The sequence below is a fragment of the Bubalus kerabau genome, chromosome 4, assembly GCF_029407905.1.
Source record: "Bubalus kerabau isolate K-KA32 ecotype Philippines breed swamp buffalo chromosome 4, PCC_UOA_SB_1v2, whole genome shotgun sequence".
NCBI classification, from domain to species: Eukaryota; Metazoa; Chordata; class Mammalia; order Artiodactyla; family Bovidae; genus Bubalus; species Bubalus kerabau.
The window spans coordinates 12,837,500-12,906,251 of NC_073627.1; the positions used below are offsets into that span (position 1 = coordinate 12,837,500).

The window sequence follows — 68,752 nt, forward strand, 5'->3', positions numbered from 1 at the left end:
AAAATTTTCCAATCTATAGTGTTTCTCTCCATTTATGTAGGTCTTCATTGATTTCTTTCATCAGTCTTTTGTGTTTTTCAGCATACAGATCCTATATATATATATATATATATACACTTAGATTTATAGCTAATTATTTCAGGTTTTGGATGCTATCATAAAGTATCTATGTTTGGCCACACTGGGTCTTCGTTGCTGCGTGTGGGCTCTCTCTAGTTGTGGCGGGCAGGGGGTACTCCTCCTTGCATCCTCATGGCGGTGGCTCCGCTTGTTGCGAGCACAGGCTCTAGACGCATGGGCTTTAGCTGCTGTGGCATCGGGCCCTAGAGCACGGGCTCAGTAGTTGTGGCACAGGGGCTTAGTTGCTCCACGGCATGTGGAATCCTCCCATACCAGGGACGTCCCAATAACAGATTTTAAAATGTAAATGTCCAATCATATATCATTCGTATATGAAAATACAATTCAGTTTTACCCAACAGCCTGTGTTCTTGCCAAACTATTAGTCATAGGATTTTTTTTGTGGAATCTATGTGATTTTCGACATAAATAATCATGCTTTCTGTGGTTAACAGTTTTATTTCTTCCTTTCCTTTGTATTTGTCTTTTCCCTCATTGTTTCACTGAAGTGGCTGGTGCTTCCAGGACAATGCTAAACAAAAGTGGTGAGCGTGGACATTCCCGTCTTGTTCCCAATCTTGGAGGGAAATCATTCAGCCTTTTGACATTAAGTATGGTGTTGCAAAGAGTTGGACACGACTGAACCAACTGTGTACACACACAAGCACCCAGTCCATCCCCTTTACTGGGTGAGAGAAATTGTTATATTTCTAGTTTGGTGAGTTTTTTTTTAAATCATGAATGTTGAAATTTATCTCTTGCTTTTTTCTGTGTAAAATGATAATGTGATTTGTTCTTCTTTAGTGTGTTAATATAGTGAATTGCACTGATTTTCAGATGTTGGACCAGCCTTCCATCCCCAGGAAAAACTCCACTTATTGTGATGTATTATTACTTTTTGTATACTGCTGGATCTGTTTTGCTAATAGTCTGTTGAGGACTTTTTCTTTTTTTTAATCTATGTTCATGAAGGAGATTGGTCTGTAGTTCTCCAAATCAAGTGCACATGGAACATTCACCAAGATAGACTATATCCTGGGCCACTAAACAAACTTAAGCAAAAGCCTGAAATCTTTATAATGAAAGTCTTATATGCTCTCTTACAATATAAAAATTAAAGTACTAATAAAAAACACATTTTAAAATAATCCATCAGGACTTCCCTGGTGGTCCAGGGGTTAAGACTCCGCATTTCCACTGCAGGGGGCATGGGTTTGATCCCTAGTCCAGGAGGTTTCACATTCTGCCTGGTGCTGTGCCCCCCAATAAAAGTCAGACAAAACGGAAGTCTTATGGGAATTTAGAAAATGTTTTGAACTGAATAAGTACTAAAATGTTATCAAAGTTCATAGGATGTAGCTGAAAGTGTCTAGAGGAAAATGTATAGCATTAAAAATGTTTCCATTAGGACTTCCCTGGTGGTACAGTGGATAAGAAACTGCCTGCCAATGCAGGGGACATGGGTGTGATCCCTAATCTGGGAAGATTCCACATGCCACGGAGCAACTAAGCCCATGAATCACAACTACTAGCCTGCGCTCTAGTGCCCGCAAACCGCCGCTCCTGTGCCCACAAGCTGCAGCCACTGACGCTGGTGTGCCGAGAGCCTGTGCTCCACCACAAAAGAGGCCACCCCAATGAGAGGCCCGTGAGCTGCGATGGAGAGCAGCTCCCACGCTCCGCCACTAGAGAAGGCCTGCACGCAGCAAGGAAGACCTGCTGCAACCAAAAATAAAATAAAAAAATTTAAATGCTTATATTAAAAAAGAAAAAAGTCTTAAATCAATAATCTAAGCTTTCACCTTTAAAAAGCTAGAAAAAGAAAAAAAATCCACAGCAGGAAGAATGAAATAGTAAAGAGCAGAAATCAATAAAATAGTAAACATAAAATCAGTAAGAAATATAAAACCAAAAGTTAGTTCTTTGAAATGGTCAATAATATCAATAAACTTCTAATCAGACTAACCAAGAAAGGGGGAAAAAAAAAACATTAATATCAGAAATGAAAGGTGGGACACTATAGAAATTGGAAGAACAAAGAAAGTAGGCTGAAAAAACTATAGCCATATTCGCAACGGACCAATTCCTTGAAAGACACAAATTACTGAAACTCACGAGGAACTAGATAACCCAAATAGTCCTTAAATCTACTTAAGAAATTGAATTTTGTAGTTAGAAACTTTGCAATTAAGAAAATTACAGGACAAGATAGTTCCATTGGGGAGTCCTTCCAAACATTTAAGGAAGAATTGATACCTATCCCTGCTTTCAGAAGGCTCTACCTGTGCCCCTTAGGGGCTCGGCCCCTGTGCCATTTCTCTCCTCTCTCACTCACAGACGCAGATAGAAAATGAAAAGGCGATCAGTGCAGCTTCCGGTGAACAGCAGGGTTTATGTGGGAAGTGTGACCCCAGGCCATCCCCAGTTCTCCCCAGAGCGACCACAGCCCTAGCCCTGAGGTGGCTGTGCAGTCTGCAGGCAGAGGTCACGGCAGGGGGTGCTGACACGGGCCACACAGGGACCTGATGCTGCCCTAACCCTACCCAGCCCCCAATCCTGATGGACAAGAAGGCAGGAGGCTGCTTAGGACTCCCCCCTCCCCCAGAGGGAAGGATCTGAGCTCAAAAACAAAGACCCAAGCAGTGGTTCCAAATCGACCTTGTTTCTGAGGGCCAGGAAGGCAGGGGTTTCCCCAGAGGACCCCAAGGTCAGTGCATGCAAGGCTCCGTGCCTGCCTGCCTGCTGCTACAGGAATTCAAGTCCAAATGGCCAGTCTCTGGCCAAGGAGACAGCAGGGTTGGGGCAGGGGAATGACTGAGGCGGCCCTAGGATCCTCCTCACAGGATTGTCGCCTGGAAACAGCAGAAGCTTGGCTGGAAGCTGGGCCTGGGCTCAGCCTGCAGATGGGTCCTCTCCGTCTTCCCCTGGTGCCCTTCTCTGTGTGCCCATAGGACCCCAGGGACTTGGGCCAGTTCCAAGGGGTGTGTGGTCTCCAAGCTCAGTCACCAGGTCTCCTCTCCCATGAGCTCCCCTCCAGTGCCCTCTGGGCAGGCCACGTCATGTTGTCTGCCCCACTGCCCTCCCTTCGTCCCTCTGGCAGATGGGAGAAGCATCCCGCCAAAGCAGATGGCCATGAGGCGGGAGATCCAGCACCCCAGGGCCCACCGGCTGCCAGGCTTAGCTCGTGCTCGGCTCCTCTTTCTGAGCCTGCCTTGCCCTCCCTGCAAGTCCTGCAGGGTGCTCGGGGGTGCTGCTCCTGGGCCACCAAACCCAGGGGGCAGGCTGTAAGCAGGGGGTCCTGCCTCCCAGCAGAAAAACAGGGAACCCACCTTAGAGGCAAAGTTGGGGAGCAGCTCCCATGGGCACCTCATTACCGCAGTGGTGGTCTGGCTCTGACTGGTGCGTGGACTTCTAAAATATCACCTGGGTTTTACTGGTGGCCATTCTCATCCCTGGGTGGGCCGTCCACTCTTAAGCTTGCCTGGCTGGGTGGCTGCCCACACCCAAGGCCTCAGTGGGTGAGGGGAAGAGGCCAGGGGAGGGCAAGGCCGACCACAGAAAGGGGCATTGGGGGCTGTGGGCATAGGGGACAGCACAAAGTCACAGGGTCCTGGGAGTCACGGGCCAGGGAGCACATAGACTGCATGTGGCCCAGGCAGACAAGATCATGAGTTTAAGAATGCGAAAGCTGATGGCTCAGAGCCAGAAGGCTCTTTTGCTGCCAGCCTCTGTGACAACGTCCAGGGAGCCTGGTGGGCTGGGAGGGGCTCCTCTGCAGCAGTCCCAGCCCCCACCAGGCGGGGACAGGCCACCAGTTCCATGCCAGCAAATAAGGAGCTGCAGCTATGACTGGGGCCCAGGCCGATCTCTGGCCCTCCCTTTGGGGTGTCCATGCAGAGTGGGCCCTGCTCAGATGCAACCCCCTGGTCTGTGGAACCTGCAAGCCCGGTCTCAGCCTCCCTGGCAGCCCCAGGGACTGGAAGGGGGCAGCTGTCCAGTGACGTTGGGGGCACAGGGCTGGGCTGCAGCCCTGATGGGGGTGTGCTGCCCTTGGGCAAAAACAGAGCTGAACTCAGAGGCTGAAGGAAGGCCGGGCCCCCGGTGAAAGGCAGGGTGTCAGTCAACAGGTCTGATGGGTCCACATGGGCAGCTGCAGGGCCAGGCTCAGCTGGGGGCCTCCGGGCAGGGGGCCACTGTCGGCAGGAGGCTTCAAAGTGTCTCAGGATCTGAACGAGGGAAGAGGGGAACTGGTGAGGGCTCTTACGCTCCTCTAGGAATCACAGAGGACACGGTGCTCCTGGGTCCCCTCCTCAATGTCGTTGGCCAGAGCACGGGGCAGGACCATTGGCTGCTCACAACAATTTTGTCATCCCCCGGCAGTAGCGCTGCTGCTCTCCACCAGCTGTCACACAAACAGATGCTTCCCCCCACATCAAGCTGCTGCGTGGCCTGCCAGAGTAGAAGAGCGCCCCCTCCCGGTCAAGTGCCACACAAGCACCTGACACACGCAGAGGAACAGATGTGGCTGAAGCACCAACTCCCACCCAAGTGTCATCCCTGATAACTGGCCTCCTGGGTCCTTCTCAGGTTTTAGAAACACCGTGATGAGCCCACGACGTGTTTTGTGTGTGGCAGGTTCACAAGTGCTTTGACGAAGGGCGCTTTAGAGACAGGTGACTAAGGATCTCAACTTTCAGCTGCTATACAGAAAACTGGAAGCTGAGGGAGGCCAACAGCAGGCCCCCAGAGAAGACTGCAGGTGGCCTCCCCACATTCATCAGTGGGAGGAGGACTCAGACAAACTATTCTGCTTTCCCAGAGTGGGGCATATGAGAGCAGAGCTTAGACCCATGACAGAGTACAGGAAGAGAACCATCCAAGCAGTCAAGGAGGGCTTCCCGCAGGAGGACGGCTTCCTGGAGGAGACAGCCACAACGGAGAAGGCACTGCCCAAAAGGAAGATCTGCTGGGCAGGTCAGGGAAACCCGGGGAAGGTTGGGGAAACCTGGGGGTCCTATGTATGGGAAGAGGCCAGGCCACCAACTGCAGTTCTAAGGGCATGACTTGTGCCAGCCGCAGGAGCGGGAGGGGGTGTGTCTAAGGAAGGCGGCGGGGGAGGGCGTGGGACTGCTGGGGTGTCCTGCACCCCTTCCTTTGGGCCTTGGAGGCTGCTCACCTTGGTGGCCTTGTTGGTCACGGGTCCGGGGCTGCCTGCACTGAGCTCCTGCAGCCGAGGCCGGGTGAGGAGCAGGACTCGCTCCTGGGAGAGCAGGTCGGTGCACCCGAGGGAGGCGATGGCACCCAGGGCTCTCTGCAGGGTGGGTGGGCTTGATGTCAGCTGGTTCCCCCTCCAAGGGAGGTCTGTGTGGCCAGCTCCCTCCCTCCCTCCTCTCGGCCCTCAGCAGACAATCGACCGGACAATCGACTGGGTGTCCTGTGCTCACTCTCCCCACTCCCCGTGCCCGGCACACCCCCAGCCCCGCCCACTCCCCTCCTCACCATCTGAACATGCTCACTGGTGGCAGCCAGGTGGCGGATGAGCAGCTCCAGCACAGCCTCACAGTTGAGGAGGCCACACCTGCAGGAAGGGGGCACCGCGCAACAGGGCTGGGGCCATGGGGCCAGGGGTGTGTGTGCAGAGCCAGGGCGAGGGATGGGGGTGGGGTGCGGGGGTGAGGGGGCCTGGAACGGGTCAGGGCTCACTCTTTGACGAAGTGCTGCACCTCCTCTCGGCTCAGGAAGGTGTGCTGCCCCTGGGTCACAGTCCGGACCAGGCTCAGCTCCTGCTGGCAGTCACTCAGGGTCACAGCCTCCACCCTGCCGGGTACACACGGGTTGGGACAAAGGGTGGGCTTCCTCACGCCAGGAGGGGTGAGCCCCCTCCAGGTCACCTCTCGCCCATCAGGGTAGGGAGGGACGGGTGCCCTGGGGTGCTGGATCACCTTTCTGCCAGGTCACTAGGTGCCCGGCTGGCCCCCGAGGGGCTGTCGCTGCCTGACCGACTACCCGAGTCCGAGGCCTTGCCCAGATCATCGTTCTCCTGGGAAGAATCCTGAGAGCTGGGACTGCTGTCCAGCTCATCCCAGCCGCCTCCAGCCTGCCCAGGCTGGTGTCTCGCTGCTGGAAGAAACACCGACTGAAGGTCAGACCCTTGGGGGCCTCAGATTGTCCCCACGTCCATCTCCCCAGGAGCCCTGGATGGGGAGACCAGGGAAGAGCCTATGGGCTGGGTCCTGGGATGTGAACACGTAGCTGCCTGGGTTCCAGCTCCGGGAAACACCACCCGAGAGGAAATGGGGCAGAACAGGGCACACCCTCACTCAGGGCTAGGGTGGGGGATCCGCACGGGACACGCCTGCCCAGAAAGCAGAGGAAGCAGCGTCAGGCACCAGACGCCAGGGCAGTGGAGACAGCGCCCAGCACAGCAGCTCTCAAGTCCTGGCGAGCGCTGACATCCTTCCTCCGAGCCAGGCAAATGGGACAGCGCTTCTGGGAGAGGCAGAGGTGGAGGCGAGGGTGCGGGCAGCCGTCGCTCCCTCCTGTATCACAGCACACCACTAGAACACACACGGCATGGAGCCTGTCCCCTGCGGAGGGCTTCCCTGTTGTCCCTGGGCCCTGACGGGCTACAAAGCTGCTCGAAGGCACCGGGTGAACACACAAGAGCTGGGGATGGCTCCTGTCCCAGCTCTAAGCTTCCATATCTGAGCAGCTGGGATCCTGGGCAGACCCCACATCTCGTGGGGCTGTAATACCCGAGCTCCCACCCGGAGGAGACTGACAGAGAACACTGGACGTGGGAAGTCGAGGCACGGTTGCCCTATGCGCACCACCGCAGAGGCTGCAGGGAGTCGAGTCTTGTGGGCGGCTGGCTCTGCAAGCTTGTCACGTGCTGGCTCTGGGAGGTGTCGCGGGACCGGCAGGATGGGGCTCCTGCCCCCTGCCCCCACCACGAGTGCGCTGCTTTCTTCCTCCTCCCTCGTCTGCTCCCGCCCAGCCACAGTAGGTGACTGGAAGCCCAGGGCCCCAGGGAGGGGGAAGCCAGCACCCCAAGGGAGGAGTCCAACTCGATACCTCGGGCTCCTGGGCTGGCCGCAGGGAGAGAGCTCCCGGAGGCGTGGGTGCCGAGGCTGGTTGAAGGTGTCACGGCCGGCTGGTAGGCGTCACCCCGCAGAAGGGACCTCTGGCAGCTGGGGCTCTCAGGCCCAGGGCGCACGGCGCTGGCCACCACCTCTGCGGCTTTCTGGATGGTGGACAGGAAGACTTCGCCCGCAGAGCCTGCAGCAGAGAGAGGGGAGACGGCACAGCCCCCTCAGTCCCACCCTGTGTTCCCAGGATGAGGTGCCCACGGCTGCTCCTCACCCAGGACCCAAGAGGCTGGGACACAAGATGCAGTCACAGAGCAGAGGCCCTATGGAGGAACAGGGCCCTCCCAGAAGCTTCTGCGGTGAATTCACTTCAATGCATCTGGGCCCCATGGAGCTTGGATGAGCGGCAGCTCACAGCAAAGCTGTACCACTCGCCCTCCTGGGTCCCCACCTCAGAGTAGGGGGCCACCTAAGGTGGTTGTCCAGAGAACCACAATATCCCTGGCCACTTAAGGAGTGCTTACATCCAGTGCTGGGGGCTTTCCCACAGAGTGCCCCATGGAGAGTGAACTGGCGGTCACCCCCAGGTTAGGAACAGGTGGGCTCTAAGGCTGACCCACTTTAGGAATCACAAGTGCTGGGGAACTAGGAGCCATGGCTGGAGTGCTCAGCATATCAGCTGGACCCGGCCCAGAGCCCATAAGAGGCTCGCGTGGCCCTGGGGGGCTTCATGCTCTCCCGGCAAGCAGGGCTGGCACCGCGCCAGCTCCAAGTCACCTCTGTCACAGACAGGACCACCGCCCTCCGCGCTCGGCTCCCTAAAGGAGCCGAGGGCTGATGGCCCAAGTGTGGGGCTGGCCGTCAGCCTGGCTTCTCACCAGCCAGGTAAGGAGAGCCGACTGCACCTCCCCAGCCGCCCCGGGGCGGGACAGAAGTCAGTGGGGGCACACAGGCCCCACCCGCCCCTCACCCTCAGCCGGGCCCCTGCCCCGCAGCTCACCTGTGTGAGCCCGCTCCTTGCTGTAGCCGAAGCCCTGCAGGGCGCTCTGGGGCCTGGACTGGGAGCCCATGCCTGCGGGGAGGCCCACGTCAGCAGCAGCGGGGACCTGACCCTCAACCCCGGACATTTGCGGGAGGAGAGGCTTCAGGCCCGCCCAGAGTAACCTGGTGACAGGGCTGGGCGTACTCGCGTACCTGCCGGACGCAGGGTCCTGGGAGGCTGGGAGGGAGGCGGAGGTGACAAGGCGTCGGAGTACAAGGCAGCCCCCAAGTCCTAGACGAGGCAGAGGGCACTCAGCGCAGCACGCCCACGGTCCCCCCACCCTTCCTTCTCCCCTGAGGGCCACTCAGGGGCTCTGTCCTGCAGACAGAGGGGGCAGGGCACTGGGCAGGGAGAGCAGGGAGTGACCTGGGTCCTGGGCTCACCTGGGCAGCCGCCCGCACCTTCTGGTACAAGCTGTTCCCGTGGAGAGGATCCGGGGGCCCCGCGAAAACTGCGCGACAGATGGGAGCAGAGTTGAGCTGGGTGATGCCGACCACCCAGCCTCAAAGCCCACACCCGACGCAGGCGGTGAGCCTTGGCCTTTTCTGACCCTCCTTGAAGCCCCCAGTTCAGGCCCCTCAACCAAGTGCCTCGGGGCTTCCTAAAGCACAGATGCACCACCGCCCCAGGCCTGCGGTGGCTGTGCCTTCACGGCCCCTCGGCACCCCTTGGCCCACACCCCCCACACCCAGAGCCGTGAGGCTGCAGCTCAACCTCCAGAACACCAGGGCCACTCCCCGGCCCAAGGCTGCCCCTCACCGCAGCCTCTGCAACAGCAGCCTCGCTGCCTCCCCTCAACACCATCTCCACCCAGAGGCGACCGGAGGAGGCTCTCGATGCAAGGATTGAACCCAGGTCTCCCACAGTGCAGGCAGATTCTTAACCAGCTAAGCCACCAGGGAAGCCCAAGAATACTGGAATGGGTAGCCTATCCCTTCTCCAGTGGATCTTCCCAACCCAGGAATTGAACCAGGGTCTCCATTGCAGGTGGATTCTTTACCAACTGAGCTATCAGGGAAGCCCGAGGAGGCTCTAGTCCAGCTGAAGAGCTTCCAAGGGCCTGATCATAACGCAGGTTCCTTATCACAGCCTGAAAGGACTCCTGCTCATAAAGCTCCAGCTGTGGCCCATCAGATAAGCTTGTGTGCACTAAGTCCCTTCAGTTGTGTCTGACTGCGACCCCATGGACTACAGCCCAGCAGGCTCCTCTGTCCGTGGAATTTTTCAGGCAAGAATACTGGAGTGGGTTGCCATGCCCTCCTCCAGGAGATCTTCCCAACCCAGGGATCAAACCCGTGTCTCCAGCGTCTCCTGCATTGGCAGGCGGGTTCTTTACCACCAGCACCACCTGTCTGACTCTCTGCAATGCTATGGACCATGGCCTGCCAGGCTTCTCTGTTCATGGGATTCTCCAGACAAGAATACTGGGTGGGTTGCCATTTCCTTCTCCAACCTGGGAAGCTTATGTCTCATTAAACCTCGCTGGCTCCTCCTGCCTTAGGGTGCTGAGACCAGCCAGGGCAGGGTACCTCCCCGCCGTCCCGCCACAGCTCCCACCCTCCCTGTGGGAGTCACAGGGACCCCTGCCGGGCCCCCAAAGTTGGGCCAACCTCTGTGTGCCCTCCACCCCCGCCTCCTGGATCAGTTCCTCTCACAGCCCCGTCTATCTGGGCACTCGTCCTCTGGGGACAGTGCTCAGAGCTTGAGAGATGTTGGTGCTAATACAGAACCACAGTCAGCTGTCCCCCTCTGCTTTCTCTGCCCTCTCCGGAGACCAGGATAGAGGTGAGGCCCAGCACTGGCCACAACCATGTGAGCCGTGCAGCAGGACAGGCCCATTCTGACCCTTCAGCTGGTGAAAATGAACCAGCCATGCTGCTTCAGTGCACAAACTCCAGGGAGCTGGGCTGTGATGAGTGCGCCCCCAGCCCCCTGGGCGCCTCTAGGCATCTGCCAAGTAAGGGTCTGTGCCCCCTCCAAGGCCACTCCCTGTCTCCAAGGCGCCTGCATGGACCCCAGGGCCCACAGGCAGCCCAGCCCTAGCCTGGCCTCAGCGTGCCTGCAGTAAAGGGAAGACAGTGGATTTGGGGTGCGGTGGCAGGGGTGGGGGATGAGTCCAAGCACCTGGTGGGTGCAGCACACTAAAGAGTCTCCAATAAGCAAGCGGTGGCCGGAGGACTCAGTCTCCTCCGTGGCACTGCCCTCTCGGGGACAGCTTGGCGGGGTGGGTTCTGGCCTGAAGGCCAAGGCCTTCCTATTCATTTCTCCCCACCCAAGGAGAAGACCTCAGGCCACGTCCCCCCACCAGTTCTTGTTAACAAGAGACTCATGAACACCTCTGGCCTGGGGGCAGGTGAGGACGGCAGGTGAGGGACCCCAGACCCACCTGTCACCTGGATCCCCACAGGCCAGGGCCCCACCTCTCACTACAGCCTCACTAGTCCCGTCCCCCACCCTCCCAGCCCTTCTGAGAATGGAGGGCTTCCTAGGGTCTGGAGGGGCAGCCCTGGGGAGAAGAGGGAACCCAAGGTAGGGACGGACAGGAAAGGTCCAGGCCGCAAAGGCCCAGCAGAGCTCACGGACAGACACCAGCCATTCCACACAATTCGCTGGCCTGGCCTGGCTGGGAGGAGGGGAGAAGCTGACACAGAGGGGAAGGAAGGGAGGAGCTGGCAGTGAAGGACAGTGTGGACGGAGCACAGAGTGGGGAGTATGGGTATGGGGCAGGGAGGCAGGGGCTCGGGTTGAGGGATCTGGCCGAGACCTGCCCTGGCCACCTTCCTCCCCACGCCTCCAGTGGGCAGTGCTGGCCAGTACCCGCAGCTTCCTGGATGAAGGCAGGGTTGCGCTTCAGGATGAGCAGAAAGGAAGAGGAGCCGTGACCACACAGGTGCAGCAGGATCTTCAGCACCTGGGGCAGCAGGGATGGGGGGGTGGGCAGAGCTGGGTCCACAGAAGGGTGCCCCACCCGACACAGCCCCCCATGCCCCCAGCTCATCCCTCCCCTCCAGCCTCACCACCAGGGGTAGGACGGGGCCCTGACCTAACCCCCGGGCAGGCATCTGGAGCCACTTGGACTCACCTTGAGCTTCACGCGGCCAGAGCCGCTGTGCAGACGGTTCAGCAAGTACTCCAGGAGACACTGGCTGCTGCCCAGGGATTCGTGGGAGATCTCTGGGAGGCGCTCGGTTAGGGAAGGGGCGAGCTAACCCTGGGCCACACAATGCCCTGGCCAGGGAGAGAAGCCGGGCCTTCTTGCCATCAAACTCCTCAGTGTGGCCCCCTCCACCACAGACACCCACCCCAGACCCTGGTTTCAGGAACACCCGGCTTCTAGGGTCTAAGCCTCAAGTCATCAGTAAGGTGACTTTCAGAGCCCACACACCTAGCTGCTATGGGAAAGGAGCCAGGGCCCCCTCAGGGTAGGAGAAGCCCAGGACCCTGGGAGATGAGGTAGGAGAGGCTACAGGGCCCCCAGATGTATCCACAAGGAAGGATACTGGCAATCTCCTCAAACAGGTAGCCCGGACACGGGACATCATCATCCGACGTTCCCTTCAGGAGAATCGGGAGCTGAAAGGGAGCGAGAGCCCAGCCCACAGTGAGTGGCAACAGGAGCCCTCATTCTTGGGGATCCCAGTTTCCACACAACTTATAGTTGGCGTGCCACAGGGTCAGGGGACCCAAAGAGAGCAATGCTCCCACTGGCCACAGAGAGCCTGCAGAAGCCTCCCTTCTGGAGGCTAGGATGAACGCCTGGGAAGAGGAAATGGGTGGTGGTCTCCATGGTGACAGGCCCTAAAGGTCACGATTCAGCATGGCCCCCCAGGCCCCTACGCCTACAGCCACACAACTTAAAAGCCCCTTTAGCATAGCAACTTATAGACTGGCAAAAAAAAAAAAAGACTCCTCGGGTGAGCCCCTGTGACACAATCATTCACCCTGACAGACCTACAGCGCCACTTCCAAGAAGGGATCCCACAGAAAAAACTCAAAACAAGAACCGACTCAGCTGTGTGTCTCACGCTTATCTGTCAGCACAAAAGTGTTTACACTGAGTTGACTCAGCACAAAGATGTACAATTTCTAGGGATAAAAACCAGAAACACCCATTCCACCTCAGGGCACATCTGGGGGGTATGAGCCTCAGTGTAGACAGGACAGGAGACCTCAGGTGCAGTCTCTGAGGTGCTGGCCACAGACACCGTTGGCCTGAATGTTCCAAGAGGCTGCTTATGCTATTTGTCCACCAAGACCCAGAGGGAAGCTGGAAAGGTCTGCAGGACCTTGGCATGTTCGGCACATACCAAAACCTCTGCTCAAAGAGAACTGACAGGTCTCTCGGCAGCATGAGGGTGAACCCAGCACCCCCCTCACTCCCAGTGCCTGCCTGCGGAAGCTCATAGTGCCAGAATTCACTGTTCATTCTGGTCTATTTCAGGTGACAGACCCCAACCTCCCTTTCTTGACCCTGGACTTTGGGCTGGTTCAGGCTCACTTCAGGAGCATTTTCTACAATTAGGAACCCAGACCTCCTACAACCTGGGAGAGTCTTTCTCAAGGACCTGAAGGCCACTCCTTGAAATGTAACCACCAGGAGGGACAGGGTCTGTCCCCCAGTTCCCACTGTACGATGGGCTCTTAGCTTCTGTAACCACCAGTTGTCAGCACAGCAGCCGTATCCCCCCAAAACCGCCCAAACGCCTGCCATTTTTCACTTGAACTCCACCCTTCTGTCCTGTCCTGAAAACGCCCAGTCCTCTCCGCACAGTTTGAACTGGAATTCAGGGCTTCCCCCACTGGACCACTTAATAAAAGGTTTTCTGCCGCTCCTCGAATCAGCGTCTGGTTATCTCGGCCAGAGTTCGGGGGATCAGTTTCTTTTTCTGAAAAGCTACTTTAAGCTGGGTAAGAAAACAGAAAAACTTGGATTTTGTTCAAGGGGGTCTCACTCTTCCCAGTGGACCCGACACAGGGGTGGCCTGACCTGCCGCCCCCCAAGGCTGTGGGGTTCCCCAGCCTCGGGAGGGGCCGAAGGGTAGGATTTGAGGTGAAGAGTGTTCTGGGATGTTGAAGCGGCCGGAAGACAGGGAAAGAGGCGAGAGGAGAGGTGGGAGGGGACAGAGGGGGACGAAGGGGACGCCAAGCCTGGCAGAAGCAGGAGGGCGCGGGGATCCCGCGGGGGAGGTGCGCAGCCAGGGAGGCGGTCGGCCTGGGCCGGGGGCGAGGCCAGGAGGCGGCGCGTGGTGGGACCGCGGCCGCCAGCACTCACTCACCCGGTGCAGAAAGCTCAGGCGGTCCCGCAGCGGCGGCGTGGCCGCCATGGTGCCGGCCACCTTCCGGCCCCGCCCCGCTTCCGCCAGGCCCGGGCCCCCGCCAATCATTGCGTGAGTCTGACCCCGCGGGCCAATTACTCGAGTGAGGAGGGCCTTGAGGCCGACTTCGGGGAACAATTTGCGCGTGAACGAATACAAAGTCCAAGGACAGCGACCGACAACGAGCCAACTGCAGGGCTCTGGGAGACTGAGAGCGGTTCCGGAGAGGCAGAGGTGAGGGCTAAGCCTGACCAAGTGACAAAGCGCAAGAAAGGTTGTGGGCGGAAGTGCCTGCCTATCAGGCTGTTGGGCGCCGGAAGAGGCCGGACCTAAGATGGCGGCGCCCACAGGTGCCGGGAAGAGCCTCTCATGTCGGGGAACGGAGCTGTGTGGGGTCGCGTGCGAAGCCGCCTCCGCGCCTTCCCCGAGTGTCTAGCTGCCTGTGGGGCCGAGGTGCGCAGTCGTCAGGCGGGGCAGGAAGGGCCGCGCGGGGCAGGGTGCGGGCTGGCGGGGGGCGGGTAGTGGTGACCCGGGAGCGGCGGCGGCGGGGTCAGCCCCGGGTAATCAGCGGGCGCGAGGACTGTGGCGACCCTCGTCCGTCTCCATCCGCCCCCAGGCCGCGGCCTACGGCAGGTGCGTGCAGGCGTCCACGGCCCCGGGCGGCTGCTTGAAGAAGGATCTGTGCGCTCAGGAGTTCGAGGCTTTGCGGAGCTGCTTCGCTGCTGCGGTAAGTGAACGCCGGCCTCGCCCGGGGGTGGAACCCTAGGGGGCGGGGACCCACGTTACCCGCTCGGGAAACGGGCTTCCTTTTCTTCTGGGTTCGATGTTGGGCTCCAACAGGTGCTTCAACGGGGCACAGCCCCACACCAGCCGGCGCGACCCCCGCCGCCACGGAGGCTGCCTGTAATGAGGCTAGCACAAGGTTTTGAGGGGTGCCCAAGATGTCAAGGTCCTGGGTTCCCTCGACTCGGTGGGTCTGGGGTGGGCCACGATGCCCAGTCAGTTCTATTCACCAGAGCTGCTGGTGCTGAGTACTGGACCTGAGAGGGGGCAGTTGGGTCAGCTCACCAGAATTTAGGGAATCCGAGGCAGTTTCCCTATGTTCCAGCATGGAGAAGGCATGGGCCATACTTCATTTCCCGGAGGGCTCAAAGAACCCCTTGCACCTTCCTAGCAATCATTGTGGCTGGGATATGCGGCTTCCGCCCTTGTCACCAATCTCTGATCTGACATGTTTCATCCAAGATGCACGTGTCACTTGGACTTGCTTCCTGGCTCTTGGCAGCTTCCCTGCTTTACTCAGAGCACTCCCTCAGGGAGGTACAAACCTTCATCCTGTGGTCAGTGGTTGGAAGGATTCACATGTAAAATAAAGATCACACACTCCTGGCCAAACCAGGCTTTTCCCTACCGCCTGTGGTTCTTAGTCAGGATCACAGGTATCTGATCCTCTCTGATTCCTTACGCTCCTTTGCCTCTGTCATGTTGTCCTGCCCCCAGGAGCGCGTGGCTGCCTCTCCTGCTGTTTTCCATTGAGGGCAACCTAACCACAGGCCCCAGGCACTGGAAGTTCAGGACAGGGAACCTGGGGGTTTCTCATTTAAAGACAAGCCATTTTGTCTACTCTGCCTGCACCCTGAGGCTCTGTGGGGGTGCATGAGGAGGCAGGAGGGGAGCCCGTCTCTGGGCAAGTGTTTCAGCATCTCTGATCTAGAGATTCCTTTATTGAAGGGGGAGGACTAAATGGTACTCATTGGTGGCACAGTGCCAGGCAGGGGTGGGAGAGGCCACAGAGCACGTTGAGCCCAGCCCCAGGCTCCCCAGTGCCCCAACCAGCCTGGCCCCATGCTGCATACTCGTGGCCAAGCTCTTTGTCATTTATTTGCCAGGAGGTGGCTTCTGGTGTGGTAGTTTTCTTAACTTTGAAACCATGTCTAACTTGAAAGCAACCCATTCAGACACAGCCCTCTATCTTCCAGGCCAAGAAGACCCTGACAGGAGGCCGTTAGGAAGGACTACAAGCTCCAATCCACGTCCCTGGGCGCCTGGCACTCATGGCCTCAAGGAGCAAGCGTCCAAAACCTCGAAAGCTCTTGGGGCTAAAAGGACTGGAAACACATTAGGCGCGCATGAGCAGAGAATGGGTTTTCCAGCCTTGCACACCTAAGGATTTGGGGAGAATAAGATGCAGTGAACCCACAGTAAAGATCAGATCAGATACTGTAAGATTTGTTTTGTCATCTGCAGAATGAGTGCATGGGCTATGAACAAGCAGCCTTGCGAGTCTCATTCTTTAAAGAATTCTCACCAAAGGCATGTCATCTGAGTCTGGCGAAGCATCTAGAAGTAACTACCAGGTTACAGCACAGACCAGAGAGAAAACAGTGACACCGTGAAGGACAGGTCCGAGCTGTAGGAACCTGATACTGATGGGTTTTTTTTTTCTGACTTAGAAAAAAAGGTGGGGGTTGCTCTTCCAGACAAAGGGGTGAAGAACCCAGGGAGGGTCCAGTTTTAGGAACCCAGTGCCTGTGAGACTTGCTCCACGGGGTTGCCCCACCCTCCCTTCCACAGCCTCTGGAGTCTGAGCCCAGGTCCATCCTGGCCAGGCTTCTGCCCACTCTGGTCCCACCCCTCATCCTGAGCTTCAGTAAGGCCGCAGCAGCACACGTGCTGGAGCTCCAGGGAAACCCAGCGGGACGCAGGAAGATTTCAGCATCCTGAGTGCTGCCTGCTGGGCATGTCATCCCAGAGCGTCCTTCCCCAGGGTGTGGAGGTCACATTGTCCTTTGGCTCCACCCAGGCCCTACTGTCCCAGAGCACCCATGCCCTGAGGCCTGGAGCTGTTCCCTCTTATAAAGGCTCCTCCACTTCCCCCACAAAGTGCTGAAACCCCTTATCTCTGAGCTATCATCCCAGTGAAATGCAGTTCCCAGGGCAGCCTTGGAGGGGAGCCATATGCCGTTCAAGGTTTTTTAGGACTGTTAAAAGACTGGCTAGCTGGGCAGTCATGTTTCACCGTCACCACTGGATTTCAGGACTAGACATCACTGAAATGACCCCCATCCCAGCCAGGGGCGATGGCCCCTCAGATTGGCTGAGGGCAGGAGGGAGGAGTGGGCCAGGGAAACAGGCTTGCTGAGAATGCCACCCCTTCCCTGTCTGCCGAGGCAGCATGCACACCCAGCAGGTGCCTCCTGCCTGAGGATGGCCTCTTTCTGACCCTTTGTGCTCTCTGCACTTTGGCAGCCTGCTGGCTAGAGCTTCTGGCATCTCTGCTGTGCACAGGCGCTCTGGTTGCTTCTAGAACTGTCCCACCCAGTGCTCCTAACATCCTTTCAGATTCCAGTTCACGGGGGCAGATGAGGCCACCAGCCACATCTCAGGTCCAGGGCTGCGGACGTGATCCACTGGCTGGGCCAGGCTGCTCACCACACTGAAGTCAGCTCACGAACCTCCCTGGCTCCCCTCCCCAAACTCAACCTGTCTTCAAAACTGTGTTTATGGGAGGGAATTCAACGGAGTTGTGTCAGGATGCAGGAAAAATGGTTCCTGCTGCTGCTTCAGCTGTGTCACCAGGAGGCAGGCACCCCGTGTGGCTCTGTACGCACCTGTTTCGGCCTCAGCCTCGGGGCTCAGCTACACCACGAGAGGCCATACCCAGCCTCGGCCTTGGTTTCTTCCCACCCCAGGCTGGGCTTGGGGGCCCCATTCCAGAACGGGAGTACAGACAGGGTCCTGTCCCAGTCACCTAGGCCAGCCAGGCCTCGTGTCTGCCAAGTGTATCTGCCAACATAGAGGGTCACTCCTGGTGGCCCGGTGTGCTGCACTGGCCACATCTACCGGCCAGGGGACCCAGCTGGAGGGGTAGCCTGTGGTCAGAAAGCAAAGCACTGGCTCCCAGCCCTCCTGGCTCCCTGCAGTACTGGTCATGGTGACCCCACCCAGAGGTCTGCCCAGATCTTTCCCAAAGGAGAGGATGGGAGGGGAGGGGAGCGGAGAACCCGGAGGAGAGGACAGCACTGACTGGGACCGAGGACCCCAAGCGCCCGGAGGTGCGGGAACGGCGGGCGACGGCAGAGGCTGCACTGCTGCTCTCAAGGCCGCAGCACCTGCTCTGAGGAGGAAGTTATCTTTGCAGAAACTGAGAGGATAGAACGCTGGGTCAAGGTGAGAGATTCAGGTAAACAGGGCTGGATGTGCAATCCCACCCCAAAACCACAAACGGTGTTCCAACCCGGGGGAAACTTCCAGCCGGTACAGTTTGCTTGGAATTGTTTTTAGTTAAGAATGGAGGGCGGGAAGCACTGAGACCCGGACGCCTTTCACTGAGTTCCCCTCCGTGTGAGCAGTGCCCGGGGTTCGTGGGGAATCAGCTTGGCTTCCAGAGGATTCCACTCCTTTTATTATTCATTTTGAGGCTTCAAGATAACATAGAAATCACAGTCAACGATAAAACCATTTCAAAAGGCACAGGGGAGAGGTGAGCCAAGACCAAGGCTGAAGCTGTCACGTGGCCTGGGCAGCCCTGGCTAGCGATCAGTGAGTGGCTCCCCACCATGGACCCCTTGGGGCAGGGTCTGGAGCGGCCCCTGCCCCCAGAGGGGAACGAGGCACATACAGCCCAAAGCACAAAGCAGATGAAGGCCCCAGGCTCTTGAGGGCACAGCCCAGCATGTCAGGTCACCTGCTGACCAGCCCGGCTCGGGGGTGACCACTGGCCTTTCTGCACCTTAAAACAAAGTACAACAAAAAACACCACAAAAGCCCTCCCAAAAGATGACTCCCATGGGTGCAAACCCAGGGGAGATGCTGCCCTGGAAGAAGTGAGAAGCGGTGAGAAGTGAGGCCGTGCACCCCTCCCCACTGGGCCTCGAACCCAGGTTTCATGGTCACGGTTTTGGTCTGTGGCATGGGAGCCTTTGGGTGATTCACCTCGGCACCAACCAGACAGCAGTGGTCTGTTTTACTTTTTAAATCTCACAACCACTCAATTGGGAGACCGAAGTATGCAGAGCAGAGCACCAGGGCGGAGGCGGCTGGACCCACAGGCCTGTCCAGCCTCTCAGTCTTGACGCAGCATTTGCTGTGAGACGGGGTGAAGGCAGAAGCATTTACTCAGGCTTTGTACTGACAGTCACAGAGAACATCAATAAGGAATTAAAGTTTGGGGTAACACCTGTCTCTCATGGCAGCCGGGGAGCCAGGGCTGCAGTCAGCACTCAGAGCCCCAACATCGCCACCTGAACCCCAGTGGCTCCCACAGCCACAGAGGTGGCAAGTCGCGTTTCCTGGTCTCAGGGAGTGGCTGTTTCTCCTCAAGGCTGCAGGAAAGGAGCTGAATCATGAGTCAGCCTGGAAGTGGCCACAGCTGCAGAGCCATCACTCCACCCTGGGCCTGACTTCTGGGGCTTGGCACCCACCGTGGTCCAGGTTCACCAGCTGACCGGAGCACCCTGGCCTTAGTGGGGCTCAGGGCTCCTCCAGGGCCCCAGGCAGCTGTTTGATCTGGCGGCCAGGGACCACCCGCAGGGCGCCCCCAGCGGCCTGGTGCAGCTGGGTCTCCAGGGCACTGCGGAGGTCATTGACCTGCACGTCGGGCAGTGAGTTGAAGCTGATGATGACCCCGTCCTTCGGGGCCAGCCCTGCCTCTGCCAGAGGAGCTACATCCCGCCGTCTCCTCCGAAGGTCGGAGCCGGCCTGGACTTTCAAGTCCCGGTTGGGTTTGGCGTTGTCCGGCTTCTGATCTCCAGGTATGGCGGGTTTGGGCCCGAGCTCAGGGTCTGGCCTCTGCTCAGGCTCCTGGCCAGCGGTGTTCTCCCAGGGAGCAGGCATGTGCTCCCTGCCAGGGGCCTCCTTCCTCATCTCCAAATGACCACCCTGCTGCCCGCCCTGTCCTCCAGCAGGGTCGGCCCGGTGTTCTGGCTGATGTAACACAACCTGGGCCTGGGGGGCGGCTACCCCCAACCTGCCTCCAGGTGCCCGGTCTCGGCTCACTTGCTGGGACTTTACCTGAGGGGCCCCAATCGCTGCCCCCACCCCCAGCACATCTGCCTCCTGAGTGTCTGCACCAGCAGCTGCTGCCTCCTTCCCAGGTTTCTTCTTCTCATGGGCGCCTCCACCAAAAACATCCCGACTCTGCCCGGGGACATCCCCAGCCCCATGCTGCTCTGGGCTCCCGGGCACCCTGGCAGGCTCCAGCACAGGGAGCCGCTCTTGCACGCCCGCACCCTTAGCCTCAGGCACAGCGCCCTGCCGGCCTTCCCTTGGCTCAGCCAGAGCTGCCCAGGGCTGCGAGTCAGCACCGCCGGGAGGTGCAGCTGGGGCTCTGCCCGCTGCCCCCTCAGGTTCCTCCACGGAGCGCTGGCTGTGCCCCTGGGGAGGAGCGGCGGGACGCCCAGGAGCGCCGGGCAGGACTTCCACAGGCTGCGGCGGGGGACGCTCCGCCATCCCCGCATCATGGACCTCCTGCTCCTTACCTCTGGGTGCGGCCACCCCCAGCTCAGGCTGCACGTCCACTGCAAATGAAGTCAGGTACCCGTTTAGCCACAGAGATGAGCAGGAGCTACCGACGCAGTGATTAAATGAAGCCAGCTTACCAGCAATCAAGGAATACAAACACCTGCTTAAATTCGCCCAGCAGGACTCTAGACCACAGAGCCACAGATCCAACGGGGATGGGGGGCGGGGGGAGGCGGTAGGGCAGGCGACTCTGGCTTTCACGAATTAAGGGACAACCCCTGTGCTTCCCTGGTGGCTCAGTGGTAAAGAATCTGCCAATGCAGGAGACATGGGTTTGATCCCTGATCTAGGAAGAGCCCACGTGACGTGGAACAACTAAGCCCATCCACCACAAGTACTGAGCCTGTGCTCTTGAGCTCAGGACCACAACGACTGAGCCCAAGTTCCGCAACTACTGCCTAGAGCCTGTGCTCTGCAACGAGAGAAGCCAGCATGCCACAGTGGGAGAGTGGCCCTGGCTCTCTGCAGCTAGAGAAAAGCCCATGCGGCAAAGGCCCAGCACAGCCAAAAATACATACATACATAAACAAGCACAATTCTTTTTTAAAAGTGACAACCCCTCATCCCTGAGCAGGTGCAGCAACCACCCCTGGCCTGCCCGGCCCCTCTCCCCCTCCCTCCCCCGGACTTGCCGTCCTCGCCTTCCTGGCCGTCCTGCCTCTGCTGGTGGATCTCCTTATGCTGCTCTTCGATCACCGCGAGCAGCTTCTCCTGCTGGTCCAGGAGGCGCTTCTGCTGCACCTGCTGTTCCTTGATCACTTGTAATAGTACGGCGTGGTCCAGCATCTCCGCCCGGCCGGCTTCTGGTGCAGAAAACACACGCGGTCAGAGCCTGGGGGCTACAAAGGCGCTTGGCTGGGCTGAGGGCAGTATGATGCATGCAGGGAGGCCAAGGTGGCCTGTGGGCCCCTCCCTTGGACGCCTCCTGGGCACTCCCCTCTACCCGGCTGAGCCAGCACCCACGCACTGTGACCACAAATGACAGTGATCTGGGCTGGTGACTCGAACTATCAACTATTCTAAAAAAGAACACTGGCTTTTTAAGAAAGTTTCCTCCAAGGTGAGAATTTTAAAGACAAACAGAACCATCTTCCCCTTCAGCAGCAACAAGAGCTGGGACCTCAGTGAGAAGGCTGCGCCAGTGCTCCCGCCGGCCCCGCCTCCCCCAGGAAGCTGGCTGCAGCTGACAGGGGAGGAGCGCCAGGTGAGCTGGGAGCAGGCCAGCTGCAGCAGGTGTGTGTAGGAAGGGCCCCCACAGACTGTGGACTGAGAAGAGGCCCCAAGGCTGAACACCTTGGGTGTGGAAAGCTCATAACGCACTGCAAGCACGTCAGCACTGGGTCAGCTCTGTAGAGCCAGCAGTCCAGGTTTAAGGAACTTTTATAACACGAGTCTTTAAACAGGAAGCTTTGAAAGATGATGTAACTGTACAGGTTGTCAGATGGAAAAGCTCGAATCCGAAGAAGAGAACATTTGGGAGTGGCGAGAGCTAACACCCCCGAGTGGGGCCCCCATGCTGAGCGCATGCAGGTGTGCTGGCCTGGCCTCCCCAACAGTGACCTGTGACCCCCCAGAACAGGGCAGGGTTGGCCTTCTCCCAGGGACTGCCATGGCTCCCCCCCAGAGGCCAGTGCCCATGAAGAACATGCTGAGGCTAAGCACGTGGAGGATGGGTCCCTTGGCCAGCCCGGGTGATCCAGCCCCCTGCTCTCCACCAGACACACATCCAGACATCCTAAGGTGACCAAGATGCCTGCCTGAGAAAGCCTACATTCTGTGGATCATCTCGGGGCTCCCCCCACCCTCTTTAGACAAGGGATGTGCACAGAGCCATCCCAGAGTTCCAGACCAGCTCCCTTGACCATGACCATGCTGCCAACACCACTTGTCCCCAAGGGAGGGTTCCTAAAGAGCAGGCCCCCTGACTCACTGGCTCCTCGGAGGACTAGCCCTAGCCCAAGGCTGGGGTGGGGGGGAAGTGCACCATGTCCAGCCAGAAGCAACATGGGACAGATGGGAAGCAGAGTGGAGGTGATAAACTGAGCCCTCAGCCCGAGCTCCATGTACAACTGCTCGGCCCACCAGGACCACAGGGATCAGACTCATGGATGGCATGAGAGCTGCACAGATATTAACACACGTGCAGAGCACATTAATACCAGGCCATGCACATGGCGGAAGTCACATGCAGGACCCGCCCCATCTCTGGGAGTGCCCAGGTGCTTCCAGGCTGCACCTGGCTGTCCTGTGGTGGCGCCCTACGGTGGAGCCCCAGTGGGGTTAAGGGACACCAGGGCATGTGGACTAGAAGCGAGTGGGTTGGGGCATCAAGGGGGACCCCACCTGAGGGGCTGCGGCTGAGCCCAGTTGCAGGACAGACCATGTGTGGATCCCGGGCTCTGACCCCATGCAAGGCGCTACCGGACTCAGTGCTCACACTGTCTGCTGTCTCATCTTTAAACCCCCACAAAAACCTTCACTGTGATGCTCCTCCCGACTCCTACCTGCCACCATCTTTCTGATTTCAGCTGTGCATCCCATTGAGAGGCGTTTGGAGAAAGGCAGAATAGGAAACCATCAAAGTTCTTTCAGAAAAGAAAAAGTCAAAGAATCAAACAAGATTAGGTAACAGATTGTGAGGACCAGGACCAGTAAACAGACTGAAACCAAAGACAGCAACATGCAGAACTCCACGGCATCCGAGCTCCAGGAAACCCAGGACCCTCAGCTCTGCCTTCCTGGCCTCTGCGTGCAGAGGCTCGGCTGGCTTCCCGGGCCTGGTGCTCTGGGACGGCTATCCCGAGGCTGCAGGGCCTTCTGGGAAGCAGCTTGTGGGGCAGCAAGGCATGAGCATCCCATGAACCCACCTGAGTGCTGTACCATGATCCCCACATACAGACCCAGACTCTCAGAGCACACAGTGAAACACCCGGGGGCCGCTCTGTGGACACCGCTAGCAAATAGGGTGACCCCACGGGGGCTCAGCATGGGGACCAAAGAAACCAGAAGAGTGATCACTTGCTGGGAGAGCTGCCACCACCTCCTTTAGTGCAGGGCAGTGCCTGACCAGTTGGGGCTGTGAGGAGGGGGGCATCAAAAGCAGAGAGCCGGAAGCACCCCAAAATGGGCATGAAGGTCTGGAGGAGGATGCAGAGCAAGTTTTGTTCGCTGGAGAGAAAAGATTAAATGAGCTTTCGCTTTGGGACAGTTGCTAGGTCTTCACTGCAGGTGGGTACAAAGGTCCCCACCCGGCCCCAGCTAAGACGGGGCGGGAGCTGCTGCCACGGTGGCAGGGAAGTGCTAAGACAGCAGTGAGCCACCAGCCCCCCCACCCTCGCCAATGCCCCCACACCTGGCCAACTTATTGGAAATATTAACGTGTCTATTTTGAAATGAGATACAAATGGGAATAGAAAGTCACGTGACAGTGACAGGTTTGTTTTTAAAGGGGGAGAAAAGAAGCTAAAAACATTCCTAGGGAAGTGAAAAGGGAGGAGAGAAGGCTGTTAGTTGGCAGGGGAGCTATTTAAGATCCTTCCTCAGCAGGAAACTGGCAAGACAACGGGCCCGTGTCTCCTTCTGGGCCACATTCCGCTTCCAGAAGGAAGCGGCAGTATCTCCAAGCCTTGGGAGGATGCAGGGAGAAAGCAAAGGCCTTACCCTCCAGCTTGCTGCCAGCGTGCTCCCCGCCCTGTCCCTCCTCGGTCCTCTGCTCTCGAGGCTCTGCCTGCGGCGCTGCCCCCGGGCCTGGCTTCTCCTCCAGGAGGGGAGCCTTCCCACCTGCACACAAGGCAGAGACTCAGGAGGCTTGCAGGAAAACTCAGAAGGTGGAGGGGGGACAAGAGGAGGAGGCCGATATTTCCTAAAATCACCCTCCACGTTGGCCCTCCCTCCCTGGTACTGTATATTCAACCTGATGAGTACCAGGGAGGTAATAAAAAAATTATATTTAACATCTCACAGTCTGGTGGCAGGGAGCCAGTGTCAACTACATTCGTCAATTAGCATGCGGGGACCACCATCAGTAGCTCTGAGATGGCACTTAACAAGGAGCTACCCGTCAGGCCCGCGCCGTGCCCCGTGTGCGCCCAGACACGCAGGAGCAGCCCAGCACCTGGCACTTACGGGTCTGGCGAACAAGTGTGTGACAAATGTCAGAGGAGCTGCCAAGCCCCGACAGCTGCATCAGCGCTGCTACAAACACAAGCTCTCTTGCGAGAAAAGAGAGGCAGCGCGACAGAAGGAAGGGTGGTCAGCATCTCCCGCCCCGTCCCCAGCCTCTCCCAGGCCCCACCAGGATGGAGCCTACACCCACCAGGCTCTTTCTTCTCCTCCGGCTTGCCCATGGCCCCCACGGCATGGCCAGGCAGCAAGGCACCATCTGCTCTGGCCCCTGCGCCTGCCACTGGGACGTCCTGCCCCTCGGGGAGCACTGCCTGGGGCCCTTGATGCACGCCCCTGTCGCCCAGCCCCAGGTCCTCCTTCACAGGCTCAATGGCTGGCTGACCATTTTCTTCTGGAACCTTCTGAGAATCTTTGGGAAGACTGCCCGCTGCCTCCAAAGCCTGGTCCTGTCTGGGTCTCTCTCGTCCTGAATCCAGCAGGGGTGGTACCATTTGACCCTTGCCCCCCAGGGCCCTTTCATCCATGTGTTTGGATGGCCGCTCCTTCTCCAGTCCTTCTTGGTCTTGACCTTCATCCACTACCACCTCGTCATGAGGCACAGGGGGTTCGTGACGGTGGGCCTCGCCCAGAGGTACCGCAACTCCTGGAAGGAGACGGACAATGCTGGGGAGCTGGGGTGGGGGTGGGGGGTGACTCAGCCTTCCCTCCCAGGGCAGCTTTCCCTCTTCAGGTCTGTGAACCAACCAACCACGTGACTGATGTCCAGCTGAGGTCCCGCCCCCGTGAACACCGCCCCCCACACCCCCACCCAGGCAGTCGCAGCACCTTGACCAGGGCGATCCAGCTGTGCTGCCTCCTGCTTCTCCTTGGCGTCTTCCCTTGGGGGCACATTCACGGGGCCCTTAATCTGGGCTTGCTCCATCTCATCTTTCTCATTTGGCAGCTTCGGCTTATCTCGGCCGTCCTCAGCCACGTCCACAATTGGATTCTGGCCTGTAAGCACGGCACAGATAATTGAGCGGTGTTTCCACATGGCTACACCGCCAATCAGCACGGCAACTGGGCGGTTTTCCCTGGATTGTAATCACATTTCCCAGGCGAATGGCAGAGCCTAAGCAGTTATATTTTTTTTCCTGTTCAATCATTAGCAGCTAAGTAGCACAGAAAACTGTCATTTTTCATGTGTATTCATAACAAAAATATGTCAAAATGCAATTTATACCTAACTGGGTGCAGAAGAGCGACACCCCGCATAAAGCGGCCATCACCACCAGGTGGCAGCACGAGCCTGCCATTGGAGGCCTGGGAACTCTAAGCGCCCAGCATCATCCCTCCCCGGGACAGTCACCCTCCCTGAGCCCAACCAGCCCTTGCTGCAGGCCAAGGGGAAAGGGGAGGAGAAAAATGCTTAAGGAAAACGCCTATGGGAGGTTGATTTGCAATTCTGTCAACTTCTAGCTGCAGAAGTGAAAATTCCTATCCAAAGGAAGGTGAAAAAGAGGCACAGCCCACAAAGCTGGCCTCATGCACACGCCTGTATCCCATGGGCCTCCTCATCCTCCCAGAAGCCCAACAGTTCAGTCACGGCGGGCCCTCGGGGAGAGGGCCACGAGGGTGGCCCAAATGGAGCCCCTTAGGAAACTCTCTCCATGAACAAAACCACTCTCTACCTATTAGGCAAAAGTGGCAGAAACTAAAAAACTATCTGGGGGGGAAAAAAAGATTTAACAAGTCATTTCATCCCAGAGGCCCGAAGCAACCGCTTTCCGCCTTCAGGGCACAAGCTGCCTGCAAGAGGGGAGGCAGAATGCCCCGCAGTCGTGGGACCCCAAAGCGGCTCTGGGGGGATTCACGACAATCCTGTTCAGGCGGGCTTGCTCCCTCCCCCAGAGGAGGAGGAGGGACCTGGGCTGACCTGCCATGCTCGCCGGGGGCACCTGCAGCAGCTGAGGCTTAGTGCCCAAAGCAAAGTAGAGGGGGGACGGCGCTGGGCAGGAGCGGGACGCAGGGCTCCACAATTCAATCAAGCGACTGATTCACGTGAGTGTGTGGTGTCTGCTCCACACCATGGTAACACCCCTGTCCCCAGCCCCCAGAGGCCCCTGGGGGTCAAAATCAAGAGGTGCTGTCCAGTGGAAGACCGTTAAGACGGGGCCAGGAAGGGAAGGAAAACCACAACAAAACAAAGCATATCTCCATCATGTTGTAGGACCAACTCAAAATCTATCCATCACCAGGCAAAGGAATGACCGGGGGCTCGGGTGAGCAAGGGGCATGAGTCCACAACGTGGCCACCCTGCCCACAGCAGCCGGGCCTGGGGCACTTCGCAGCTGTCCTCGGCAATGGACACAGTGCTTTCTAAAACAAACCAGAGCTCCTCGTGGGGACAGTTTGCCAGCAATGCCTCTGGGCCACAGTAAAACTAACACCAAACTTCCTAATTAGCAACTGAAGAACAGCCTGCATTCACCCAGGGTGGTCACCCCAGGGAAGGATGAAGGCCAAGCAGGGGCTTGGCCTGTTTCACCTTCCAGACGTAGCAGTGAATCAGAGGGAGTGGCCAGCAGAGGGCGCCCTGGCCTGGCGGGGCCTCCTCTCAGCCTCAACTTTGTGGCCTCCACTCCCCAAAGTGGGCACCACGCAGGGAAACTCCATGTCTGCCTCAGTACTGCTGGGCAGGGAGCTTTCTAACCTGCCTGGCCCCATCCACACTCAGACCCTCCTGATGGTGCTTCTACCAGGAGCTCCGGGAAGACTGTTAGCCATTGGTCACACGTCTAGTGTGGACACCAGGTGGTTCTGTGACTGGCTCAGAGAGACACAGGACCCAAGTTGAGTTCAGCCACTCAGTCGCACGCAACTCTTTGTGACCCCATGGACTGCTGGACAGTAGGCCTCCCTGTTCATCACCAACTCCCAGAGTTTACTCAAACTCGTGACCATCAAGTCGGTGACACCATCCAACCATCCCGTCCTCTGTCATCCCTTCTCCTCCTGCCTTCAATCTTTCCCAGCAACAGGGTCTTTTCAAATGAGTCGGTTCTTTGCATCAGGTGGCCAAAGTATTGGAGTTTCAGCTTCAGCATCAGTCCTTCCAATGAATATTCAGGACTGATTTCCTTTAGGATGGACTGGTTGGATCTCTTTGCAGCCCAAGAGACTCTCAAGAGTCTTCTCCAACACCAGAGTTCAAAAGCATCAATTCTTCAGTGCTCAGACAGACAACCACAGATCTGAAACCTGGGAACGTGCGGCCGTTTTTGGGTGTGACATCCAGAACAGGCCTGTCCACGGCAACGAGAATCTGCCTTCGAGACTACTTCCACCTCGGAAGACAGGGTCAGGGCCAGGGGCTCCTCTTCCTTGACTCTCCCCTGCAGGACCCCATTCTGAGTCTGGAGGCATCTCTCTGTATCCTGTGATCAGTGAAGATGGAAGCAGTCCTCTGACTGCCAAGCACAAAAGTAAAGTGTCTCTTAAAATCACACCAGAGTTCCACAAATGCAATCCCTGTTGACTGGAAGTAAACCCCAAATTCAGGAGATGCAAGGGACCCCAGGGCCATGCAGAGAGCCGGAGCAGCCACCAACAGTCCTTTAAAAAGGCCCGGTGCTGCTTCTAAGTACCTTTCCTGACAACCTCCAAAGTGCCTGCCTCACTGCTGCCGTGAGGAAGTCTACTTGGGAACCCCTGCTCTTCTTGACTTAGGCAGCAAGGGAAACCCTGTCTAGCACGCTCTATTGGATGTGCAGGAATCCCAATGGGTCCCTAGACCCAAAGCCCCAGATGGGTGGCTGGGGCGGCCCCGTCTGGCTCACTCGTCACACTCTCCTGCAGATGGGTACGTCTGCCCACACGCAGCAGGTAAAGGGGTCATGGGCCAGTCCCTCGGGGCTGGACATGGCAGGCAGCGCCCCTCCCTCCCGAGGAGTCCTTCCAGATTCGGCTGCAGCTGGCATGGTCATCTTAGCACCGATGAGATGAGCTCACAGCCGCATCTGACACACAGGCAGAAAAACTGAGAAGTCACGCGGCACAATGGTGTTAACTGCTCCTTCTCAGCGGGGCACAGGGAAAGCTGCGGCGGGGACCAAGGAGGGAGGCAGCCCTGCAGCCGGGCCTCCCCACGGGCACGCTGGCATCGGTCGCAGGCGGTCGGACGCTTTCCTGCCCGCATGCACCAGCGCCTGGCACAGCAGCACAAGGGACGCATCCTCAGAAGAGAAATTTAGGAAGGAGATGGGGGAGGGCAAGCTCCCACTCAGGCCTGTGACCACCCTCTGCCAGCTGTGTCCCCGCACCAACATGCTGCTGCCCACAGGCCCCGTCCCGGCCCTTCCCATTCTTTCCCACCCAGCGGAAGCAGGGCCAGGTCCCTGCTGGGGGACGGACAAGCTGTACGAGGTGTGTGGCCAAGGCGGCTCCTGACACCGAGAGAAGCCGTGGGCTGGGAGGGAAAGGAAGAAACGGGATGAGGCCACAGTCAGAGGAGGAGCTGAAGAGCATGACAGACTCCAAACCCACTCACCAGACCCGCGAGGGAGCTGCCAGCCTCACGGTTAAGTGGTCTCCTAGCCTTTCCGGAAGGCCTGCCCACCTCTTCTGTCCACACCAGGCGTGTCACAGGCCCCGTGCTTGCCGGGAGCGCCAGGCTGGGGGTGGCCAGGCCCATGTGTCCCCAGGAGGGCAGGACTCCCCCAGTCCGAAGCCCAGCTCGGGCTCTGGGGAGTTAGTACTGTTCTGGCCTCTTCAACATCAAAGAGACCAATAAACCTGCCTCACACGCTGATGGGCAGACGGCTGCGGGGCACGCGGCCCAGGCCCCACGGGCCCAGCTCCGCTTCAACGAGGCAACCCATCAATGACGGGGAGGCCGGGGGCGAGAAACACGGAGACTTGAGTTAAACAAACGGCATGTGGTTCCGAGAGGGGCCGTGTGTTTGTTACAGACTCGTGGAAGAAATGGAAACCAGATGTGGCCGCGGCGGCTCCAGGTGAGCCCGGGACCCGCCTCCACGACAGGATGCAGCTGCTCGCGCCGGCAGCGGGCTGGAGGCCGCCCAGCACCGTGGGGACAGGCAGCCCAGTGCCGGCTGCGTCAGCTGATGCCGAGAAGCCCACTACCGGGCGGGCCGGCAGCCAGCTGAGACGGGAAACCAGTGTCCGAGTCGCATTTTGCTGGGGGTGTCCCCAAAGCACTGGGGCCAGGACCCCCGGGGGTGAGGGACCCAGTGGGGCTGCTAACAAGGGTGGAGGGGCGCCATCTCCCTCCCTCCTCCAGGAAGCTTCTTTCCGTCCAAGTTACTGAATCCGTGCAACCACTGTGGCGATGCCCAAGCTGTTTCTGACCACTCCAATTAATACTTCTGCTGAGTACCGTTATCCCCAGGGGTCCTCCCTGCTGGGGACTCCCAAAGGGGGCGTCTTCTCGCTGGCCCTCACCATCCGAGGAAGGCAGAAGAGAGCATGCCCCATTACTCTGGGCTCAGGGCTCCCCCAAAAGAGCCCCAGGAGAGACTGTTCTCCTGCAGGAAGTTGGTGTGGGGCGCTGTAACTGCAGGGGCTCTCTGAGCATAGACAGGTAAGTCTGGAACAGAGAGGGCAACACGTCCGAGAGGCCCGAGCCTCCAACCACAGGCGGCCCAGCCCCGCAAGCACCTCCCTGGACACACCTGCCTCCCTGGACAGCCCTTGGGAGCTTTCCTTCTGTCACTCACAGTAGGCGGGGAGACCAGTACTCCCACCTGGGCTTACTGGGCGTCACCACCCTCAGGGACCTGGAATCCACCAGCAGCCAGCACTGCCGCCCCCGTGGGGAAGGCCGGCAGACCGCAGGGAACAGAGCTGAGGGGCATCGCTGATTCGGTCCAGGAAAATCGGGCTTACAATGTACATCCTTACAACAGGCAAACGTTGAGTGACACCTGCAAGCTCACTTACCTGCTGGTGCTCTGAATGGGGGTGGGGGAGGCGTTGAGACCTCTGCCCTGCTGTCCAGCCTGTCCCCGCACGCAGGCAGCACATGGAGGCGGCTGCATACAGCAGCCCCCAGGAGCCCCCCCGCCCCCTCCATCGCCCGGATAGGCCGGAGGCAGCTGGGCATGTGAGACAGCTGGAAAGTGAGGACTGCATCCCCATGACCCACGGTGAAGCCGAGAAGGCTGCGGGCCTGTGTGCATACCTGGGAGCCACGTACCTGGGAGCTGGGCCGCTTCTACCTTCACTGCGCCCTCGGCCTCTTCAAGCCTGCCACCCTCGGCCTCCTTTGCCAAGTCCATGGGGGTCTCCTGGCTCACGGACAGGGTGGTGTGCGTGCTGATCACTAGGATGCCCAGGCCGACCCAGAGCACCACCTGGATGAGACAAATACCCCGAGAGCTAAAGGAGTCACGCAGTCCCAGGGCCCCTGCCCTTCTTGTGCGTGGGGTACAGCCCGTAGAGGCCCCAACCACACTGACCACTGGTCACTAACTCATCAATGTGACAGCATCGTGGGCCACATCCGCAGGAGCCACTCCGGCAATGGGGCTGGGGGGCGGGGCAGGGCGTTGAGGGAGCCTGAAGGCAGCAGGGGGCATGAGTGTGACAGGAAGGGGCCTGCTGGCCAGAGAGACTCCGGCCCACCAGCCAGGCAGCCTGGAGAGCCTGGCAGCCATGTATGCCCACACTTACTGCTGCAGAGATTGGGCCCCTTGATGGTTTTCACCAGAAGAGCAAGAATCTCGAGGCCTCGACCCAACTTAAAGTGGGCTCTTGCTTATCCCACCCCCTCACCCAGAAGAGGGCCCAGGCCACTGGGTGCCCAGCTACCAATGAATAGTCCCAACATCACCCATCAGGCTGGACATGCCTGCCGCTGCAGGGCACAGATGGGACGGCTGTGAGGAGGCTCCTCGCCCCCTCTGACGGTCTGTGCCCATCGGTGCTACCCAGCAAGCTGAGCTGGATGCGCTGCTGCTCACCGAGAGGCCCTGTCCCCACCCCGTCCCTCCTGTGATGGCCCCGAGGCTGATCGTAAGTGCTGCCCTCAGCGCCTCAGGACAGGAACCCCTCGTGCTGTGACACCGTCTGCCCTGGAGCCCCGGCACACGCGGGGCCCACCGACGCTCTCCGCGTGACTTCTGCTGTCATGGCAGTGGGCGCAGCTCGTTCTGCCCTTCCTGGCCTGGCCCACCTGGCTCTCCCTGGGGAGCAGTAACTCCTGCTTCCTCGGAGAAGAGCCACGAGGCAGCCTGCCCGAAGAGCCAGGGGACCCCACCACCCACCTCCACGCACTCTCAGAGCCAGAACTCAAATCTTTCCTGAAAGGCACGTTGACTCCTTAAAAAAATATCAGTTCAAAAGAACTGGCGAGACTTTCCCAGGCTCAACACAACTGCAGAAGAAAGATTTTTGACAGGAAGAAAGGCCCTGCGCTCCTGAAGGTGGATGCCAACCAACGTGGAGAACCTCAGAAAGTCTGTTTTCTCTACAGTCGCTCTGGAAACACTGAGCTGGTCTGGGGCTCACAGAGGCAAAATGCTGGCCATGCTCCAGGGTCCGCGATGCTTCAGAGAGGCCCGGTCAGTGCCGTGGACTCAAAGGGCCCCTCCGGTACTGACCACCAGCCGGCCTCAGTCAGGTGTGCATGAGGATGTTGTGGGGTTTGAGCCCCTGGTGTCTGAGCAGCACTGAAACACTGAGCATAGCATGGGGTCAGGGCTCCTGACTCCTGTCCCCCACTTCAGATAATTTTCTTGATAACATGTGGATGCTAGCTTCAGCTGTGAGTTCAAAGAGTAGCATGTTATACCCGCTCACCACAAAGGGAAGGTTCGAGAAGCAACAGCGGACACCACCAAAGTAGTTTTTTAAAAATAAAAAAGAAACTTTAAATCCCTTGCATCTTGTATTTCTCTAGCTGACGGCTGAGAAACAACAAAAAGAACTTCATGTCCCGCCTTGGACCCGTGGCACCGACAGGACGAGGGCACCGAGCGAGCACCCAGCTGAAGCACTCAGATGACCGGAGGGGCTCTGCCTGCGAGGCTGGCCAGAGCCGGAGGGGCGCTCTGGCACAGCCCCCAGGACAGAGCCAGGTGAGCCTGGGCTTCACCAACAGAAGCCCGTCCCCTCCAGGCCCTGATCTGGGCGGCTCCTAAAATGGTTTTGACACAGAGATGAAGACAGCTGGTTGGTCGTTTCTGTGATGGGTTATTTTTACGGGGACATCACTGAACATTCCACGGGAGACCGACAAGCCAAAGCCAACATTTCATCCATGGCTTTGAATGATTTATTTCAACCCTAGGCTTTCTGGCCTTAAAGAAACAAATCGCACACAAAATAAAAAACGTTAACTCCATCAATGCTGGGAGACAGCAAGCTTAAAAAGGCCAAGAGAGTGTCAACTTAAGTTCAACTTACCAAGAAGAGCCTGCACGGAGCCAGGAAGTGCTGCATGGCGCCACGCACACACCTGTCTCTGCCTCCGGCCCAGACATCTCATGACCCCACCAGCAAAGTGTGTTTCCTGTCTCCACCTTGTCCATGAAGACACCCACCTGTGCTCCCCCACCCAGCAGCCGTCTCCACCCTACCCTTTGCTGGGAACCCCCTCATCCCGACACACCTGGCATTTGAGCTGCCCAGGGTTCTGTAGGGCACTCGCCAGCCGACCACTGTCTTAAGCATGAGCAGCCCGCTGGCCCCAGCAGAGTGGTTGTAACGATCCCAGCTCTCCACTCTAACCCTTTCTTTTAAAGAAATGCCGCAGGTCCATGAAAACCCCCCCAGGCAGGGAGCCAAACCACCCCAGCTTGAAGAGAGCAGAGGATTAATGCCAGGCCGGCATCAGTGAGGACGTGGGAGGGCCACGCCTGAGCTGAGGGAATCGAGGTCCACGGGCGGTGCTGCTGCAGGGACCAGATCGCAGTCCGCCAGCAGGCACGTGTTGGGAGGTGACAGTCTGCAGGAACACGGCCCCCATGGCAGATGCTCCAGGTGGGCTGGACTTTGTTTCGTCGCTAAGTCATATCTGCCTCTTTTGTGACCCTGTGTACTGTAGACTGCCAGGCTCCTCTGTCCATGGGATTTCCCAGGCAAGAATACTGAAGTGGTTGCCATTTCCTCCTTCAGGGGATCTTCCCCATTCAGGGATCAAACCTGGGTCTCCTGCATTGCAGGGGGATTCTTTACCTCTGAGCCACCAGTGAAGCCCTTTGGGCCCAACTTTGCAAAGGGCATAGGTGTTGCCCAAGCCCCTGGGGCAGCCATGACAAGTATGCGCTGACCACAGACCCCCAGCCCCACCGAAGGCCTGAGGCATCCGGGAGGCCCCAAGGTCACAAGAGGCCAGAACTCGCGGGTCGCCGCTCTGCCATAAAGTGTGGAAGGCTGAGGGCCACACGTGTGTGAACAGGGATGACCACCCATCTCCCAAAAGTTCTGCAAGAAAGAGATGCTGCTCCCAGAAGACGGGTCCACAGCCGAGGTCTGCACCACGCCAACCAGCCGTGATGGAATGACATAGTGGAAGCCAGCAGGGGTACCGGGCTGCCACGGCCTCAGGACAGGGACAGGAGGGGCTCGTGCCTGCAAAACCCATCTTTCAGGTACAACTTCTGCAAGTCCAAGAGCTGCTTCCAAATGGGACAAGACTGGTGAGCGAACCCGGTGCACTAGACATCTGATCACGCAGCCCTGACTTCGGTTCTTCTTAACCAGTTACAGAGCCGCCAGGAGGAGAAATGCAAATACATCCTGACGTCTCAGCCGCGGTATTTATGACAAAACCACGGACTTGGCCTGGGGACCATGGGCGACACCCGAGGGCCCCCAGTCTGCTGGGATCCCCAACTCAGAACAAGAGAGAGGCACCGACCCAGAGTGAAGGTGTCCCCCTTCACTGCTCACACCTGAGACTGAGGATGTACAAGTTCAAACACAGCTCACACCTCGAGGCAGGGGCTCCGGAGTCTACCGCGTGCGCCCCGTTCCAGGTCTTCAGTGCAGTGTGATCAGGGCATGGCAGGCACCCCAGCCCTGAGGCGGAGGCGTCACATTCTGGGTGAGGTCCCAGTGGGCATTTACATCCCTGTCTCAGGAGCACAGTGACGCCTCCGGACCCTCCCGTGGAGGCTGGTGCAGCTCTGGCTCAGGGCTCCACTGCCTCCCAGCAGCCACCCTGCTCCCCCCGCTGCTCCCCCCGCTGGCTCCCGGCCACAGTGTCAATTCCGCGTGGCAAACCCACCCCTCTAACTCAGCCCCACTGAAGAGCTTCTCCAAGTTCTTGAATTTTCAACATGAAGGATGAACTGGTGATGACAGGTAAGGTTTCTTTTCACCTAGCTGAGGACCCATAGTGTTTCCACGGCCACTGCTTATGCTTCTGAGGATGTTTCTCAGAACACTCTTTGGTGCCTTTCTCCAGCACAGCTACGATGGGCCCATAACCTGCGCCCCCCCACCTTCCCTGCCTCTTCTGGAGAGCCAGGGCCAGGAACAAGCACCTCAGTGCCGGCAACACTCAGGCAAGTGGGGCAAGTGGACTCAGGCTGACACCAGGTCTGTGCCATCCAGGAAAGCAGCAGCCAGGCTCCCGGGAGAGCAGGGATGCACCCCAAGCGGGTGCCCTCCAGGCCTGAGGTCTGTGCACCAGACTCCAGTTACATTTCTGAGTGTGCCCCTTGCAAAGCTCATTTTTCTCAAAACAGAAGTAAAAGAGCAACACATACAAACAGTATGCCCCAGTCAGATGGTCCACCCCAGGATGGACCCACAATGCACTTCACCAGAACACCAAGTCCAGTGGGGAAACCTACCATCTTCTCTGCACATGGTCAGAAAGCAGTTAATATGATGCAATGTGCTTTCCAGTTTTAACAATCCATATTAAAACAGGCACAGAGAGATGCCACTTTAACGTGATTCTAAGTGTGTTCACATCTACAGAAACATGGGGGCGTTTGAATGCACATGTTCATTTCTGTACATGAAGCCAAAGCCAGCATTACATGTGACGATTCAACACTACAAGCTGTCCCAGCTCAGCTGGGAAGACAATGAGCTGGCCCCTCACCCCCCAGTGCCACGGAGAGAGGCAAAAGACGACATAGACGAGAAACAACCAGAAAGGGGAGGTGAAATTACCAAGAGAGGCCGTAAGGTCAGTGGGTAAAACATCAATAAATGAGAATCTACAGCCTCCCTATGTGCAAACAGTTGGAAAAGCCAGAGGAAAGGGAGGTCCCAGTACCCCTGGCACACGTAGCAGACAGAAGCTGGTCCAGCAGATGGAGACGGGGAAGGTGGGCTGAGAGCAGCCGTGACAACTGAACGCCACACCCCATTATCACACTGGGAGGCTCACAAATACACTCCGCAGAATAGCCGGAGTATCAAGGGAATGATTCTTCCTAAATTTATCTACAGCTTCAATGAATTCCAAGTAGACCAAAACCAAAAAGGTGGACTTGTTTTTGTTAAGAGTCAGATCAGCTGATTGGAACATTCACATAGAAAGTAAACAGGGAGTTCCCTGGTGGCCTAGTAGTTAGGATTCTGGGTTTTCACTGCCATGACCTGAGTTCAATTTCTGGTTAGGAAACTGAGATCCCGCAAGCCATGTGGCGCAGCCAAAAAAAAAGAAAGTCATCAAGAACAACCAGAAACATCATTAATGAAAGAAGAGAGATTAGATTTAAAACATTTTCAGAGCCACACGACAAGGCAAGGGAGTACCATCGCAAGGCTGGGTAATTACAACAGTACGGATGGCTACATCACTGGACAGAACAGGCAGGAAACTAAAATACAAGTCCCAAACAAGCCCAAATACATACAGGAGTTTAATACACAGAAGCAGTAGCATTTCATACCAGTGACGGACTCACAGCGTTCGGACAACTAGGCAGTCATCTAGAAAAAACTGAGGCTGCCTACTTTGCTTCTTACACCAAAAGAGAATACAGATGAGGCAAAGATTAAATGGGGGACTTCCCTGGTGGTCCAGGGGTAACGACTCTACCCTTCCACTACAGGGGGCACAGGTTCAATCCCTGGTCTGGCAACTAAGATCCCACGTGCCATGTGGCACAGAAAAAAAAAAAAAGTAAAAGATTTAAATGGAAAAATGAAGTTCTGGAATTACTACAGGAACTGATGAAAAAATTCCTTAAAATAACACCGGCATAGGAGGGTCATTTTAATAATGACTTTTTTCTCTCCTAATAAGAGTCTGATAGACTAAAACACTGGGACTTCACAAACTGGGGAAAACATTTGCCATTTGGCAGGTAATGAACTAACCGCCTCATATTATAAGGAGTTCCTAAAAGTCACTAAAATCTTCAATTGAAGGCATGGGTGAACCGCTTCGGCGGCTGAGACTTGAGGAGGGAGAATCCAGAGAACAGAGACGAGCACCACCCACCAGGGCAGGCTTTTCCTGGCCAGCAGTGCTGGGCACCAGGACAGCAGAGCAGGAGCCTGGAGCCGGCAAACACACGGGGCAAGCCCCAGGCTCCCCACAGCCAGAACTGGATCCTGTAGAAGAGGAACCCTCCAGGAGGCACCCACGTTCTGTGAGCAGCTCTCCCCGAGGCACGTGCCAGCCACCAGCTGCACCGAGTCGTGCAGAGATCAGCTGCCAAGAGGATGAAAGCTAAGCAGAGAATTTAGCAACCTGCGGGTGATCGAGCTGAGACTCAGGAAGGGCTACACCCTAGGAGTCAGGGCAAACCTGACATAGATTGCTCCCAAGTGGACACAGGCCTCCTGCCCGTCCTCTGTCTGCTGGACACAGGACATCGTCATCCAGGGACGATTTCTCACACCCACCTCCATGAACTACCAAGCACACCAGGGGATGGGACCAGGCCCCAGAAAACCAAGAGGGTGCAAAGGACCAAAATAAACAAACATCAACTATCCGAAAAACAGAAATCACGTCTTGTAATGTTTAAAATACACGTAAAATTAAAACACATAAAAACAATAGCACTGAAGGCCAAAGACAAAGATAAATGGAGTTAAAATATTGTTGGATGGTTACTTCATCTGGGAATTAGTAAAAGAAAAACAACTAATTTATGGTCAACTCTAATAAACCAAGGATTCATATTAAACTGCCTCGTATAACCACTAGCAGAACAGAAATGTACAACACCAGCTAAGAGAATAGAGAACAAATACTTTAAAATGCTTGATTTATCCAAAAGGCAGCGAGAAAGAAAGAAACAGAAAAAAGAACAGATGGGACAAATAAAAAACAGAGTGCGACAGAAGCTTTAATCCCCACCCCCCAAATCGGTATTAACTGTAAATAGTCTTAAACACTCCTATTAACAGATTGGATCAAGACAAAACAAAAGCAAACTATATGCTCTTACCCAAGACATAACCTTAAATATAAAGGTACAGAGACATCAAATGAGAAAGGATAACAGAAACGATATTGTGCAACTACAAACCCAGAACCAACCCGGATTAGCTACACTGTATCAGACAAGGCTGCTTTAAGGAGAAAAGCGTCTCCAAAGACAAAAAGGGACATTTCATCCAGAAAAGGGTCAGGTTAATAAGATACAACCATCTGAAAACTGTAAGCTCCTAGTAACATAGCTTCAGGACAAAAAGCAAAACTTGATAGAACTAAAAGATACACGAACCTTTAAGTGATTCAAATGGAAACCGTCACACCTTTCTCATAACTGACACACAAGGAGATTAAAACATCAGTAAGAATACACGAAAATCTAAAAAAATAACAGTTAGCAAACTCAACCCAACCACACATGGGATGCGCTCTGCACCAACAACTGCAGACGGCCAGACAGCTGAACATCCATCGGAGTCAACCACCTGCTGGACCCCAGCAAACGTCCGAGGACTGAAGTTCTTCAGCTCGGTTCTCTAACCACACTGGAACTGTGTGAAATCAATCAAAAAGAGTACTAGGAAATCCCCCAAAGTTTGGAAATCTAGAGAGACCACTGGTGGAAATCAGATGGAGTCCCCAGAGGGCTGCAGACGGAGGGAGTTCCGATAAGGAAAGGTCTGAGACCTGCCTCAAGAGACACAGGGCAGTCAAGAGCAAGGCTGGTTACCTAATATGGAGGACCAGTGAAAAATAAAGACGTGGGGTCTTTGATCCAAAAATCAGGTAAACAGTACCATTAAAAGTACTAAGATGTTTTCCCTTTTTTCTGTGGTTTCTCTCCCAACTTATTACAGTGTTTTTTGTTTGTTACTTAATGCTGTTCTAGGAAAAATTAAAATTTTAGTGTTTAAATAAATAAGCCACTGGTGAAAGGAGAAATAAGGATGGAAATTAGGAAAAGTCGCAAAGTGAATGATGATGTCAATCTTCAATCGACAGTTTGATGCAACCCCAGTCAAACACCAACAGCTGAGAAGCCACTTCTAAAACTGAGTTGGGGGACTTCCCTGGCAGCCCAGTGGTTAAAGACTCCTGGCTTCCACTGCAGGGATCATGGGTTCAATCCCTGGTTGGGGAATTAAGATCCCACGTGTTTCACGGTGCAGCCAAAAAAAATTGAGTTGGAAATGCAAAGGACTAATAATAGGTAAAACCACCCTAAAGAAGAATAAAGCTGCCAGCATCAAGAATCATTACAAGCCTCAGCAATCAACACAGGCAGCTCTAGTGTGGGAGAGATGGACAGACCAGTGACGGGAGTTCCCACTCTCACACGTACACAGGGGACTGACCACAATGGTGCCGGAGCAAAAGGGTGCTGCTCAACTGGACAGCCACCCAGAACATGACCCCTGACCCCTGCCACACACCAGGCACTCCAGATGGGCATGGATCTAAATGTGAAAGAGAAAATAAAAAGCTTCTACAATATGACAGAGTACACTGTCTTCAGGACCTGGGGATAAGCAAAAATTTCTTAAATAGTACATCAAAAGCACACAGCAAGGGACTTCCCTGGTGATCCAGTGGCTAAGATTCTGTGCTATTACAGAAGGCCCAGGTTTGATCCCTGGTCAGGGAACTAGACCAGGTACAGTCAAATTAAAAAAAAAAAAATTTTTTTAAAGCACAAAGCAAAAGAAAAACTCAAAAAACTGAACTACACTCAAATTAAGAATATCTGCTGATCAGAAGAAAGTGAGAAGGCGGCCAAGAGTCACAGAAAACATTTGTAATATACATGTCTGAAAAAAGTCTTGTATCTCAAATCTTTAACAAACCTCCACAAATCAATAAGAAAAAGACAACTCATAGATAAAAAATGGGCAAGACTTGAAAGGCACAAAAGAAGAAACCCACACAGCTAACAAGAGCATGAAAAGATGTTCAATGTCATCAGTCACCTGAAAATCACAAATTAAAACCCAAATGAGGTACTGCTATATATCCAGAGGAAGGGGTAGAGACTGAAAAAGGGACCATAAATGTCTACGTAACTAAAATTCCAATATGGTGCCCAAGGACCACTTTGGAAAACTGGGTAAAGTCTGGAAAAATCTACCAAAACTGGACAGACATAACCCCGGGACCCAACAATTCCACACCTAAGAGAATTGCCAACCAAAGTGCACACGGGCTGCACCAGAAGAAAAAGGCGGAGCAGCCCACCCAGGACACTCAGCTCTGGGTGACCACAGACTCCTACGTGGAGAAGCATATGGCAGGGAGGATGGGCAGACCACCCCTGGCTGCCCAGCCAGTAACTTGGGAACTCAGGCGTGAAGCTAAGGAAGGAGGCCAGACACTCAACAATACTTCCTGTGAGGCTCCATTTTTACTAACTTGAAAGGCAGGCAAAATTATTCCAAAACATAAGAAGACAGGCAGTAATCTCTGTGGAGGAAAGACTAGGGCACCCCAGGGAAGCTTCGAGTGCTGGAATATTTTGTATCTGCCCTTGACGTGGTTCTGTGACTGTGTTCACTTAGCCACACCCTCTGGCGCCTCAGATGGAAAACAATCTGCCTGCAATCTGAGAGACCTGGGTTTGACCCCTGGGTTGGGAAGATCCCCTGGAAGAGGAAATAGCTACCCACTCCAGTATTCTTGCCTGGAGAGTTCCATGGACAGAGGAGCCTGGCGGGCTACAGTCCATGGGGTCCTGAAGAGTCAGACATGACTGAACAACTAACACTCACATTTTTCATTTCACTTAGCCCACATATATCAAGCTGTATGTGAGGTTTATGTGCTTTGCCTTACGTATACTATGTTCCCAAAGAATTTACCAAAAGCTCAACAACTCCATAAAAGGTGAGCAAAAAGCACAGACAGTTCATGGAAAGAGAAATGCCCACCTTCACTCCAGGGAAGCCAAGACTTGCCATCACCCTCAGGCCAATGGAGAGGAGAGGCTGAGCTCAGCTGCGGAGCTACAGCGCCGACCTGCACATGGGTCCTTGAGGAGAAGCTCCTGCTCTCTGATACAGGGATCCCAGACCCAGGTAGCTTCCTACAGAACTTTCTCAAATGTATAGAAATGCTCGTGTACACACGTATTCACTGTGGCTTTGTCCATAATAGTGAAAGCCTGGAGAGGCGACACCAACAAGACAGTCCCCAAGGACTTTCCTGGTGGTCCAGCAGTTAAGACTCCACACTCCCAATGCAGGGAAGCCTGGCTTTGGTCCCTGGTCTCGGAACTGGATCGTGCACGCTGCAACTAAAGATCCCACATGTCAGATAACTAAGACCCGGGTCAGCCTAATAAATTAAAAAAAAAAACCCACAGTCCCTAGCAAGACAGTTGCGGGTGACCTCAGCAGAGGATGGAGTCAGGGTCGTGGAACACAAGAGGCACACAGGGATAATCCAGTCACCAGACAGGCAGGGAAAAGCTGTTCAGTACTTAACACTCAGATAAGCCTGGCTCAGTTCGGCGGCCCTGGGGTGTACCTGGGGTGTAAGGCTGCTCACCGCGGCGTAGACCCACGTCTCCCAGACCTGTGGGACCACGATCCTTTTGTGTAAGGAATACAACTAGTTCAAGCAGCCATCAGAGAACATGCCCTCCTGCTCTGCCCGACCCAGCCCCGCCAGGAGTGGGGTGAGAACGCCACGCGCACCTGGGAGGAAAGTGAGTTCTTGTGGATCTTCTTGTAGATCAGCGTCGGGCAGATGAAGCAGATGAGGCTTCCCATGGTGGCGCCTGTGAGGCCCAGGATCGTCTCCACTGGCAAGAGGGCAACAGGGAGGGGTGAGCTTCCAGCGAGCAGGGTGAGGAGCTGTCTTCCCACGAGGACCCTTCTGCACGTGCTGCTGGACAGCAGCGAGGAGCAGGGCACAGCCTGCTGTGCTCACAAAGACAGCAGGGCTGTCCACCCTGATACCGTGATGAAGGGCTGCGTGGGGCCAGGGCCTCAGGAGAGCCCTCCCTCTCTGAACCTCGGCTTCCCCACCAGCGAGGTGAGCTTAATAGCACCGCCTGCCCCATGCGGGGCCCACATTGCTGCTCGGGCTCGTTGTAGTGTCCAGGCACCCAGCGGGGGTCGCCGGGCCAGCTCATCTTACATCACCCCACCTTGTGCCCAGCGAGTGACCCAGCAGAGCCTGTCCTGGTTTGTGGGGAAGCCAGGAGTGTGGGGGCCTTGGGGTTGCTGCCTGGAGGGCATGTGGGGCCCGCTGGATGTCTGAGGATAATAAGCTTTATCTGTGCTGGAGCAGGGCCCTGCCCTTTTCCCTCAGTGACGTGTCAACAAAATCAGGAGTCGGAAGTAAGGAAGGAACTGCTTGGTAACCGCTAACTTGCACATTAGGCCTGGACCCCACAGTGCAGCTCTACCCATGTGTTTGTGGTCCCATCAAGCTGCAGCGTTTTCTCCCTAGCCTTTCTCAGGGCGTCAAAGAAAAGAGCACCCGAGTCTCTGGACCTGTTTTTTTGACCAGAGAGGACGGTGGCAAGACTCTGAGTGTCTTGGTTGAACACCGAAGAGGCAGGGGCGCACAACAGCAGGACGGGTCGGGGAGGGCGAGGTAAGCCGGTGGGAGGCCGGTCACTGGAGCAGCCCCCTGCCTTACCGTTTGGGATCATCATTCCACCGACCATGGTTCCGAACACAACCGAGAGGGTGAGGGCTTTAAACCGCAGGGGCGGCATGTAGCCTCCAGCGGCAAAGGTCCCGTCTTTTTGCTATATGAAAGAAAATAAAAACAAGATTTAGAAATGACCGATTTCCTCTCTACTCTCCTGTAAGCACATCCCTAAAGGGCTCTGCCAACACCCCAGGCGGGTCGGCCTGTGAGGTGGTGGGTGAGCACTCCCAGCACAGGCAGCTGTGCCTGAATGTGACCCTACAACCAGAAGCTTGGAGCCCCAGAAGGCCCAGGCTGCTCCTCACAGCAGCTATGGGGGTAACTTCATTCTGAGAAACTTGGAACAAATCCTTCCGTCCTCCCTTTAGAGCAGTGCTGTGACAGAGATTTTTAAAAGCGCCGCATAGCACAGGAGGCAGAACACAGCCCCACTCACAGTAACACGCAGCAGTTTCAGGGTGTGGTGGGCCCCCCATGTGCACAGACATGCTCAGCTTTGCCATCCTTGCCTCCAGCAGGTGAGTCCAGGAAGAAGACAAGGGGAGAAGTCACAACATGCTACAGTCAAGCCCAAGAGACCATCTCCGGCTCAGCCTCTGCACCCAAAGGCACAGAGGCACCAGAAGCATCTCATCAGGCTGTGGTGGGAGGTAATGGGAGAGAAGCTTCTAGAACAGCACTGTGCACACAGGAGGGGCCGACCGTGATTACTGTTGCTGGGCTAGGAAAACACCACTCAAGTGAAGCTTCAACCCTTCTCGAGCTACAGTTTGCAGGCACCCAACATCCAGAATTGACTTGCAACGGTGGCTTTCTCAGAACAGTAGAGAGGGAGGGTGTTAGGTCTACACCTTCTGGCTCAGCATCCTGCAGAAATTTCCCAAGGAAACACTCTAAGAGGAGAAGAAACAAGCAGCTACGTGCACCAAGGGGTCACAGGAGTTATCTGTGAAAGGTCAAGGGTGACCAGGAGACGTCAAGCAACGACTAGGAGGTGAGAGCAAGGGCGCAGTGACACTGGGGGTTTCTATGGATACACGTGGACTGGAGACAGGAGAAAATGCAGCGAGAGGAAATCTGCAGAGATGCACACAGACGCTGAGGGGAGCAGAAGGTCATTCGTGTGAGGATGGAGACATGCAGGTAAGCTTTCCACTCGAGTTAACATTGCCTTTGTCACCGGTACTAATTTTCTAATTTTAAAAATGATAAAAATGGGTTACATACAGAGACACAAATGCTTCTCAGATATGAAGCACACATGTGCATCAAACGAGGACCCCAGGGCTCCATGAGCTAGCCTGCTGTGCCCCCAAGGGGACAGAGCCTCGCGTGGTGTCCAGGCGCCTGGATACCCAACAAGGGCAGGGGTCAGGCAGCCAGCTTTTCGGGGCGGGGGCTCTGCCTCAAGGTGCTGGCCTTGGTGGCAGAATCCGAGGGAGGCTGACTTGACCACATGCCAGCCTCTAGACCACAAGCCTGGTTCCAGCTGTCCTTAGTAGCCACCTTCCCTGCCTGCCTGCTGGACTCTCCCCTCCCCGCCTCTGTGGCCTAAGCAGTTCAACTGACCATTAGGAGTCCTGGCTGACGCCATAGACCAGGCTCAAGGATTTGGGCAGGAACACAAGAACCACCACAGAGAGACGGGGCCAATCCCATGCCCTTGCCCTGGGGCATGAGCTACCACACCTGTACCACCTGTTGTCATCTGGGCAGCAGTTAGCGGGGGAGTCTGGGTTCCAACTGTACATTTGAAAACTGCTCACGCAGGACTACATGGAGCCAGCCTACACATACGACAGCAGATGAAACAGCCTCTCTCAGGGCTCAGATGTCTTCTGTCAAACTGTTAAAACTTTCTGTCACACGAACCTAAAGAGAACAGTAGCCTGACCCCAGCACCGATCGGCCCACCTGGCCGGCCACTATACACGCCTGTCAGTCAAGCCAGCTCTCATGAGTCCCCACCTGCTCCTCTCCCGTGGGTTCATGCTGCAGCAAGCCCCTGATTTCCCACTACTCCTCCAACGAGGGACAGCAGGGCAGTCACAGGACATGGGCCTAAGCTGCTTGGACGCTGAGCCTGACTCCACGTCTCCTTCAGGAATCAACCTGGCTGATCTGGCACTCTTTTCTCCAAAGTTGGTTGGTTTAAAAAAAAAAAATCCCTATTAAAAGATTCCATTTTAACTGGAGTTTCTGATTTTTTACTAGAAAAAGCTCTGCCTGCTACTGCCCAGAAAAATAAGGAACTAGCAAAAGCCACTGGAGGACAATGTAACTGAGGCCAGGACAGGGAGGATTCTGGGCAGAACGCCATCTGAGGGCCCTGAGCACCTTACCTGCTGCTCAAAGAGCAGAGTGTTCAAGGCCTGTCTGCACGGCAGGATCATCATGGGGAAGCCCACGGCCACGGACATCATGAAGCCCACACGGATCATCTCCGTCACCAGGTTGGAGGGGAAATGCATGAGCACATTGCCCTCGGTGGCCTCGGTGAAGCTCACGTAGCCGAAGAAGCCCACCTGCAGGGGGACCAACAGCAGGGGATGTGTGGTGGGAGAGGCACACCCTCTCTGGAATGGCCTCGAACCTTGTCATGAGCAGCTGAAGCAGGACCAAGGCCCACCAGCTCCTGACTCATACAAGTCCTCTCTGATGAGCAGAGGCAGAAGCCCTGAAGGTGCGAGTCCCACATGGCTTCTCCCTGCTTGGACAGCGAGGCACCAAGAGAACGGAGCTGCCTGCTTGGAAAGTGAGCAGAGGCATGCCCCACAAGCCCCACAGAGGGGCTGGATTTAACGTGGCTCAAAACCCAAACCTGGGAACCGAGGGGTAAACTGCTGTCCCCACGGGCTGAATGGACAACAATCTGATGGACCATTCGGAAAAACCGACAAGAGTGGCGGAACCACAGGGTTCAGGAGAACAAGTCAGACTCTCAATGAATTTATAACTCTATCTGACATGTAAAAAAACAATGAAGAGAATTAAGAAGACTGGAGGGGAACATCTACTGAAACATGAACTGTATCTGCATCTACGGGCTGGAACTTGTGATTTTCTTTCTCTGCTATTTCTTGAATTTCTCACTGCTGCACCACCTTTCTAGAGTGAGTCAGCAGAGGTCGTGCGGAGGCTCCAGGCCCTGGGTTGAGGTGCCCACGCTCCTCCGGGGATGGGGACACCAACACCACCTGGAGAGTCAGATCCCTGCCAGCCCTAGTGCTGAGTGGAGGGGCAGAGCTGCCCTTCGGCCGCAGGGATGGGAAGAAGCAAGGACAGGGCGTTACTGGGGACTGGAGGGGCTGGGGGAGGGGAAGGGGCATGAAAGGACTCTTACCATGACATAGAAGGTGGTGACCACGTTGAGGGAGGAGGCAAAGATGGAGCTCATGGTTTTCACTGATGGCTCATCCAGGCTGTCGTACGTGGGCAGGACCTGGCTGTAAAAATAACGAGCGACTTCGCGGAGCCGATTCGCCTCTCCCAGGCCCCCAGCCGAGTCTCCAGCACCTGCCTTCCCACGACGCCGGCCGCCACCAGCACCGAGGCTGGGCTCACACAATACTACGACGGCACTCGGCGCGTTCCCCGCGTGCACTCTCTGTAAACATTTCAGAAGTGCCACAGGATGAAAGGCCGTTTGTTCCACTGCAGCAGGAGCGTGACCGCTCCGGGGAGCTCCGGGCTGGGCTAAGCAGCCCGTGTTTACAGGGGAAGCAGGAAGCGGTACAGAGCGTCGCTGTCAAAAGAATGGAAAGTTAAACAAACAAGCCGGGCCGCCTGCCCATCTCAGCGCCTCAGTGAGGGGCTCAGAGCCGGCATGGACCCAGCTCTGGGACGGAAGAGCGGCTGCAGCCCCACGGCCCAGGGCCAGCAGGGCAGCACTGCGGGGTGAGGGATGGATGCGTCCAAGTGGGCTCTCTGCAAACGGCAGGCAGGGAGCCGGCACCTGTGAGAGGTCAGCCACACGGAGGCAGACAGGGAGGGGCGGGTGCCCTGTGCAGCCCTGAGAGGAGACAGCAGGGTGACGCTGTGCTGAGGGCTCAGGCGTGGCACCCAGGGAGCCGGGGCCAGCGGTCACGCCACATGGGAGGCCGGGAGGGGGCGCAGCAGGATGTTAAGTGAAAAGCACGACAGTCAGCGCAGCCAAACCCCAAAACCAACTTAAAAAAAAGTAAAAGGAGAACAAAGAGGACCCGCTAATGTTACTAACAGCAAATGACAAGGACGGGGGGAGCCTGGCTGGCAGAAGCGGGCACCGTCCCTGGCCCTGCACACTGCCCCACTGGCCACTGCTGGTGGGCAAGAGTCACCGTGGACAGCTGTCCCCACCTCCGTGCTACAGAGGGGGCAGTCCGCGGCCACGGGCACATACACCCATGCAGACTAGGGAGGTGGCAGAGGACCTGCAGGGGGACTGCCCAGCTCCTAGGGTCAGGGTCAGGGCCAGGGCCACACCAGGGAGCCCCAGCACCAGATCTCAGGACAGGGGCATCCCCAGCACACACGGGGAGAAGTCCCTGCCAGGAGCCACTGAGGAGAGGGGCTGTGCCCACATGTGGGGATGGATGGGTGTGGCAAGGCTGTGGTGCTCGCCTTCCTCAATCCTGCCTGTGGTACCCGCAGAGCACCTGCTCATCTTACCGAGCAGCCCGTGACTCAGTTTACCTGAGTCAGAGGTGTCCACCTGCCCCCGCACAGCCTGGGCCTCCACACGCTCCCTGCTCTCTCTGAGCTGCGCTGGGGGCCTGCTGGCGCTATGCCGCCCTGTACTTGTCTCCCTCGAAGTCAGACCAGGGAGGGCCACACACTGATGGCCCAGCGGAGGCCCAGTCCATCCAGGGTGGGGAGACCAGCCACGCAGCGGGGCCCATGGCCACCTGGCAAGGGCAGCAGGGCTCCCAGCCTATGCACTTCAGGGCCAGATGTGCGGGGAAGAGCCCCAGCTCTGGACCTCTCGGCTCCACTCCCCAGGGGATGTGGGCACATCCTCAGGCCCCGTGCCCTCCGTGAGCGGCAGACAGAATGTGAGCTCACAACCCGCCCCCCTCAGGAACCCATAACTCAACCGGAGAACCAAGCCCAAGAGACCCACTTGATGACAGAGCAGCCCCCACCGGAAAGCCAGACCAAAGCACAGGAGAAAAGGACAATCGGTAACTAGGTACACGGCAAAAGCATATAGCTTCTGTCACCAGCTCTAACAGGGACGCTAAACAGCAAGAGCGGAGTGTGCTCTGGCGGAAACCGAGCTGCCAAGTGAGATGAGAAGTGGGAAACGACGATTTGGATCTCGCGTGTGGGTGTAAACACAAGTCTCATCTGGCACGTTAGTTTACAACTGGCACGGTTCATGCCCGTGGAGCTGCGGGGAGCTGCTCTGCCAGACCCCCACCACCGATGGTGCTTTCCTGTCCCGGCCAGACTTATGCCTCTTTTGAGCAAGGTTACCACCCAACCTGGCATGGATCGTAGGCTCCTGTCATTTGGTGGAGAAGGTAAGGCTGCTGGAATTATGGAAATCACTGCTCTGCATTTACACAGCCCCAAGTGCCAGAGCGCACGCCTGCTCAACCACACACACGTGTGCGCGCACACAGGCACACACACACGCGTGCCTCTGAAAGCATCCCAGCAGCAGTCTGAAGTCAATGTTTGTGCAATTCCCTCTTAAATATTCTCACACGAATAGCTAAATTCTGGCAAAACGCTCGGGACTCTGTGAGTCAGATGGTTCGGGGCTGTGCTGTGTTCCCCACAGCCAACTCTGCTCGTGGGGGATTTGGCAAACTGGGCGTTGTCGCCAACAGTGCCGGCAACACATCTCAGGAACAAAGTCAATTTCTCTTCTGGTAAACACAGAACTCCTGCCCTGAACCCGGAGCAGGGAGAGGCCAAGGTGAAGAACACCTTACTCCTCGTGTCCTGGATCATCCACTGAAGGAAATGGTGCTTCCCGCTCCCAGGATGGCAGCCTCCCCTTGTAACACTCACCCCCAGGGCCCCGGGAGCAGGCGGTACTTACGACTGGCAGGCAAAGGACATGCCAAAGATGGGGATGCAGCGGAAGACGCCTTCCCAGCGAACATAGCTGACCCTCTGCAGCCACTGCCCACCAAAGAGGCCGTGCTTGAAGGAGGAGAGCACGATCTGCGAGGAGAAGGAAGTGGAGCTCGGCACAGGGCAGCACACACAGGCGGGACTCGGGCCAGGGCCAGGCAGGGCACCAAGGCAGCCGGCACCACAGTGCAGGCCCCGCACAGTGCAGCCTGGTGCCACCGGCCAGAGGGGCTGGGGGAGCCGGAGGGGCGGGGAGTGGTGTGTGGCCCCGGGGTTTCAGCTCTCTGCTGTGCCACCAGCTGGCCAGGTGCTACCCAGAGGAGCTGTGGGGCTTCCTGGCACCAGGGGCGGCTGCCCATCCAGGGCTGCAGATGGTAAGCAATGAGGCCCACCTGCTGTGCCCACCCCAGTCGCCTCCAGGTCAGGACAGTCCCCCAAGCTGGCAGGTCCTTGCCAGTCCTGCGCAGACATAATTTAAAAGACAGACCCATCAAGGACAGGGCTGCCAGGAGAAGCAGAGGAAGGGTCACTGGGCTGGCCCTCAGAGCCGAGGGGCACTGGAGACACCACCCGGGGCTTGGTCTTCTAAGGAGAGCCCACTGCACAGACTCTCCCATTCTGCTCCCACCGGAGTGGTCAGGGGCTCAGGCCCGGGGGCTCCCAAGGGGTGCCCTGAGTATCAACTCCAGACTGCACCTCCTGCCCCCTCAAGAGTCAGTGATAAACACTTGTTAGACAACAACTGCTCTTACCCCTTGTGACAAAAGGCTGGCCTCCTGACTCTTGGCCACAAAGCCCACATAAAAGGTCTTCCGTGAACTGGGGAGCATCATGCTTTCACTCCCTGCCTCAGAGCGCTCCCCTCCCCTGCGGCCTCATCTGGCCACCAGGCTCCTGTGGCGGATTCTACGTCACATTCCTGTCAACCTCAGCAGCAGCTGGCGGCCCGACACTCACCACGAACATGAACACGGTGTAGAAGATGAGGGCCATGGCGCTGAAGGACTGGATGGAGGCCATCATGTTCCTCTGCAGGCTCAGCGGAAGCACAATGCACAGGGACACCGCGAAGAGCAGCAGCATGCGGAAGGTGCCCGTGACCTGGGCAGAGTACCAGGCGTTGGCCCAGGGACGGCCCGGGCTTCCCACCCCGAGCCCCGGGACTGACTGGGGCCCAGCGCACTTCGCCTCTTGGTGTGCTGGTCTCAGAGCCCCTCCCACCGCTCCCCGTCCAAGATGTGGACTGAAACAGTCCCCGGGCTGCCACGCAAGCAGCTGTGAGGTTTCCGACGTACCACACACCTGCAGATGTCCTTACCTGAAACCCAAACAGCCGAGCAAAGAAGTTGGACCCCAGGTCACCAATCACAACGTAGAAGGCAATGCATGTTCCCAGCATCAGCCCAATCATGCTGCAAGAAAGGCAGGCAAGCTTGAGAGCTGAGCACCGGGGGTCCCAGACGCACCCACATTCCCCTGGCCGCTGACACGTAACAACCCAAGGGAAGGGTCAAACGGGAGACACGGTGTCAACATTCAACAGTTTTCAGGGTTTGGCTGCGGAGTTTGCTATTTTACTCAGAATGAATATTGGGCAACACTAAACTTTTCTTTATGTGGTATTACCTTTTTCTCTCAGCAGGAGGTTCTAAAAGTTCTTTCAGGTGGTACAAAAATGCACTGTGATGTTAAGACAAGTTAAAAGAACAATCAACTGCTTCAGAAAAGGGTTATTCTTTTCAGTTTGCAATTCCCTAATTTAGAAGCCTAAAAGTGCAATTTCTCAGCCATTTTTTTTCATCTCATAAAATTTTACTCCAAAGGGAGAATATGACACTTTCAGTTTAATGCCACCTTTATGCAACTGTGTTCGGGGCAAGGGGCGGGATGGAGGCAGGCATCTGATTTCAGGAACAGAACCCAGAGATGAAGTACAACTGAGGGAGCACCCCCATCGCTGTGCTCGGGTTTTCCATTTTTATATTTTTCTTAGTAAGACTTAAATAAGGCTTTTAGGCTTGACACTAATCATTTTAAGGGTACAATAAATTAAACTTTCAACTATTTAGTAAGTAACACTTCAGAGAAATATTTTAAGCTATGGACCAATCCATGTCTGAAACATCCGGCTCCCTGTGTAACAACCCTCCTGTTTCTCTTTGGGCACAAGTGAAAGACAGAGAGAATTACCCCCAATAGAACGGCGCACCTACCTGGTCTCCACCAGCATCTTCCCTGCTTTCCCGTAGGCGTGCAATGCTAGTGCAGGGAGGGAAAAAGAGAATGAGTGCTCAGTCTAAAGTGAGAGAAGCACATCAGTAAAAATATTACCAGTGAAAGTTGTGAAAGGCAATCTGACAAAAACCTGTGGGTCTGGAGTTCTATGGGTATAAGGGGATACTTGAAAATTTTGGTCCCGTGCTTTTTTCAGATCTACCTTCAACAAATAAGAATCACCGAAAATAAGAACAAAACTAGGGTGGGTCACTTTTCACACTCACACATCCACAAAGAAAAGGAAAGAAAAAAGAAAAGAAAAACGGTCCCAGGGAAGCAGCAGTTTCCCTCTGGGCAAGCTAGGCTGCCAATAAGGAGGCCGAGGGAGGCCTGCCTGGGTCAGGGGCTGCCCGGGACAGGGTGGGGGGTGCCCAGGGAAGGCGGTCAGCGCAGTCCCAGCACATCTGGTTTTCCCAGTCATAACAAAGGGACCTGGCTAAGGGCCTTCATGTTCACTCTGTGGTTTTAGCAGAAAATCTCGAGCAAGGTACTTTGGGACACCAGGGAACAAGTGCACGCAAGCCTGGAGGAGCCCCTCTGCCTGTCCTTCCTGACAGTGGAGCCGTTTCCAGCAGAGAAGAGATTAAGAGCTGACTCAGCAGGCCCCTCCCTGGACCTCACAGAGGCCGGGAACCCCTGCAACCCAGCCCCGTGGTGAGCCGGACGAGGACCGAGAGAAGCTCTGATCCCCCAGGAGCAAGCAGGAGGGGGCGCGTGACAGCACAGCCCTCTCCCTCACACGGGCAGAGCAGGAGACCAGAGAGCAGGGAACACGCAGGCCGCCTGACGTGAACGAGGCCAAAAAACAATCCTTTACTTTCAAGCTACTCAGGAAAAAGCACAGCACTGCCAAAAGCCAGTGAACACGGAACCTCTGGGCTACGCGGCCACGGGCAGGCGGCCTTGGGAAGCAAACCGGGGGTCATTCCGGCCTCCGGGCTTGTCCAACTACCACACAGACACGAGCACCTCAGGGTCCTCTAAGACACACAGTCCAGTGCCCCTAATGTGAAGGCGGCTGGGGCCCAGCCATCCCATTCCTTTCCTTCTCCAAAAGGAAGCTGAGCATCTACAGCATATTCTAAGTGCTCAGAGCACCCTGCCAGAGAGAGTTCCAGAACACACCCGCATTCTGGACAAAGGCAACTAAAGTTGCTCTAGGAAGCCAGAGAAAAGTCATGAGGCGGCACCTTTTCACCCAGAAAGACTCGACCGGTTCCCAGAAGTACGATCCTAGTGCGGCTGCCCCCGAGGCGCTGCCTGTGCTGAGAAGGCCTGTGGTTCCCACCCGGCTCTCAGCCGGGACAGCCCCACACACACCCCGCGCACTGTTCCAAGTGTCCGGCCCTCAGCCTCTTGCCTGGCAAGCCAGAGACTGCCCTCCCGCCCCTCTGGGCCGGAACCACAGCACCAGATCCGCCCCACGAGGCTGGGTGGCATCTGCTGGATGTTTCCAAGAAGGCAGGTCCCTTCCCCACGCTCCTGGGTCGGCCCTCCCCTCTCCACCTGCAGCAGGCTCACTGCAGCTCATGGGCTGGGCCCCGCGGGGACCCGGAGCTGGCACTTCTGCCAGGTGTGCAGCCGGGAGCGCTGTCAGGAGGGGCTCCCCAGTCTCCCCAGAGAGGCTGGCTCAGGGCTTTCTCCTGGGGCCACAGCCGGGCCCACGGCTCTGTGGCCGCTGGGCATGCAGAAGTGACTCTCAGGCCACCTTGTAGAACTTGGGACCCCAGCCCCACCCCACACTCTCTGCCCACAGTCCACAGCCTCCACTTATTGGGCAGAGATGGGGAAGCACACACCAAACTGTGCTATTCACGCGGAGGGCGGTGACCTCAACCCAGCCCTCCCCAGAGCCAGCCACCTGACTCCCGCTGCCATCTGCCTGGGAGGTATGATGACCATTTGCTGGATAAACAAGGGGTGGGGAATGCAGAGAATACTGGGTGTCAGAAAGGATGGTTTTATGACCCTCATTTCCCAAGCCAAGTATCCACAGGTGCAGGTCACACAACTTGGGACAGGCAGGGAGGGATAGGCCCTCTGCAGGCCCCACCCAGCCATGATCGGGCAGCAGGCTGACCAGGGCCACAGAAACCTGGGCGGACAGATGACAGGACCACAGACGCGGTGCCAGAGCAGCTGCTGCACACGGCTGAGTGCTACTAGGCGGCAGCAAGGCCTGGTCACCTCTGCAGGCAGGGCCCGGGTCAGAGTGGCCTCATGGGGCCATGACTTCTAGGGACAGCTGACTATCTGGTATAGCTGTATATCTTCTGAAAATGGGGTTTGAAAAGTCTACTTGAAAGTCAGCCACACAAGGCAAAGGAACAGCAGATAAAAAGTAGATAAAACTCACAGAACTGGGTCTACAAGCAGCAAACAGAACAGCACAAAACACACACACAAAACACCAACAGAAAACACAAGACATATCAGGGCAGTATTTCCCCAGACTGGCAAAATTCATTCTCCAGTGATGCCTACGCACAGGCCAGGACAGGGAGGGCAGCCCTGTGGTCACTTCCAGGGATGAACCAAACTGAGAAATGTCACAGACTCAAACCTGAAAAAACCACCCACCCGTTCTTGGAGCGCGGACGGCTTAAAAAGGTTATCTGTTGAGGACGCCTCTGCCATTCAGCAGCTTCCACACCCTGCACTGCACTGTCTCCAGGCCTGTCCGTTTCCGCCCCCCCCCCAACCCCCCACCCCCAGCTGTCTGATGCCCACGGGCCCAGCAGACATGTGGTGCTGGGGGCTCCGTGGACAGAGGCCATCTGTCCCGGGCCTGCAGGACTGGCATGCAGTGGGCTCTCTCCTCCCAGGCCACCCTCTCTGGCAGCAGCACAAGCTCTGGGCCAGGAGAAGGAGGAGGACAGAAGACCTACAAGCAGTGGAAATGGCCCAGGAGGTGTGGGAGAATTGCTGGACCACAGGGTTCCAGAGACTCCCATCTCGTCCTGTGTAGGGCTCCTTTCCAAGTGGGGGGGGGTCTCTCCATGTCAGAGATGGTGCCAAGATGGAGCCAGGACAAAGGGCAGCTGATGCTGCAGGCTGGGCCTGGGGGTACTGTGGGAGGTCACACAAATGCACCATCTTGTTTGGTACCAAAGGCGTAATCAGAGACCACAGGTGGTTTCAGATCTTTTTTGCTGCTGGGTAGTCAGAACTGGGCTGCAGCCACCACAAGCAGGTAAAGGTAGGAGCCTCAGCCAACCACGCAGGCAGGTGTCCACAGGTGGTTTTCTTCCATCTTTCACACCTCGTCAAACCGGTCTGCCTTCTCAAGGACTTTCTAAGAATGTTCAGATGGACAGCTGTCAAAAACCACAGCCTCCCCAGTCCAGGGTCACTCACCCTCTTTCAGGGCACAGCCAAGCATTTGGTGGGAACCCTGAGCAAGGAGAAAGAGTCACCCCAAAAGCCACAGCCTCGCAGAGGGAGGAAGGGACCTGCCCTGGTGCACATATCATCCCAAGTAGAACTGGGTCTCATGGGAGCGAGTCACATTTAGCCACTATATTTCACTTCCCCACGTGACTCCAACAGCAATGAAAGAGTCTGACAGCACCACTCTTATCAGAACGGAGAGAGAAGGAAGCAGTCCTTCAGTTTTGAGGTCAGAACAAATGTGAGTATCTCGGTGCCAATGCAAAGTAGGCAGACTGGAAGGAAACCAGAGGTCACGCTGCCAAAAGCCCACGCGTGGGGCTCACAGGTGTTTTTATTTTCTTTGGCCCTGGGAACCCTGCACACCGTTTCCTCTCGGCACCTCCTCCCTGCTGTGAGAGCTGGGAGCCGAGGGCCCACTGGGGCCTCTGCAAGCGGACCCAGCATCCGGGCCACACACCAGCTGGATGGTCAGGGGGTCCCAGCCAGAGGATGGGAGTCTTCCCCAGACATGCATAGGGCAGCCTCTGAGACCACGTGTACTGGAATTTTAACACCCACACCACATATCCCCAGAATGCAACATGGAGTCGAAAGGTCCGAGGTGGCGGAGAGAATGTAGCCTTTGCACACCAGCCTGAGGCGGGCGGGAGAGTGGGGGCCCTGCCCTCAGAGACAGGCTGCCCAGGAAATAGATCAAACTGAAACCAGGTGGAAAGCACAGCCTTCTTTGCCTCAGCTGAAATCAAAGGAAGAAAGAACTAGAGGAAATGAGACTGCAACCAACAGCAACCGGACTTAGAGGATGCCAAGGAGGAGCTGATGACTTGCTGCCGCTACAAGCCTGAGCCCAAGGACAGGCTGCCCATGGCATTCAAAGTGGAGACGTGCAGCAATATCTGGGTCAGGCAGCTCGGAAGGAAGGCTCTGGGGCCGCAGGCATAGGAGCAGAAGCTGCCAAGGCTGCCTGAACCGGGAGGGGCCTCTCTGTGTGGATGTGCATAAAGAGAAGGCAGGAGGACAAGCATTAACTCAATTTTAAAACGTGTTGACGTTAACAGCTTTGTTTTTTTTAACTGCATTAAATTTTAAAATAAGAAAAGAAACTGCTGCTCAAAGGACTCTTTAAGAATAAAGTAGAATAAAGAATAAAGCACTGGTGGTCCAGTGGTTAAGAGTCTATGCTTCCAGTGCATGGAGTGTGGGTTCGATCCCTGGTCAGGGAAATAATATCCCTCATGCTGTGCGGCATGACCAAAAAAAAAGAATAAAGTGCAAGAAAAGTACTTAGAAGACTAAGGCCCACACCCCCAGATGCTGCACTTTTTAAGAAGGTGCTGAGAAAGGTCCCGCCCCTCTCAGGGAGGCAATGCACTCACCCAGGCCAGCGTAAGTCCTCCGCTTGCTCAGGCTGGCAGCTTTCACCAGGAACATGCAAGACTGGTGCGTCATCCAAGAACAGAAGGCCAAGAGCAAGGCCCCCAGGACAATGCCACACTGGAGTGTTGGGACAAAAGAAAGATGTTAACAGAACAAATGCGGTCGCAAAGAGTCGGACACAACTGAGCGACTGAACTGAACAAAATAAAACTACCCAGCATCGTTATCTCACACGCTGAACACAGGTGAATAGCACAAGCGATGACCAAAAGCCCTCCCCTTGGCCCCCGCTCCCTAGACTTGAGGCCCCAGCTCTACTTTGTTCCCACGCCAATGGGTAACAGTTCCTGGATGGAGTGGTCAACACGTTCTGTCCAGGGACATAAAGCGTATACATGTCCCCAAAAGAGCACCAGGGACCCCGTTTCCTTCCCAGAGTCTCAAGGAATGGTGAGGGGTTGCCAGTCTCCCCAGTTCCCTGCAGACACCCTACAGCAAACCACCTTCCAGCCACTTGGATCAACAGCTATGAGTGATAAACACATTCTGGAAGGAAGAGATTAAAAATGACATTTACGCCTTTCTTATAAGTTAAACAGACACTCACCATCTGACCAGCAATTGCACTCCTAGGTATTTACCCAAAAGAAATGAAAACATGTGTTCATGCACAAACCTGCATGCCAATGTTTACAGCAGGTTTATCTGTAATCCAAAAACTGAAAAAACAACCAACTGTCCTACTAGCATCTAGCAGAGTGGAATACACACACAGCCCACCAGCCAGCTCTCCTGCGCGCGGGTCACCACCCCACAGGACAGGTCCATGTGGTCAAACCCCATGCATGTGTTCCTAACTGCTCCAAACAGGAAACGCCACGCCTGCCTAGCAAAGGTTAAAAAACAGATAAATTGAGCAATGGTAGCCAGACACCTACAACATGATGCATTCACATACAGGTAAAACCTGGCAACACTGACCAGTGGGGTCTGGGGGTGGGAGGGCGACCCTCAGTAAGGAGGCAGGGGTGGGGGTGCTGGCAATGCTGTGTTCCTCAATCTGGGAGCTGGCTACATGTCTTTGTTAATATTATGAAAATCCATCAAGAGTACACCTAAAATGTGTTCACTTTTCTGTATGCATGTTACACTTTAATAAATTGCTAATTTTTTCAGAAAAGTACCCCAAATTATTAAAACCAAACAAACAAAAAACGCAAACAAAAACTTTTAAGTGACCTGGCTACCAATAAATACACACATCTCCAAATTGCCTCTTGGCCTCACATGGTGTTCTTGCCAACGGGCTTCTCAGAGAAGACGCTGAGTCTGAGTGATGAGTGACAGCATGTCCTAACTTGGCCAGGCCCTCGGGGCAGGGCAAACCACTTCCAGGTCTTTGCCTGCAAGAGGGCACCCACCGATCAGCTCTCCCCCGACAACTCAGCCTGGCCCATTTTTAAATGCTCTGGCAGGGGACTCACGCCCAGCACACAGTAAGACACTCAAATCTGAATCACCAGAGCCCTGCCACAGTGGCACTTGGCAGAGAGGAGTCAAGGAAGGCAGCACTGCATTTACAGACTCAGAACCAGCCAACTACACATCCCAGGATGCAATTCTGTGCCAGTTAAGTTGCAATGCACGCTGGGACACGTAGTCTTTCCAATACCCAGAGGTGGCTGGCCCACGCTGGGATTCACAAGCCAAGACACAGATGTTGCTTCTTGAAGCCGCCAGCGTGGCCTTCTACATAGCCCTGAAGTCTCCATCCTCCCACCAACATGCTCATCAACCAAGTCAGAACAACCACTCACACGGGAACGCTAAATGCATTTTCTTTTTGCTATTTTTATCCAAAAGATGCTAAATGTGAAAAGTGCAGTGTTACTCTAAAATTAAATGCTGATGCCGATTTTCAGTTCCAAAATATCCATCTTATTTATTTTCATTTTTCCACCTATTTGGTTTCATCATGTAAGACTGGTCTTCGAGGCCTTGTTGGCCACCTGTCCTTCTCTGGTGTCCCTCTCCTCCTCCATCCTCAAGCAACCTAGCTAGAAGACAGCTCCTGCCCCAAGAGGCAGAGGTAACAGTATTTCCAGCATGGCACACAGTAAGCTAAGAAGTTCATTTTTGGGAAAGAAGTTACCCAATTTGATAATTCTATCACCTCCCTTTTCTACCATACCAAATGCCTATTTATTTGTGAATTAAACAGAAGCCAAATGAACCCACACCTCAAAAATGGTGAGTTTCTTTCATGAGGTATTTAATGCTGGGATGACACCAATTTTTTAATATTTTGGATTTTTTCAATCAAGGTAACATTTGCATATGGTGAAATGCACAAATTTTAAGCACACAATCTGGAGTAATCACCTTGTAACCAACACCCCACTAGTTACAAGGCCTGGGGGTTTGACTGATGTGCTTCTGAATACATGTGCAGTCAGGTCAGAGTTTTCAGAAATAATAAAGAAAAATAACACTGAAATCTATTGGTCACTTTCCATTTTTGAAAGATCATATTACTTTGCTATATTTGCACTTCGATCTGAAATTATTAATTGTTCTTAAGCTTCTCCTTGAGAAAAGAGGATAAGATGGTTGGATGGCATCACCTACTCGATGAACATGAGTTTGAGCAAGCTCCGGGAGTTGGTGATGGGCAGGGAAGCCTGGTGTGCTGCAGTCCATGGGGTCGCAAAGAGTCGGACAGGACTGAGCGACTGAAGCTTTTCGTCGAGGGAATTCCCTCTATTTCTCTTGCAGCCACGGGGCGGGCGAGCTGCAGGGCCGCCTCCCCAAGTCCTAGTTCCCGTGAGGGGGTGAGCCCGGGGCGGCGAGGGGGGTGACCACTGCCTGCTGGACTCACCTGTTTGAAGCAGAAGGGCATGGTGAGGACACTGACCCCTACTATGCTGTTCACTATGTTCGTGATCAGCCCCCAGTTGGAGGCGGCGGCCGCAGTCATAGCGCGGGGTCTAGAGGCCCGGGAGCCCCACCCAGTTCAAGGCGCCGGGACGACGGTGGGGCGTGAGACCCTGAGGGAGACGGGTGGCTGGCTGCCTGGAGGAGGCGGCCTCTTGGGAAGGCGGCAGGGGCAGTCAACCTCCAGACCCCGCCAGACCCCACGGCCGCCTCATGTCTTCCTCCCCCGCTGGTTCTCGCCGGCCACCTCCGTGTCCCCACGCATAGACCCGGAAGAATTGCGGGGTGCCAGCCAGGAACACCTCAGCCCGGCTTCGCAGCCACCCTGACACACACTTCCTCCTTCCGCGGGCTCCTCTGCCCGGAAGTGACGGAGAATAGGCGGTGCTCAGGCAGAGCTCTTACGGAGAGAGGCGGACCTAGTGGGGCGGGGCTTAGTGGGAAGCAAACCAATGAGAGGTGGGCTGGGTCTGTGGGGCGGGACCTGTGGGCGGGGCCCGGTGTCTGAGCACCTGTTCCAGCGCCCAGCTAATAATCCTCCTGAGGACCTGGTATCCTGAGCCCTTTCTTTCAGGACCTGGAGCACAAGGAACTCGCCACAGCTCTACATTGTCACATACATACGGTATCATCAGTTGGGCTAATCTGGTGAATACAATGGAATCACATTGTGGTTTTTATTTTTTATCTTTAATATTTATTTATTTGGCTGCATGGGATCTTAGATGCAGAATCTTCAGTTGTGGCATGCTAACTCTTAGTTTCGGAGAAGGCAATGGCACCCCACTCCAGTACTCTTGCCTGGAAAATCCCATGGACGGAGGGGCCTGGTGGGCTGCAGTCCATGGGGTCGCTAGGAGTCGGACACGACTAAGCGACTTCACTTTCACTTTTCACTTTCATGCATTGGAGAAGGAAATGGCAACCCACTCCAGTGTTCTTGCCTGGAGAATCCCAGGGACGGGGGAGCCTGTTGGGCTGCCGTCTATGGGGTCACACAGAGTCGGACACGACTGAAGCGACTTAGCAGCAGCAGCGGCAGCAACTCTTAGTTTTGGCGTGTGGGATCTAGCTCCCTGACCAGGGATAGAGCCCAAGTCCCCTGCATTGGGAGTGAAGAGTCTTAGCCTCTGGACCACCAGGGAAGTTCCTCACTGTGGTTTTTAATTTGTTCCCCCAGTTACAAATGAGATAAATTATCTACTCCTATTTTTATTGTCCATTCATATTTCTTCTCAAAATGCTTATTCATTTTTGCCCATTTTTCTAATTAGCTATTTGATCTCATGAATTTTGCATTCTTTCAATGTGCTTGATAACTAACCCTGTGTCCCTCAATTGGGGTTTTTCTGATGCCTCCTCGTTGTATTAGTTTTTCATAGCTAGAGTAACAAATCACCACAAATTTAGCAGCTTAACCAACAGAAACCTGTTCTTATGGTTCTGTGGGTCAGAAGTCCAGAATGCATCTCACTGGACTGAAATCAAGATGTGAGCAGGTCACCCCCTTTATGGAAGTTCTCGGGGAGATTCCATTTCCCACTCATTGGGTAGTTGGCAGAATTCAATTCGTTTGGGTGGTAGGACCAAGGCCCCCATTGTCTTGCAAACTGAAAACTGAGGCCTCTTCTCAGTTTCTAGAAGCCATGTTCCCTGGCACATGGCCCCCTTCCTCCAACTTCGAAGTCAGCAACAGCGGAGAAGGGGTCAACTCCCTCTCACTTCACATATCTGACCCAGCCAGGAAAAGTTTTCCAATTTTAAGTATTCATGTGATTAGATTGAGTCCATCCGGATAATCCAGGATAATCTCCCCATCTCAAGGTCTGTAACCTTAATCACAGCTGCAAAATCCCTTTTGGCATGTAAGGTAACATATTCACAGGTTCCCTGGATTAAGGGGTGCACGTCTTTGTGGGGAGCCAGTAGTCTGCCTACCCACACTCATGGTGAAATTCAAGTTACATTTCTTTGGCACAAATATCGTGGATGTGCTGCTGTGTTTCCACTGAATCCTATCAGATGCCCTACGATTTTGATTTGTCCCATTACTGGCTATATTCTCTCTGATTGCTTGATTAGATAGTTATGTCTTTCTCCTTAGTAAATAATGAGTGGTTTGTGGGGAGGTACTTTGAAACTAAATGTCCTGGTCCTTGTCAAACTTGCAACCTATGACTATATCGACAGCACTGTGGACTCCTGGTTTCCAGTTGTATTCAGAGGGTTATCATCCATTATTATCACAAGCTATTTTGTGCCAGTTTCCTAGACTTGGACAGCGAGAGCCCCTTCAGCTGGCCCCTTTGTCCTGTGCTGGGTCCCTGTCATTCTCTGAGCACTTCCTTGCTTTCTTGCATGATAAGGTGTTCCAAGCTCATCGTGTACTTTTCAAGAATCAATCCTTTCTCCAAGAACTCCAAGGAGTCCTTTCAGTGGAGACTAGTCATAGAGACCAAGATCTGGGCCCTGATCCTGGCCACTGTTCCTCAATGGGCAGAACTAGAAGACACGTGTGTGTACCACACTCACATCTAGATGTCTTCCTAGGTCCATGTACATATTGAAAGTCACATGTTCACAGCAGTATCTCCAAACACTGCTGGCGGTCCAGGGCCACAGTCTTCATCCTGATATTCTCCCCTTCGATACTTGTAATGCCTGAGTTGATGCTCTCCACCTCACTTAGGCTCCCATACCCTCCCCTGGGCTGCCCCACCCCCATCCCAGACTCCCTCTCCACCCAACTCTGGTTCTGAGTGTTCCCCCACCGGCAATTCCCACTGGCACAGACACTCACCTCACCTTGCACCACCTAAAGGTTTTAGGACTGATGTGTAAAGCAGAGAGAGTCAGGGTCATGGCCATTTCGGAACCTGCTCCCCTTCCATTCTCACTACCCACATGTGAGTTCAATCAGCAGAGCTAATGTGACGCCGCTGTTCCATGGGAGCCTTCTGAAGCACAAAGGCTGTGTGATCCTGGGCATGTTAAAGAACCTCTCTGAGCGCCCATTATTGGGGCATCCATCACTGAAGAGGCAGCAACTTTCCATTTGGTTGCTGGAGGTGACAGCCATGGGCACCATCTGGGGAAGGAGGCAGACGGGGCTGGACTAGGGTCCCACTTCTGGATGCTGGCGACTCAAGACTTCAGACAGAGGGGGATGTTGACCCCACCTAGCACACCTGTATTAAGGTGACAGATCCTGCTTCTCCCACATAGGTGCCTGCTTTACCAAGAGGGAACCCCTCTACCACCCCTTCCCCTTCCCTCCCTCTCCCCCACCTCAACCCTCACCAATGACATTCAGGGACCCAGCCTGGGTTAAATCTACCCAACAGTTGTGGCTGCTTTAGAGAAGGGCTCCTGGAGAAGGTGGCCTGGGCCCGGGAGGCAGCTGTGGGCAGAGCCAGAGCTGTGGCACCGGCTGGGACCTGGCTACCAGAACACTGGGTCAATCCTCAGTGTTTTCAGTTGCTAAATGGGGCTGATGACCCTGCTCTGCGAGTCTCCGTGAGGTCACAGGTGCAATCCCTTCTCTCCTGGAGAGCATCATTGTTTTTTTTTTTGCAATCTTCTGCTTTTTCAGGGCTTCCCAGGTGCGTGCGTGCTTGCCAAGTCACCTCAGTTGTGTCCAACTCTTTGTGACCCTGTGGACTGTGGCCTACCAGGCTCTTCTGTCCATGGGATTCTCCAGGCACGAATACTGGAGTGGGTTGCCATGCCCTCTTCCAAGGGGCTTTCTAGGTGTGGCTAGTGGTAAAGAACCCGCCTGCCAATGCAGAAGACCTGGGTTCAACCCCTGGGCCAGGAAGATCCCCTGGAGAAGGAAATGGCAACCCACTCCAGTATTCTTGCTGGGATATTCCCACAGACAGGAGTCTGGCAGGCTACAGTCCATGGGGTCCAAAGAGTCAGACAGGACTGAAGCGACTGAGCATACACACAGCTTTTCCATCAGTCTCCAGTTTCCAAACTGGAGGCATGATGGGGGCCAGGATGGTCCCTCAGAAATGAACACTGGGGGGCTCTGGGCAGTTGGGACGAGATGGCATCAGGGACCCTGCCTGGTATGGAGCCTGAGATTTCATCACCCCAGCAAGCAGGACTTAAATGCTGACTCTAGCCCAGTGGCTGAACTGTCCAGAAGGCCATTTCCATACCCCTCTCTGGCTGGATCCTCACTCTTTCAGGCTGTCTTGAGTAGGAGCAGAGCCTGGGGGCTGTCCTGAGCCCAGGGAGGTGGCCAAGGGAAAGAAGAGGGAACCCAGGCCTGATGGCCCTGAGTCCCTGCACGCTCCCCCCGCTGTTTATATAACCCCAGAGCCATAAAACTGACACAGTTCTAGCAGACAGGACTGGATCTTACTTAGCATCCACTGGGCGGGGCGCCATCGGATCATGTGCTGCGGAGGAATCCACCAAACCCCAACACCACCCCCCAACTGCCAGGCTGCCTCCTCAGAGGAAGGGGGTCATGCAAAAACTACGCAGAAGGACCAGCTTCACGGGGAGATTCGGGGCTGCACCCACCCCCTACACACACACACACACACACACACACACGGCCCTGACCTTGGTTTTCTGGGTACGGGCAGTCAGGCCTTAATGAAGTGTGAGGGGAGAGAGGGTCAGCCCTGGTGTTTTCCAAAGTGCGCTTACTCCATCCACATTATACTCCCCTTTGTGGTGGGGGAGGGGAGAACATGAGGAGGGGGAGGTGGGGCTGGGGCTGGCCCCACTGTGGTCTGGAGGAAGATTATGTCCCCTTGTCCTCTGTCGGGGCCCCCCCAAGTTGGAGATGCCTGGGGAGCTGCCCAGGTGCAAGGGAGCTTTCCTGGGGCTGAAAGGGGGAGCTGGCTGGGCCACCCTTAGTCCCCCACTGAATGGGCCCAGCTCTGAGAGTCCGTCCTTGGCCTCAGCCCCTAAAGCCAGGGACCAAGGGTTTTTCCAGCAGCTCAAGCCACTGGTGACCCCTGGGCTGTTGGCTCAGGTTCTGGGAGGAGGGCTGGGGGCCAGGTGCCCAGGAGAAGAAGGCAGGAGAGTAGCTGCTGTTGGGCACCTAGGCTGGGTGGGCCTGGAAGATCCTAGGGGGCCCAGCAGGGTCTTTCAGGAGTTTTAACACCACTTCCCTCTGCTTCAGGGGCCTCTCTCTTGAGCAGGGACAGCTCTAAGACCCTCTGTTGGGAAAACCACAGACTAACTATCCAATCCTCCAGGGGCCCCCCGACTCAGGCCCCAAATTCCCAGAGACTAAGCAAGCTAGAAGCCTGGAAAGCAGAGGCCAGACCAGCTAACCCAGCCTTGAGGGAGACCAGAAGCCAGCTGGGCCAAGAGTGGACCAGGCCTCCCCCACCCCAGGTGGCTCTGGGACCCAGGCGGGGGCTTCCCAGGGAGGCCCACCCTCCAGTCTTTCCTGGAAAGTAGGAAGCCAGAATGGGGTGCTAGGAGAAGCACCTACATTTTCTCCCAGCCAGCTGCCTGGCCCAGGTGCCCTCCCTTCGTCCTCCCCAGGGGACCCCCCTGGGCCAACCCATCCCAGGATGCCTGGTGGGGAGGGAGAGGGCCAAGAGGTGTTTTCTACAAGGAACTGAGAAACAGCCATCAGAAGAGCTGCCTCTCAATGCCCCACCAGTGAGGGCCTGCCACTGCCCAAGCCCAGGGCCACTGCTGCCAAGGCCACCCTCACCTTCTCTCCTTGCAAGTTTAAGGTGAATGTGGGGCCACCCCAGATTCACATGTGCATTCCTAACCCCTGTCCCTCAGCATGTGGGGCGCCCTGATCCATTATAACTGGTGTCCTTATAAAAACGGGGAATTTGGGCACAAGCACCCACATGGAGCGAACACCTGTGAACACTGGCAGAGATTGGTATGACTCATCTACAAGCCAAGGAACGCCGGGAGCCACCGTCAGCACCGGGAGCTGTGAGAGGAACATGAAGCAGATTCTCTCTGAGAAAGAACCGACCATACTGACACCCTGATATCAGGCTTCTGGCCCCAGAATTGGGAGAGGATACATTTCTGTTAAATCTATAAGAACTTTATTCCATCAGCCCCAGGACATGAATGTCACCATACTGCGCTTTCCAGACGCTCTCAGGTTTCAGGACCCTCAGTGTCCACACGCCACAGCCCCTGCCACAGCCTCGCCTGCTCCATCTGACATGCTCATCTTTCCCCTCCTTGACCACTGGTCCCCTGGTGCCCTTTGCCACTGCTTCTCCCAAGCCTTGGCCCTGTCTCTTCTTGCATCTGGACACTCCTTGATGCAAGAGCTGACTATGACCTCCTTCACCACACCACCTAATTTGCAGCACTCACCCTAGAGAACCACAGGATTTGGAGCCATTAAAATGTGTGCCCAGGTGAAATTCCTGCCTAATTCCTGCAGGTAGAGAGGGTCCATGGGACATCCTCCCTGGCCCAGGTCATCAGATTGTATCTGTTCCAACCCTTCTCACAGGGCAAATTCTGGACTTCTTGCTAGAGGCAGTCAATGGCAATCCCTAACTATTGCCCTCCCCATTTTACAGAAGGGAGAACTGAGGCTCAGAGAGGTGAGGTGATTTGCTCAAGACCATGTGACTCCTAAGTTACATGGCCTGGACCCAGGTCATAGTGGCTCCATAACTCCTTGTACTCAGGGCCACTGGCCTCTGCCCACTGAGCCAAGCTGAGGGAGGCAGCATCTTCTAGCTGGTGGTCAAGTCCAGCACCGTGCTGTGGGGCTGGCTCCTGGGGACGCTTTTGGCCACATTAGGGGAGAAAGGACACAAGGAACACAATTGCACCACTCCAGACCTACCCCCAAGCTCACCTGCACACCAGCTTTGGGGCCTCATGTGGCCTCTGCAGACCTGTTTCCCACCAAGGCCTCCCTTGTCCCTGGTCCGACAGGGGAGCCCTTGACCGGGTCCTATCCAGCAACCAGGAACGGGAAGTGTGTCTCCATAGGGAAAGCCTTCTGTGCAGCCAGGGTGAGCTGGAAGGACAGTATGACCTTTGTGATGTCCCTGGTCTCAGACAAAAGCTGCAGATTATCATCTTGGCCACCAGGAGAAAACTCCCCCTGAATCTCATTATCATCTTGTAATTAGAGGGGGTGGTTGAGAATTCAACAAGATGGAAAACCTGCTTTCATCTACTTTTTTTTTTTTTACCCTTTTCTAAAAATTCCAGACACGAGGCGAGAGCTGCCTGGGCCCACAGGTGCGGCATCACACGTCCAGACACAAGGAGCCGCGTGCACAGGCCCCAGGCCCCCTCCCCGCAGCCCCTCCAGGGCAAGTGCGTTCCCCACCTTGGTCCCTGGGAACTTTGCAAGTGATTTCTCTTCTGTTGGGGTTGGAGGCAGATCTGGGGGTGCAGGAAAGGCAAGGTCGTGTCTAAGTTCATTCTCCTGAAGCACCAAGCAGGTTAAGAGCTGGCACTTGATTCCAGTAGCTCTGGAGCCTTAACCAGCAAACCATGTGTTCCCCTGCCTGCCCTGAGCCTCCATCCTCCCTAAGCAGGGATGCCAAGCTGTCCCATGGCCACTGTTCGCTCAGCCTCAGTCTGGTAGGCTGGGGACAAAGTCAGGCTGAGACCCCAGCATGCACTCAGCCCACCCTCCTCCTTGCGCCATGGATCCTCTGTGCGGCAGGCCAGTGAGGCACACGAGGCCTCACCCCCGCTCCCCAGGCTGCATCTCAGGAGTGGGGACAAAGGGTAGGATGTTCTGGCTGCAGATGTACGAGCCCCAGGCTTGCCAGGGTGAGAGGACTCAGAGGCTTTGTGAGCCAGTAGGAAACTGCCATTTCATGCTCCAGAAAAGGGAAGGCCAGTAGTGGTGGCCGAAGCCTGGCAAATGCACCCTTCAGGGGCAGGGAAGGGCCTGGGAGACCTGCCGGCCTTCCTCTTCAGCCCCTTCTGCATTTGGCCTCCCAGGCCATAAAAGCAGGGAGATCTCCCAGGGATCAAACCCCTTCCAGGACAGCGGCCCTAGGATCAAAAATGTCACTTCTCTCCCCTAAAAGGTGTGCCCCAAACAGGGCTTGCCCAGGCACCACAGAGCCCGGGGTCCCCACTCAGGCTCCAGGGAAGGCTGTGACCCAGGGGGTGGGAGGTGACACGGGAAAGTCAAGTGGCCCCCTTCAAGTGAGGGAAGTCCCTTGCCCTCATCATTAGAACACTGAGCTCCTCCAGGTGGCCCCAGCGGACCTGGAGGGATACATTTCTGACTTCTCTTTGCTGGGTTGGGGGACAGAACTGGAATGGTAGGAGGTGAGAGAGACACAGCTGGGAGTCCCGGGGCACAGTTGGGCCGTATCCAGCTCCCTCATCGAACAGCTGCAGCCCCCCAGGCTCCCTGCGCCCGTGGCTGCCCTGCAGTCGGCAGGACAGTGGGCTGTGGGGCGGGATGCAGGAATGTGACATGCCCGGGCGTGGGGCTAGGCTTCTGAGAGCTTCCCCAGCTGTGCGGAGGCCCTGGCAGATGGAGCCTGGGTAATCAGAGCCAGTGACAGCCGAGGGCTGATGGAGACAAGGCAGGTGGAGGTTCTAGGATGGGCCCTCCTGGGAAGCCAGGCCCCTCCACTCAGGCAGAGGGCCAGAGCTGGGGGTGGGTGCAGAGCGCAGCCTTCATGGACACAGGGGTCCGGGGCAGTGGCGGGAAGGGCAGAGGGCAGTGGATCTGTCTGGGCCCTCCGGATCCACGCCCAGGCTTTGTCTAATCCTCAGCACCCCCCGTGTGATAAGGAGCAGTTTCTGCTCCCACAGGAGCTGGGGGACCCCCACCTGGCCCTCAGCTGGAGTAGACTCAGTGTTCAACTCTCCTTCAGAGGAGCTGTGGCTGCTGGCAGGGCTGTAGGCCCCAGGCAACGTTCAAATCCCTTCCCCATCTTCCAGCCAGTGGGCTGGGCATCTTCATCTAGCCTCGGTTTCCTCACCTGAAATATACTGTTACACACACAAACACACACACACACACCTCTCCACGGCCACATAAGTTAATTATGTATTAGCAGCTCAGTCGTATCTGACTCTTTGCGACCCCATGGACTGTAGCCCACAAGTCTCCTCTGTCCATTGGATTTTCCAGGCAAGAATACTGGAGTGGGTTGCCATTCCTTTCTACAGGGGATCTTCCTGACCCAGGGATCAAACCTAGATCCCCTGCACTGCAGGCAGATTCTTTATTCTCTGAGCCACCAGGGAAGCCCCAGTTAAATCACAGAGGTCCACATAGGGCCTGGTCCACAACAGGAGCTCCAGTCCCCTTCCTCCAGCACTGCCCACCCGTTCCTCTGGAAGCAGCCACGGCGGGCCCTGCTGCCATCTCTGCAGGAAAAAGGCCAGCCTCTGATTGTGGGCACTTGGCAGCTCACAGGACCTCGGCCCCAGGGACGGGAGGGCAGTCAGCACACCTGCTGTGTCAGGTGCCATGGAGGAGGAGCGGGTCCTGCGTGTGGGAAGCAGCAGGTGAGCATGGGAGGTGGGCACCGTCACCACCAGCTGGTGTTGGTACTGTTGCTTAGGTGCCCAAACACAGGCAGGGTTTTCAGGTAACAGAGGAGCTAATGAAATCCCAGGCTAGAGGGTGCTGAGCCCCAAGCTTGACACCTGTTGCAAGTCCAGGGCCCATCAGAGACTGGCACTGATGACAAGGGCCACTAGGCTCAGATTCCAGCCGGGCTCCTCCAGCTGTCCCTACACTACTGAGGGGCGTGACCTCTTCCCTCGGTGCAGGGCGGGCAGTCGGACTGGCCGAGTACAGCTCCCGGAGGGTTCACTCTGAGCCGCACAGCCTTCCATCACACGTCGCCCCAGCTCCCAGCCTGTCCAGGCTCCACACAGACAACTCTCTTGTGCTCCACATCCCTGGGGCTGGAGGCAGCCAAGCTGGGGAGAGTGGAGGGGGCAAGTAGGGGTGAGGTCCAAGCAGGCAAGAAGCCCCTGGCCCCATTCCATCCTCCAGTCCCCTGGGAAGGTGGTCACAGGACAGACCCGCAGCATGCTTCCCCCACCCTTCCTGAGGTCCCCTAGCCCCCAGCAGGGATCTTGAAAGGACCCCTTTGTGTGGTGAGCTCCTCTCTGGGGCCTGGGCCATAAGATCACCTCAATTCCCAGCTGACAGGAACTGAAGTCACCCATGTTCAAGGCTATGGTGGGGGGAGTTACCCCAGAGGGCCAGACCTTCCTAACACTGTACCCCCAACCCCCAGGGAAGAGTGAGCCCCCTCTATGATCTGCAGGTCCTGCTACATAACCTGTGAGGCCCGGTTAAAAGAGAGTGTGGGGCCTGCTCAAAAGTCGGGGGAAATTCCACGAACGGTAGGAAAGTATAAACCTTTTCCCTTTCTTCCATGGTCTCTCCATTTGACCTGGTGTTTTTTTTTATTTGTTATTTAATGTCACTCTCAGTAAAGAAAAATTTAAATCGTTAGCACGCATTTTACATTCATCTTTATAACAGGTGATGCCCGTTTGAAA

General features: G+C 55.9%; 3 protein-coding genes across 9 annotated transcripts; 1 reads left to right on the forward strand and 2 right to left on the reverse strand.

Annotated features, from left to right (window-relative positions):
* Window positions 1-1,874: 1,874 nt before the first annotated feature.
* On the reverse strand, window positions 1,875-13,599 carry TEPSIN (TEPSIN adaptor related protein complex 4 accessory protein). Of its 5 annotated transcripts, none has more exons than XM_055575351.1 (13): window positions 13,527-13,599; window positions 11,751-11,823; window positions 11,333-11,424; window positions 11,068-11,161; window positions 8,634-8,701; window positions 8,403-8,481; window positions 8,209-8,280; window positions 7,195-7,398; window positions 6,063-6,237; window positions 5,824-5,937; window positions 5,620-5,698; window positions 5,297-5,431; window positions 1,875-4,346 (listed from the first exon to the last, which is right to left on the reverse strand). In XM_055575351.1, exons 1-13 carry the CDS (start codon window positions 13,572-13,574, stop codon window positions 3,786-3,788), a joined length of 1,794 nt encoding a protein of 597 aa, XP_055431326.1. In that variant the 5' UTR covers window positions 13,575-13,599; the 3' UTR covers window positions 1,875-3,785. The 5 variants fall into 5 exon arrangements, with proteins under 5 accessions (XP_055431326.1, XP_055431325.1, XP_055431328.1 ...); XM_055575350.1 differs by having other exon boundaries at window positions 6,063-6,240; XM_055575353.1 differs by lacking the exon at window positions 11,068-11,161 and having other exon boundaries at window positions 6,063-6,240; window positions 11,333-11,422.
* Window positions 13,600-13,848: 249 nt separating this feature from the next.
* NDUFAF8 (NADH:ubiquinone oxidoreductase complex assembly factor 8) lies at window positions 13,849-15,791 on the forward strand. The gene is made up of 3 exons (XM_055575355.1): window positions 13,849-14,018; window positions 14,182-14,292; window positions 15,545-15,791. The coding sequence occupies exons 1-3, from the start codon at window positions 13,935-13,937 to the stop codon at window positions 15,572-15,574; spliced, it is 225 nt and encodes a 74-aa protein (XP_055431330.1). The 5' UTR covers window positions 13,849-13,934; the 3' UTR covers window positions 15,575-15,791.
* Window positions 15,792-17,952: 2,161 nt separating this feature from the next.
* Window positions 17,953-58,625, reverse strand: SLC38A10 (solute carrier family 38 member 10). Of its 3 annotated transcripts, none has more exons than XM_055575349.1 (16): window positions 58,218-58,625; window positions 55,339-55,456; window positions 50,506-50,551; window positions 49,611-49,704; window positions 49,250-49,393; window positions 48,258-48,382; window positions 45,570-45,672; window positions 44,569-44,751; window positions 42,212-42,323; window positions 41,260-41,366; window positions 30,410-30,566; window positions 25,038-25,205; window positions 24,403-24,855; window positions 23,748-23,867; window positions 20,720-20,890; window positions 17,953-20,083 (listed from the first exon to the last, which is right to left on the reverse strand). In XM_055575349.1, the coding sequence occupies exons 1-16, from the start codon at window positions 58,314-58,316 to the stop codon at window positions 19,038-19,040; spliced, it is 3,246 nt and encodes a 1,081-aa protein (XP_055431324.1). In that variant the 5' UTR covers window positions 58,317-58,625; the 3' UTR covers window positions 17,953-19,037. The 3 variants fall into 3 exon arrangements, with proteins under 3 accessions (XP_055431324.1, XP_055431323.1, XP_055431322.1); XM_055575348.1 differs by having other exon boundaries at window positions 20,720-20,887; window positions 30,395-30,566; XM_055575347.1 differs by having other exon boundaries at window positions 30,395-30,566.
* Window positions 58,626-68,752: the final 10,127 nt, after the last annotated feature.

Coding starts and splice junctions, on each gene's coding strand:
- TEPSIN (XM_055575350.1), bottom strand. CDS start 13,574: ATGGCGGCCACGCCGCCGCTGCGGGACCGCCTGAGCTTTCTGCACCGG. Junction 7,399..8,208: donor CAAGGAGCGGGCTCACACAG/GTGAGCTGCGGG, acceptor TCTCTGCTGCAG/GCTCTGCGGGCGAAGTCTTC. Junction 4,347..5,296: donor TGACCAACAAGGCCACCAAG/GTGAGCAGCCTC, acceptor TCCCTCGTTCAG/ATCCTGAGACACTTTGAAGC.
- NDUFAF8 (XM_055575355.1), top strand. CDS start 13,935: ATGTCGGGGAACGGAGCTGTGTGGGGTCGCGTGCGAAGCCGCCTCCGC. Junction 14,019..14,181: donor TAGCTGCCTGTGGGGCCGAG/GTGCGCAGTCGT, acceptor ATCCGCCCCCAG/GCCGCGGCCTACGGCAGGTG. Junction 14,293..15,544: donor GGAGCTGCTTCGCTGCTGCG/GTAAGTGAACGC, acceptor TCTATCTTCCAG/GCCAAGAAGACCCTGACAGG.
- SLC38A10 (XM_055575347.1), bottom strand. CDS start 58,316: ATGACTGCGGCCGCCGCCTCCAACTGGGGGCTGATCACGAACATAGTG. Junction 30,567..41,259: donor AGAACTCACTTTCCTCCCAG/GTGCGCGTGGCG, acceptor TGTCTCATCCAG/GTGGTGCTCTGGGTCGGCCT. Junction 23,868..24,402: donor GGAGGAGAAGAAAGAGCCTG/GTGGGTGTAGGC, acceptor CCTTGTGTGCAG/GTGGGAAGGCTCCCCTCCTG.